Consider the following 60948-nt stretch of genomic DNA (forward strand, 5'->3'; position numbering starts at 1 on the left):
TCACAAGGCCGTAACCCAACACCGTGTAGCGCACACCGTGTCCCAAGAGTGCCACTCCCAACCCCAATGTGTGAGACAGCGCTGCCCATTAATTTGAGTTGTTGGTTGGTGCACGTGTTGTGGTGAAGTACCTGCCAGTTGTGTCCACACCTGGGTGCGCCGACATGAGAGTAAAACGCAACTGTTCCAAAGATGAAGACGTCCATAGACAATCAGACGATTTACAAAATAGGTTTCTTGCTAGAGGTTATAGGTCTTCTGACCTAGTCCGGGCCAGGGGGGAAGTGGATTTAATGGACAGAAAACAATTATTGATGAGGAAACCTAAGAAGGCTTCTCACTTTTCTGATCCACTTTTTATTACGCAATTCAACCAGCAAGCACAGGAGGTCAGGCTTATCTTAGAAAAACACTGGGATATATTACGCTTAGACCCAGTCCTGGGGCAAAACTTAACATTAAAACCAAAAATTGTTTTTAAAAGGGCTAAGACTATATCAAATTCTTTGTCACCCAGCTTATTCACATCTGAAACAGGTGGTTCTAGGCCCTCAACCAGGGGTTCCTACAGATGCGGTTCATGCAAAGTTTGTAATATTTTGTTGCCAACTAAAACATTTGAGAGTACGATAACTAAGGAAAATTTGATATACGCAGTTTTATTAACTGCAAAACTTCATTTGTTATCTATCTCCTCACCTGTGGCTGTGGGAAACAGTATGTGGGACGGACTACTAGGAGTTTAAAAACACGCCTCATGGAACATCTTAGACTTATTAAAAACAAGGATCTTAACCATCCAGTCCCACTACACTGTACCCACTGCCACAGGGGGGACATTAGATATATTAGAGCATCTGGAATTGAATTTGTGCCATCCCATGTGAGAGGGGGCGATCGTATCAGGAGACTTGATCAGAGGGAGGCCTATTGGATCTTTACTCTAAGGGCCAGTTCCCCATCTGGTCTCAATACCGATTGGGACCTGGCACATTTTCTGTGATGTGGCCTCCCCCTGGTCTCGTGTTCTCCTCTGTCATATACCCTCCACACCTCCCATATTCTTAGAACATTCCAGTTTACACCCCTTCATTATTATGCTTATTATATCTTGTATTTTCAAAACCAAGTATGTTTTTTTATTAATAATGTTTTTATATATAGGAATTCTGTCTGGTTTAGATATTGTTCTGGAAAATCTTTTCCCATTTATACCTGGTTTACGTTTATCTAAATTGATTTAGTCTATTATGACTCAATCTGTTCTTTTCCTGTTTTCGTCTTAAATATAATTTTGTAAGAATTTTAGGACAAATTATTTTGTTGATGACCTTTTATGATCATACTACTGGGCCTTATTTATGGCATTATGTTTTATGGTGTTATTTATGGTATCGCTTATGTTTCTAAATTGTATATTTAAGTTGTTTTGAATATCCAACACTTGGACTTATATGTTTTTCATAACACTTATTATCTCTTTATATGTATTGTATGCAAATGAGCACACACACACACACACACACACACACACACACACACACACACACACACACACACACACACACACACACACACACACACACACACACACACACACACACACACACACACACACACACACACACTTATGTGTGTGTATGTTCATATGTCTAATAGTAATTTTTTGTATTTGGTTATATATATATATATATATATAAATATATTTATATTTTCATACTGGTATTTAATTATTTAGTGTTGGGTGGTTCTTTACTTCACCTTATCTTATTTCTCTTTTTATTATTTTATAATTTCTTATTTTTAATATAAAAAAATTCTGTTTCTTTTGTGTTCTCTTAATGTCTTATTTACTTCACCCTTCTCCTTACTCATACTATAGATTCAATTCTTGAGATCTAGTAAATTCAATTAAGCTATACCAAAGTAAAGATAATAATCTTTTACATTTCTCTATATGGTTTGAGAAGAAGAGGGACATGGTGTTGCTTAATCACATTATTGGGCATAATGGTCACAATAATATTAAATTAAAATTTAGGATAAGGGGTCATTTATTCACTTTATGTCTCTTTGCACACCTTAAACACTATGTGGGGCGAGGAAGTAAGTATTGTGGTATGCACATGCTCTCTTTTGGATTTGATTTATGCACTTTTTAATATATATTTCTTTATGTAAAGTATATGTTTTAACATTCTGGGGGCTTGTGTAACCGATATGGTGACACCATTGCTCTTGATTTGCATATTGTTATTGTTTTTGTCTTCTTGTCACAAAGTTTTTCTTTACTAAGTTTTTTTTAACTGGTGACCAATCGGATGCTCCGCTTCCGTACCCATGTTTCTTCCCTGATGTGTTCTTGGGGAACTAATAAAGTTCAGTTTGTTCTTATTCTCTTAGCCCTATCAGGACTGGGTTACGAAGGGGAAGCGTTCCAATTGGCTAATGAGCGGTGACGTCACGGGTTTGGCGCGAATGGCGCTTGTATTTATATCTGTATGTCTGTTTAGCTTAATATACACCTTGATAAAGGGCGCACGGCCCGAAACGCGTAGGTGGGCGTTTACTGCGTTATCCAGGGGTTATGTTTGATCCCCTTATCTAATAAAGGAACCTTTTAGCCACCGTGAGCCTCCTCCACTTTTTTAGGCAGTGCACTGCCTTTGTCTAACCACTTTCTAAGAACTGAGGGTCGCAGATTCCTTGGGATGCCAATCCAAGACCATCCCCGCTGCCTACTGTGACCCCGATGGAATGAACATCACACCAGATAAGATCATCACGTGGAAAGATATTACAATATCAGATAAGGGACCCCGTGGCTGGCATTATCCGCCAGGTCGTCCCTCCCCACTGTCCAAATAAGCAGGTTTTCTTTTCATGCAGCTGGTTGCTACAGATTCAATGCCAGGACCATCCGTCCTCTAATTATAGAGGTAAATAAGGATTTTAATCAGTTAGTGTTAGGACCTGCGATATTATGGTCATGCCTTGAAAGTGGCTCACAGGCTTATACGCTTTGGCCAAAGGGTTAACCAAATGACCCATTTTTCAAGAGATATATAGGTATTTCACTGTGTATTTTTGTCACATTGGATGTTGCTCTGGACTTCTTTGTTTCTTGTTTTACCGTATACAATTAGCCCCGCCCAGTAGCACTCCTTTTGACACATATAAATATATATATATTGTGGTCATTTTGGGGGGGTTCCTGAGAGCTTGCTGGGTATTTGTGTGTTCGTCCAGAAAAACAGGCCTGAAATTCTGAAACGTGCCCCCAGCGACATGGTCGCCAAACTAATGCAAGAAGTTGACAAGTTCGAGATTGATAATTGTCTACTATATCGGGTGGTACAATACCATGACCATCCGGAAAGAAGACAACTGGTTCTACCCCATAATCTATAACATTTGGTCCCGAAATTATTGCACGATGAACATGGCCATCTCGGCGTAGAGAAGACATTTGGGTTGGTGCGAGACCGGATCTTCTGGCCACGGATGCGCGAGTCAGTGCTCCAGATGCATTCAACACAAGACTCTCCCTACCAGAGCCGCATCAATGGCTCACCTGAAGAGCTCGGGTCCCATGGACTTGGTGTGCATGGATTTTCTGTGCATAGAAACTGACGCCCGAGGCATTGGTAACATGTTGGTCATCACGGTCCATTATACCTGCTACGCACAGGCTTTCCCCACCAAAGATGAGAAGGCCATCACGGTGGCCAAAATACTATGGGAAAGGTAGTTTATCAATTACGAACTGAATAAGCATGTGGAGTCCCTGGTGCACGCCTATAATTGCACCCGCCACGAATCTACGGGGTTCACTTCTTACTTCTTAATATTTGGGCGAAAAGCACGCCTTCCTGTGTATATACGTCTGAGGGTATCTACCGACAGGGTACCCAAAAAGGCACACTTCAGATATGTACAGCGGCTCCAAGAAAGCCTGCAACAAGCATACCAGCTAGCAGAGAAAGCTTCCACCCATCTGAATGCCAATAACAAAAGGCTCTATGACCATAAGGTCCCTCATCGGGAGATCCGTCCTGGAGACGCTGTTCTCCTCCACAATCTAGGATCCCCGGCAAACACAAGCTGGCCGACCGCTGGCGCGATGGGATCTATGAAGACGAATCACAGATGCCAGGCCTCCCGGTCTACCACATAAGAGACGGGGATGGCCGGGTAAGGGTCTGGCACCGTAATCACCTTCTCCCTATCCCCAGAGTGGGAGACAGCATTCCAGGTTACCTTGGTGAGATACAGTGGGCTATACCGCACTTATTTAAAAGTAGGGACAATATACATCTTTACCACAATAAGATTGTCCGGAGTGTATCTGATATCACAAATACGCTAGTGGAGTCACATATAGGAAGCTCAGATTCTCACTCAGTTCAAAAATATCGTATGAAACGTTTAGGAATTGCAACCATTTTTATACACAGCCCCCTTATTTCAGGGGCTCAAATGTAATTGGACAAATTAACACAATCATAAATAAAATGTTCATTTTTAATATTTTGTCGAGAATCCTTTGAAGCCAATGACTGCTTGAAGTTTGGAACGCATGGACATAACCAAACGCTGGGTTTCCTCCTTTGTGATGCTTTGCCAGGCCTTTTCTGCAGCTGTCTTCAGTTGTTGTTTGTTCGTGGGTCTTTCTGCCTTAAGTTTTGTCTTCAGCAAGTGAAATGCATGCTCGATCAGGTTGAGATCAGGTGATTGGCTCGGCCATTGCAGAATATTCCACTTCTTTGCCTTAAAAAACTCCTGGGTTGCTTTTGCAGTATGTTTTGGGTCATTGTCCATCTGTAAAGTGAAGCACAGTCCAATCAACTTAGCTGAATTTGGCTGAATCTGAGCAGACAATATATCCCTATACACTTCAGAATTCATCCGGCTGCTTCTGTCTTCTATCACATCATCAATAAACATTAGTGACCCAGTGCCATTGTAAGCCATGCATGTCCATGCCATCACACTGCCTCTACTGTGTTTTACAGATTATGTGGTATGCCTTGAATCATGAGCCGTTCCAAGCCTTCTCCATACTTTTTTCTTCCCATCATTCTGGTACAGGTTGATGTTAGTTTCATATGTCCAAAGAATACGGTTCCAGAACTGGGCTGGCTTTTTTTTTTTTTTTTTTAGATATTGTTTGGCAAAGTCTAATCTGGCCTTTCTATTCTTGAGGCTTATGAATGGTTTGCACCTTGTGGTGAACCCTCTGTATTTGCTCTCGTGAAGTCTTCTCTTTATGGTTGACTTGAATATTGATATGCCTACCTCCTGGAGAGTGTTCTTCACTTGGCTGGATGTTGTGAAGGGGTTTTTCTTTACCATGGAAAGGATCCTACGATCATCTGTTGTCTTCCATGGACGTCCAGGCCTTTTTGTGTTGCAGAGCTCACCAGTGCGTTCTTTTTTTCTCAGAATGCACCAAACTGTTGCTTTGGCCACTCCTAATGTTCCTGCTATCTCTCTGATGGATGTTCTTTTTTTTGCAGCCTGAGGCTGCCTTATTTCACTTGCATTGAGAGCTCCTTTGACCACATGTTGTGGGTTCACAGCAACAGCTTCCAAATGTGAATGCCACACCTGGAATCAACTCCAGACCTTTGTCCCTGCTTAATTGATGATGAAATAACGAAGGAATAGCCCACACCTGTCCATGAAACAGCTTTTGAGTCAATTGTCCCTTGAAAAAGAGGGGGCTACATATTAAAGAGATGTAATTCCTAAACCCTTCCTCCAATTTGGATGTGAATACCCTCAAATTAAAGCTGATAGACTGCACTTTAAGCCCATATTCATTATTTAACTGTAACATGAATTTATTTTGGTACACAGCTTAAATAACAAAACTTGCAGTGTCCAATTATTTCCGGGCCTAACTGTATGTTTCCTTATGTGCTCTATTTTTAAAATTACTTTGTTATGTAATACTAGTTCCTTTGGCTGAGCAGTTAAAGTGTTGGGAGGGTACTTGAGGACTTGACAAAGACAATACTCTATGTCTATGTATCAATTTATGAGATATTCCGCTCATATAACTATCAGTTGAGTTTGTCACCCCTCCACATAAAATAGATATTTATGTATATCCCTTACCTTTATGAGGGCATGCTCCGAGTCTAGCTCTATTATGCACACATCAGCTACCTACATATGTAATTTTTCTATGTTGTTTTGTGTCCATCATTATTTTATTTTAATACCTAATAAAGGTAACATTTTAAATTAATCATATACATCGATATTGAGTGCTGTTCATAGGGGCTCTTCCATTCTTGTTCTGTCAAGTTATTGTTCTTTTTGCTCAGCTTGTAACCAGCTTATTGGTCCCTGCCAAATCAGAGCTCTCAAACACCCTTCACTCACATACTCAGATCGGACCCATCGACTCTTGTCGCAAAGGGTAATAAAAAACATCCCGATGTACGTTTCACTCCAGCTATGGAGCTTCATCTGGGGCAAATTGCGCTGGTCCTACAGTAGAAGTTTAAATAACAAAACATTGTCATGGTTAAATAGGACGCTCATTCAGAGCCTTACCCAGAATACAGTCAGAAGGCGCCCTCGTGTGGTGCTAAATGCCAGTTGACTGATTGGTTGTGCAATGTATTGTATGTCTTTATTTATATAGCGCCATTAATGTACATAGCGCTTCACAGTAGTAATGCATGTGGTAATCAAATAAATAACAGATAATATAAATAACAGATCATGGGAATAAGTGCTTTAGACATAAAAGTAACATTAAGGAATAGGAGTCCCTGCTCCGAGGAGCTTACAGTCTAATTGGTAGGCAAGGAGAACGTACAGAGACAGTAGGAGGGAGTTCTGGTAAGTGCGTCTGCAGGGGGCCAAGCTTTATGTATCATGTGTTCAGAATATCCACAGTGCTATTCATATGCTTCTTTAAGCAAGTGTGTCTTAAGGTGGGTCTTAAAGGTGGATAGAGAGGGTGCTAGTCTGGTACTGAGGGGAAGGGCATTCCAGAGGTGTGGGGCAGTCAGTGAAAAAGGTTTAAGGCGGGAGAGGGCTTTAGATACAAAGGGGGTAGAAAGAAGACATCCTTGAGAAGAACGCAAGAGTCTGGATGGTGCATAACGAGAAATTAGGGCTGAGATGTAAGGAGGGGCAGAAGAGTGTAAAGCTTTAAAAGTGAGGAGAAGAATGGAGTGTGAGATGCAGGATTTGATCGGAAGCCAGGAGAGAGATTTCATGAGGGGAAATGCTGAGACAGATCTAGGAAAGAGTAGAGTGATTCTGGCAGCAGCGTTTAGGATAGATTGTAGGGGAGACAGGTGAGAGGCAGGAAGGTCGGACAGCAGGAGGTTACAGTAATCAAGACGGGACAGAATGAGGGCCGGAGTCAGAGTTTTAGCAGTCGAGCAACAATAATGTAACAATTATGTAAATAATGCATAGTGACACAATGAAACCAAGAAGACGAATCAGATAATGATTCAGATCACAGTATAATGCAATAAAGGTCCTTAATTTTGGTACCAGATGTAGATTTAAGATGGAGCATAACATCTTTACCACACAAAGACATTTTGGCCAGGATGTGATAAACTAAGCATCGAATAAGCATAGTGATTATTATAATAATGACACCAGACTCGTGACTATGTCTGAACATACGAGAAGAGAAATAGGAAAGTGAAGGGATCTTAATCAATGAAGGGAGTGTATGTAAAACTTCATCAAGCCCGTTTGGACAAAGTGTTTTTGGTTTGTAAATCCACTCGGCCTCAATTCGGAGTAGTTTGATCAGTATCTCCTCCCTCATTGTACCCTTCAAATGTTGTAATTCTATGAACGTGAGACAATTGACATTACCATTGCAGCATTAACATGTCTCGCCACCGATGTATCACGTTCATGTTTGACCCAGTTGACATGGTCCAAGATCCTTCTTTGTAGCTCCCTTGAAGTTTTGCCTAGATGTCGCTTACTCACAAGTAATGTCAAAGAGAAATAGAGAGAGGGCACAGGGTAGCAATAAACACAGTTCCTTTATGTTGACTGATCGTAAAATTATACATAGAACAACAGCATATATGCATGTAAATTTAATAAAAACCAGAGACTTTGCCTTTGTTTTGGGGCTGCTGCAGATATGTCTGGTGGGGGCTTCTTTCATACACCTGCCTCTGGCCACTCGGTTGCATCAAACCTTCCGTCAGAGATGGGATGGGGGGGCCCGATGTTCACCGGTCTATTCATCTGTGGTGCCGGAGTGGTTTTGTCCTGGGAGTAGTCCTCAATCGATCGCCTGTCCTGGCTTAGGCTGCGGTCCCAGTCACTGCCACAGCGCATGGCTCGGCGTGCGCTGTGCGTGTAAGCAGCGCCCCTCAATGGGGGAGGGCCCAGTACGCACCTTCCCGCTGAAGGTGCAGCCACGCCGTGCTGCAGGTTTTTTTTCAACTCAATGAAATAGAGTTCGAACCCTGCGACGGAGGTGTGTCCACGACCCACCGGCGGTTCACCCAATGAGGGTGAACTAGCCGCGTGACGTAATGGCCATGCCCCCCGCAAATCCCCGACCATGCCCCCTCCCACCGCAAGCTCCCTCTCTCCCTGTCAGACCGCAGATCATGGTTAGCGCTGTGCACGCGCCGCCCCCCCCCACCGCCGCTCGTTTCACAGACATTACTGGGACCGCAGCCTTATGCTGCTGCGGCTGGTTACCTCTCTTCCCCCTTCCTCGTGCGGCCCGGAAGTGACGTCAGGCACCGGATATGGCGTCTGTCCTTGTGTGTGGGAAGGCTTCCCCTCGGCTGCAGTTTCAGTCCTGGGCTGAGCTGGCAAGGCTCCAATAGTGGTGCTGTAAAAGCTGGTAGATGCTCAGATACCCTCTGTAGGCTCCTCCTCGTACACATATGGCTTCTTCAGGGATACTCGAATGGCTGACCCCTCCTGCTTAAATACACACACCTCCTTGAAAAAACTATTGGTGATTCAATTAACTCAAATGGGTTATTTAATCCCTAATGTGCATTCAGTCAGGAGGGAATCAGCTCGCAGTGAAAAGGTGGTTCATGTCATACCAAAAAAACAAAAAATTCTATACATAAATGATAAAAAAAACAAAACAATTTTATCAATAAACATTTTAAACATGTGTATAATTCATTCTTATTTCATTAGACCATATACATATAATGAATTTAGATTTAAATGTAATATTAGTATTACTTTTCTTAATGGGTAATAAAATTGTATCTAGAGAGGTACACAGAAAAGAATCCCTTTATAGGCGCACCGCAGACCGTTATGGAATAAATGTGGTCAGGGGAAAAAAAGTGTGTATAGCAAAATAATAAATGTTTTTAATCAAAATTGTGATTGTGCAATAAAAATAGCAAATAGTAAAAAACTAGTATTCACTATATTAAAAGACACTAATTATGTCACAGAAGTAGGTCCAGAGAAATTATTCTGGGCCCTTCAGCAGGTATAGCTCATGTTAATACACTGTGGTGCCTTAGATGTTACGCATATCTCAAAGGTATATCAAGGTAAATCAGTGTATATCCTGTAGTGGATGTTAGCCACTCAAATGTGACATCTGGTGGTGCTGGAGTGTATTACACCCTATGCCTTGGGCTTAATTCTTTTGTGTCTCTGTACTTTAATGTTGCCACTAGCAGTGTGTGGTCCCGCAAGTAGATGCACCGCCAGGGTCAGCCATGCACATAGCCACAGTGGACAGAGGGTCCCTAGCTGTTCTGTGTGGCTGGCTGGGTGAGTATTACTTTGGTGGGGATATAGATGTACCCTGATGGTGTATTGTTACCTCGTTCTGATTGAAAGTATAGTGTTTCGGCAATGATGGTGTTAATACCCACTATTCATATAGAGATATTGCTCTGTGTGTGTTTGCTGGTCGCGCAGGCACACTTTAAGTTTGGAACTATAGACAGACTTGTTTTTGAGTATTACTTTGGTGGGGATATAGATATACCCTGATGGTGTATTGTTACCTCGTTCTGATTGAATGTATAGTGTTTCGGCAATGATGGGGTTAATACCCACTATTCATATAGAGATATAGCTCTGTGTGAGTTTGCTGGTCGCGCAGGCACATTATAAGTTTGGAACTATAGACAGACTTGTTTTAAAGGGGGTCTGCGTTTACTTCGGTGAAGACTTGCCGTGGCGCCCCTTGCGCCCCTTGGTTTTTGCCCCGTGGACCCCGTGCATATATATTGAAATGTCGGGGAGTGCACAGGTAGTGTTATTGTATCCGGCACTCTTCTGAATGTGCCTGCTCGGTATGTATCTAATTACAAAAAGTATGGCTATATTTCAAAGAGTATGGCTATACATTTATATGCTCTGCAGTGTTTTATTCAGATCCAATGATTCCTGCAGTGACCCATAGTAGCGGGAGGCAGTCCCATAGTGTGATGGCTTACCAGGTCATATTGTTACATGTAGTTACATGTTGAGGGAATCCGAGGCACATAGAGGCTAGAATGGGGCAGATATTCTGTTTGTGGTTTAGATAAGTGTATATAGGTTAGTAGCACAGCCCTGCTAAACACAGAGCTAACACCTCTTTAACTGGGTGTATCAAGTCACAGATCCATATAGTGAATTACAGGCTTGTACTGCAGCGTTGTAGTAAAACAGTGAAAACATAGAGCTATGCTCTTAACTGCTGTAGAAATATTTTAATCAATTGATATCGGCAGAGACCCGACATGCTGCATGTTTCGTCGCTTTACTTGCGACTTCTTCCGGGGTGGGAGTATCTGCGTCTCCTGTTCCTGTTTTATACCCGGTGGTTGTCATAGTGACCATGGGACGCGTGTGTTGCCGAGTTAGAGCTGGTGGTGCATAGGTACTGCACCCAAATGCTATACTTGGAAAAAATCTGACCAGAATAATGATGTGCATTATTGTATTGTATTGTATTTGTATTCCACAAGAAAATTGATATGTGCTAACAGTTTCTATTTATTCATAGGAAAGAAGTGAAAGCAAAGCCTTCGTTTAAACCAGATGGACATTGTGTGTTGAGTAAGTATATCCATCTGGATTCACGTTGCAGAAGTTTCTTGTCCCAGTCACCTCTGCGGATACTTGGGAGTATATGGTCTATCCCTTGAAATGTCAGAGTGTTGGTATTCCCTGCGTGATGTTCTCTCACATGGCGGGAGATAGGGGTGTCTAGAGAGTTTCTTATGGAGCCTATGTGCTCCAACACTCGTTTTCTTAGTTCCCTTTTTGTTTTTCCAACATATTTTTTACCACAAATGCATGTGGCGAGATAGATTATTCCTGTACTTTTGCAATTTATGAATTGTTTTACTTTGTAGGATTTAGTATCTCCCATGTTTGTGAAGTTTTTGCTCTCCTTAATGTAACTGCACGCCTTACAGTGGTGGCATTTGTATGAGCCTTTAACAGTAAGCCATGTCTTGCTTTTCTTGTTTGCAACATTGAAGTGGCTGTGTACAAGATGATCCTTGATATTGGAAGCCCTTCTCCATACCACAGATGGATGATTTTTTAAAACCAATTTAAGGTCGTCATCATTAGTTAAAATGTGCCAATGTTTGTTTAGTATTTTATTCAAGTCTCTCCACTGGTTGTGAAACGTGGTGATACAGCGTATTTCATTGGTTTTCATTTTCACATCTTGTATTTTTGGTTTCAAAAGATCAAGTCGTGGAGTATTCAGTGCTCTGTGATACGCCGTTTTTATTTGGCGTTTGGAGTATCCCCTTGCAATGAAATTATTTTTCATTTCAATACTTTGTTCCTTGAAGGTCTCAGTATCCGAACAATTTCTCCTTATGCGCAGATACTGGCCTGTGAGGATACCCCTAATGAGGGGTTGGGGGTGAAAGCTGTCGGCCCTCAGGTAGCTGTTAGTTGAAGTTTTCTTCTTGTGATTATTAGTAGTGAGGTAGCCATCATTGTTGATATTGATGCGTATGTCTAGGAAAGTGATGGTGGTGGCACTTATTTCTGAGGTGAGCTTCAGGTTGTGGTCGTTGCTATTTAGCAGATTTAAGAACGTCTCTAGATCCTGTTTGGACCCATTCCAAAGTAGGAGGATGTCATCTATATACCGGATCCATAGATCTATATGATCCGTATATAGAGACATAGCCTCCGAGAAAACGCTGATCTCCTCCCACCAACCTAAATACAGGTTGGCGTAGGTAGGGGCACATGTAGTCCCCATTGCTGTTCCCTGTATTTGCAGATAGTATTTTGAGTCGAACAGGAAATAATTATGTTCTAATACAAAATCCAACAACTCAATGATAAAGGTGTTATGATCAATGAAGAGGCAACTACGGGAGGAGAGGAAGTGTTTGACTGCTAGGAGTCCAAACTCATGTTTTATGCTTGTATACAGCGATTCCACGTCAAAACTGACCAAAAGCGTATCCTTATTCACCTGTATCCCTTCTAATCTGTTGAGAACATCCTTTGTGTCCTTAACAAACGACGGCAAAGAAGTCACAAAGTTCCTAAGTACTTTGTCAATATAGACACTTGGGTTTTCCGTAAGAGATCCGATTCCCGATACTATAGGTCTTCCTGGTGGTTTGCAGATGTTCTTATGTATTTTTGGGATGCTGTAGAAAGTTGCTAAAGTGGGTTGTTTTGATGTCATGAAGTCATATTCGCTTTTTGTTATGGCTTTCCTTTCCAGGCCATTGTTTAATATTGATCCCAATGCTTTTTGGAATGTTTTGGTTGGGTCGTTGGGGAGGATCCTGTAGCATTGTTTGTCTCTTAGGAGTCTAAGGTTTTCCGCTTTGTAGTCTTCTGTTTTGAGTATTACAAGGTTGCCTCCTTTGTCCGCAGGTTTTATTGTAATTTCCTGCATGTTTTTCAGTTCTTTGAGTGCTTCTTGTTCCTGTTTACTTAGGTTGCTTTGGTTATTATTTTTGATTACTTTAAGTGCCTCTAAGTCTTTTGTGACTAGGTTCAAGAAGGTTGAAACATTTGCACAGCTGTCCGGATGCGGCGTGAAGCGGCTTTTTGGTTTAAGAGTCGTATGGGGTCCATCTCCCGGGTTTTTTTCTTCGAGAAGATCGATTAGATGTAGCAGATGTTCTTGATCTTGTGTTTGGATAAGTTCTTCATATTCTTGCGGTGTCACGTTACGTTCACGTCTTTTAAAGAACTTATGCAACAGCATTTTTCTGGCGAAGAGGTTAATGTCTTTTATTGCCTCAAACAAATCAAAAGTGTTGGAGGGAACGTAGGAGAGGCCTTTCTCTAAAAGGCTGAGTTGTGCATTTGTTAAGGGGATGCCGGAGAGGTTGATTATCTCACATTTGTTCTTACGCATACTCTGTGTATCTATCGTCTCCGTCCCCTCTGCCTCCTGTAGTTGGACCACCGTCCTCTTCCTCTTCCTCTCCAGTACCCCTCCTCTTCGTATGTTCCTGGGCCATGGTCTATTTCTTCCTGGGCCTGTTCTAAAAAATGGTGTGCGTGACCTTCTACCTGTTTAGTTGATTTGTCCTTGTTTGTTTTGGATCTAGTCATGACTTTATTTTGGTAGGTACTGTTGTCCTCTGTTTCTGACATATCCCAGTCAGTGGATGAGTCACTATGCTCCTGTATTTTTGTTTTTTCAGCCTGGAAGTGGTGTTTATAGATCTTGCCCCTAGAGTAATCGCCACTGTCACGAATGTATTTAATGTGTTTTCTCTCTTTTATTCCTTTGACATACTGGTCTGTAGTTTTTTGGAGGATATACTCGTATTTTTCAAAATTTGAAGATTCTTTCCACTGGACAGCTTCTTTCTTGTTTTTCTCCACCTCACAATTCACCTTCTTAAGTTCCACTAATTCATTCTCAATGAGAAGGGCCATGAGATCATGTGAGCACTTGCTTATTGTCTCATCCCATTTTTTTATAAATGTATCTTGCAAATTGTGATAAGATGGCGAGAGATTCACTCTCAAGCCCCTCGGTATCATCTTGTTCTTCTCGTATTTTTGAAGGCTACATACTTCCCACCATAGGCGCGACTGTTTTTTATACAATCTTTCCATATTTTGGAAGTACAGTTTTATATTGTTCACAGTAGGTTCTTCCTGTATAGTTGATGTTGTGGAAAAGATACTTTCCGAGTCTGTTTCCCAGTCATTAAAATCCATGTTCCTGGAAAGGAAGCCTGCCATGGTTGTACCAGGCTTATCTCACTAAATAAGTGAAAAGGAGGAGCTGAGGTGGAGAACAGGTTTAGAAGAGGACCTGTGGGTGAGATATAGATAACTATAGAAGGAGACCTCTCTCGAAAACCCCTTGTTGGTAAGGGCGTGCTGCCTAGGGAGTGGGTATATGGACAGAAAATGAGTGTATCTAGAGAGGTACACAGAAAAGAATCCCTTTATAGGCGCACCGCAGACCGTTATGGAATAAATGTGGTCAGGGGAAAAAAAGTGTGTATAGCAAAATAATAAATGTTTTTAATCAAAATTGTGATTGTGCAATAAAAATAGCAAATAGTAAAAAACTAGTATTCACTATATTAAAAGACACTAATTATGTCACAGAAGTAGGTCCAGAGAAATTATTCTGGGCCCTTCAGCAGGTATAGCTCATGTTAATACACTGTGGTGCCTTAGATGTTACGCATATCTCAAAGGTATATCAAGGTAAATCAGTGTATATCCTGTAGTGGATGTTAGCCACTCAAATGTGACATCTGGTGGTGCTGGAGTGTATTACACCCTATGCCTTAGGCTTAATTCTTTTGTGTCTCTGTACTTTAATGTTGCCACTAGCAGTGTGTGGTCCCGCAAGTAGATGCACCGCCAGGGTCAGCCATGCACATAGCCACAGTAGACAGAGGGTCCCTAGCTGTTCTGTGTGGCTGGCTGGGTGAGTATTACTTTGGTGGGGATATAGATATACCCTGATGGTGTATTGTTACCTCGTTCTGATTGAAAGTATAGTGTTTCGGCAATGATGGTGTTAATACCCACTATTCATATAGAGATATTGCTCTGTGTGTGTTTGCTGGTCGCGCAGGCACACTTTAAGTTTGGAACTATAGACAGACTTGTTTTTGAGTATTACTTTGGTGGGGATATAGATATACCCTGATGGTGTATTGTTACCTCGTTCTGATTGAATGTATAGTGTTTCGGCAATGATGGGGTTAATACCCACTATTCATATAGAGATATAGCTCTGTGTGAGTTTGCTGGTCGCGCAGGCACATTATAAGTTTGGAACTATAGACAGACTTGTTTTAAAGGGGGTCTGCGTTTACTTCGGTGAAGACTTGCCGTGGCGCCCCTTGGTTTTTGCCCCGTGGACCCCGTGCATATATATTGAAATGTCGGGGAGTGCACAGGTAGTGTTATTGTATCCGGCACTCTTCTGAATGTGCCTGCTCGGTATGTATCTAATTACAAAAAGTATGGCTATATTTCAAAGAGTATGGCTATACATTTATATGCTCTGCAGTGTTTTATTCAGATCCAATGATTCCTGCAGTGACCCATAGTAGCGGGAGGCAGTCCCATAGTGTGATGGCTTACCAGGTCATATTGTTACATGTAGTTACATGTTGAGGGAATCCGAGGCACATAGAGGCTAGAATGGGGCAGATATTCTGTTTGTGGTTTAGATAAGTGTATATAGGTTAGTAGCACAGCCCTGCTAAACACAGAGCTAACACCTCTTTAACTGGGTGTATCAAGTCACAGATCCATATAGTGAATTACAGGCTTGTACTGCAGCGTTGTAGTAAAACAGTGAAAACATAGAGCTATGCTCTTAACTGCTGTAGAAATATTTTAATCAATTGATATCGGCAGAGACCCGACATGCTGCATGTTTCGTCGCTTTACTTGCGACTTCTTCCGGGGTGGGAGTATCTGCGTCTCCTGTTCCTGTTTTATACCCGGTGGTTGTCATAGTGACCATGGGACGCGTGTGTTGCCGAGTTAGAGCTGGTGGTGCATAGGTACTGCACCCAAATGCTATACTTGGAAAAAATCTGACCAGAATAATGATGTGCATTATTGTATTGTATTGTATTTGTATTCCACAAGAAAATTGATATGTGCTAACAGTTTCTATTTATTCATAGGAAAGAAGTGAAAGCAAAGCCTTCGTTTAAACCAGATGGACATTGTGTGTTGAGTAAGTATATCCATCTGGATTCACGTTGCAGAAGTTTCTTGTCCCAGTCACCTCTGCGGATACTTGGGAGTATATGGTCTATCCCTTGAAATGTCAGAGTGTTGGTATTCCCTGCGTGATGTTCTCTCACATGGCGGGAGATAGGGGTGTCTAGAGAGTTTCTTATGGAGCCTATGTGCTCCAACACTCGTTTTCTTAGTTCCCTTTTTGTTTTTCCAACATATTTTTTACCACAAATGCATGTGGCGAGATAGATTATTCCTGTACTTTTGCAATTTATGAATTGTTTTACTTTGTAGGATTTAGTATCTCCCATGTTTGTGAAGTTTTTGCTCTCCTTAATGTAACTGCACGCCTTACAGTGGTGGCATTTGTATGAGCCTTTAACAGTAAGCCATGTCTTGCTTTTCTTGTTTGCAACATTGAAGTGGCTGTGTACAAGATGATCCTTGATATTGGAAGCCCTTCTCCATACCACAGATGGATGATTTTTTAAAACCAATTTAAGGTCGTCATCATTAGTTAAAATGTGCCAATGTTTGTTTAGTATTTTATTCAAGTCTCTCCACTGGTTGTGAAACGTGGTGATACAGCGTATTTCATTGGTTTTCATTTTCACATCTTGTATTTTTGGTTTCAAAAGATCAAGTCGTGGAGTATTCAGTGCTCTGTGATACGCCGTTTTTATTTGGCGTTTGGAGTATCCCCTTGCAATGAAATTATTTTTCATTTCAATACTTTGTTCCTTGAAGGTCTCAGTATCCGAACAATTTCTCCTTATGCGCAGATACTGGCCTGTGGGGATACCCCTAATGAGGGGTTGGGGGTGAAAGCTGTCGGCCCTCAGGTAGCTGTTAGTTGCAGTTTTCTTCTTGTGATTATTAGTAGTGAGGTAGCCATCATTGTTGATATTGATGCGTATGTCTAGGAAAGTGATGGTGGTGGCACTTATTTCTGAGGTGAGCTTCAGGTTGTGGTCGTTGCTATTTAGCAGATTTAAGAACGTCTCTAGATCCTGTTTGGACCCATTCCAAAGTAGGAGGATGTCATCTATATACCGGATCCATAGATCTATATGATCCGTATATAGAGACATAGCCTCCGAGAAAACGCTGATCTCCTCCCACCAACCTAAATACAGGTTGGCGTAGGTAGGGGCACATGTAGTCCCCATTGCTGTTCCCTGTATTTGCAGATAGTATTTTGAGTCGAACAGGAAATAATTATGTTCTAATACAAATTCCAACAACTCAATGATAAAGGTGTTATGATCAATGAAGAGGCAACTACGGGAGGAGAGGAAGTGTTTGACTGCTAGGAGTCCAAACTCATGTTTTATGCTTGTATACAGCGATTCCACGTCAAAACTGACCAAAAGCGTATCCTTATTCACCTGTATCCCTTCTAATCTGTTGAGAACATCCTTTGTGTCCTTAACAAACGACGGCAAAGAAGTCACAAAGTTCCTAAGTACTTTGTCAATATAGACACTTGGGTTTTCCGTAAGAGATCCGATTCCCGATACTATAGGTCTTCCTGGTGGTTTGCAGATGTTCTTATGTATTTTTGGGATGCTGTAGAAAGTTGCTAAAGTGGGTTGTTTTGATGTCATGAAGTCATATTCGCTTTTTGTTATGGCTTTCCTTTCCAGGCCATTGTTTAATATTGATCCCAATGCTTTTTGGAATGTTTTGGTTGGGTCATTGGGGAGGATCCTGTAGCATTGTTTGTCTCTTAGGAGTCTAAGGTTTTCCGCTTTGTAGTCTTCTGTTTTGAGTATTACAAGGTTGCCTCCTTTGTCCGCAGGTTTTATTGTAATTTCCTGCATGTTTTTCAGTTCTTTGAGTGCTTCTTGTTCCTGTTTACTTAGGTTGCTTTGGTTATTATTTTTGATTACTTTAAGTGCCTCTAAGTCTTTTGTGACTAGGTTCAAGAAGGTTGAAACATTTGCACAGCTGTCCGGATGCGGCGTGAAGCGGCTTTTTGGTTTAAGAGTCGTATGGGGTCCATCTCCCGGGTTTTTTTCTTCGAGAAGATCGATTAGATGTAGCAGATGTTCTTGATCTTGTGTTTGGATAAGTTCTTCATATTCTTGCGGTGTCACGTTACGTTCACGTCTTTTAAAGAACTTATGCAACAGCATTTTCCTGGCGAAGAGGTTAATGTCTTTTATTGCCTCAAACAAATCAAAAGTGTTGGAGGGAACGTAGGAGAGGCCTTTCTCTAAAAGGCTGAGTTGTGCATTTGTTAAGGGGATGCCGGAGAGGTTGATTATCTCACATTTGTTCTTACGCATACTCTGTGTATCTATCGTCTCCGTCCCCTCTGCCTCCTGTAGTTGGACCACCGTCCTCTTCCTCTTCCTCTCCAGTACCCCTCCTCTTCGTATGTTCCTGGGCCATGGTCTATTTCTTCCTGGGCCTGTTCTAAAAAATGGTGTGCGTGACCTTCTACCTGTTTAGTTGATTTGTCCTTGTTTGTTTTGGATCTAGTCATGACTTTATTTTGGTAGGTACTGTTGTCCTCTGTTTCTGACATATCCCAGTCAGTGGATGAGTCACTATGCTCCTGTATTTTTGTTTTTTCAGCCTGGAAGTGGTGTTTATAGATCTTGCCCCTAGAGTAATCGCCACTGTCACGAATGTATTTAATGTGTTTTCTCTCTTTTATTCCTTTGACATACTGGTCTGTAGTTTTTTGGAGGATATTCTCGTATTTTTCAAAATTTGAAGATTCTTTCCACTGGACAGCTTCTTTCTTGTTTTTCTCCACCTCACAATTCACCTTCTTAAGTTCCACTAATTCATTCTCAATGAGAAGGGCCATGAGATCATGTGAGCACTTGCTTATTGTCTCATCCCATTTTTTTATAAATGTATCTTGCAAATTAATGTTGCCACTAGCAGTGTGTGGTATCACAAAGTACAGAGACACAAAAGAATTAAGCCTAAGGCATAGGGTGTAATACACTCCAGCACCACCAGATGTCACATTTGAGTGGCTAACATCCACTACAGGATATACATTGGTGTACCTTGATATACCTTTGAGATATGCGTAACATCTAAGGCACCACAGTGTATTAACATGAGCTATACCTGCTGAAGGGCCCAGAATAATTTCTCTGGACCTACTTCTGTGACATAATTAGTGTCTTTTAATATAGTGAATACTAGTTTTTTACTATTTGCTATTTTTATTGCACAATCACAATTTTGATTAAAAACATTTATTATTTTGCTATACACACTTTTTTTCCCCTGACCACATTTATTCCATAACGGTCTGCGGTGCGCCTATAAAGGGATTCTTTTCTGTGTACCTCTCTAGATACACTCATTTTCTGTCCATATACCCACTCCCTAGGCAGCACGCCCTTACCAACAAGGGGTTTTCGAGCGAGGTCTCCTTCTATAGTTATCTATATCTCACCCACAGGTCCTCTTCTAAACCTGTTCTCCACCTCAGCTCCTCCTTTTCACTTATTTAGTGAGATAAGCCTGGTACAACCATGGCAGGCTTCCTTTCCAGGAACATGGATTTTAATGACTGGGAAACAGACTCGGAAAGTATCTTTTCCACAACATCAACTATACAGGAAGAACCTACTGTGAACAATATAAAACTGTACTTCCAAAATATGGAAAGATTGTATAAAAAACAGTCGCGCCTATGGTGGGAAGTATGTAGCCTTCAAAAATACGAGAAGAACAAGATGATACCGAGGGGCTTGAGAGTGAATCTCTCGCCATCTTATCACAATTTGCAAGATACATTTATAAAAAAATGGGATGAGACAATAAGCAAGTGCTCACATGATCTCATGGCCCTTCTCATTGAGAATGAATTAGTGGAACTTAAGAAGGTGAATTGTGAGGTGGAGAAAAACAAGAAAGAAGCTGTCCAGTGGAAAGAATCTTCAAATTTTGAAAAATACGAGAATATCCTCCAAAAAACTACAGACCAGTATGTCAAAGGAATAAAAGAGAGAAAACACATTAAATACATTCGTGACAGTGGCGATTACTCTAGGGGCAAGATCTATAAACACCACTTCCAGGCTGAAAAACCAAAAAACACGAGCATAGTGACTCATCCACTGACTGGGATATGTCAGAAACAGAGGACAACAGTACCTACCAAAATAAAGTCATGACTAGATCCAAAACAAACAAGGACAAATCAACTAAACAGGTAGAAGGTCACGCACACCATTTTTTAGAACAGGCCCAGGAAGAAATAGACCATGGCCCAGGAACATACGAAGAGGAGGGGTACTGGAGAGGAAGAGGACGGTGGTCCAACTACAGGAGGCAGAGGGGACGGAGACGATAGATACACAGAGTATGTGTAAGAACAAATGTGAGATAATCAACCTCTCCGGCATCCCCTTAACAAATGCACAACTCAGCCTTTTAGAGAAAGGCCTCTCCTACGTTCCCTCCAACACTTTTGATTTGTTTGAGGCAATAAAAGACATTAACCTCTTCGCCAGGAAAATGCTGTTGCATAAGTTCTTTAAAAGACGTGAACGTAACGTGACACCGCAAGAATATGAAGAACTTATCCAAACACAAGATCAAGAACATCTGCTACATCTAATCGATCTTCTCGAAGAAAAAAACCCGGGAGATGGACCCCATACGACTCTTAAACCAAAAAGCCGCTTCACGCCGCATCCGGACAGCTGTGCAAATGTTTCAACCTTCTTGAACCTAGTCACAAAAGACTTAGAGGCACTTAAAGTAATCAAAAATAATAACCAAAGCAACCTAAGTAAACAGGAACAAGAAGCACTCAAAGAACTGAAAAACATGCAGGAAATTACAATAAAACCTGCGGACAAAGGAGGCAACCTTGTAATACTCAAAACAGAAGACTACAAAGCGGAAAACCTTAGACTCCTAAGAGACAAACAATGCTACAGGATCCTCCCCAACGACCCAACCAAAACATTCCAAAAAGCATTGGGATCAATATTAAACAATGGCCTGGAAAGGAAAGCCATAACAAAAAGCGAATATGACTTCATGACATCAAAACAACCCACTTTAGCAACTTTCTACAGCATCCCAAAAATACATAAGAACATCTGCAAACCACCAGGAAGACCTATAGTATCGGGAATCGGATCTCTTACGGAAAACCCAAGTGTCTATATTGACAAAGTACTTAGGAACTTTGTGACTTCTTTGCCGTCGTTTGTTAAGGACACAAAGGATGTTCTTAACAGATTAGAAGGGATACAGGTGAATAAGGATACGCTTTTGGTCAGTTTTGACGTGGAATCGCTGTATACAAGCATAAAACATGAGTTTGGACTCCTAGCAGTCAAACACTTCCTCTCCTCCCGTAGTTGCCTCTTCATTGATCATAACACCTTTATCATTGAGTTGTTGGATTTTGTATTAGAACATAATTATTTCCTGTTCGACTCAAAATACTATCTGCAAATACAGGGAACAGCAATGGGGACTACATGTGCCCCTACCTACGCCAACCTGTATTTAGGTTGGTGGGAGGAGATCAGCGTTTTCTCGGAGGCTATGTCTCTATATACGGATCATATAGATCTATGGATCCGGTATATAGATGACATCCTCCTACTTTGGAATGGGTCCAAACAGGATCCAGAGACGTTCTTAAATCTGCTAAATAGCAACGACCACAACCTGAAGCTCACCTCAGAAATAAGTGCCACCACCATCACTTTCCTAGACATACGCATCAATATCAACAATGATGGCTACCTCACTACTAATAATCACAAGAAGAAAACTGCAACTAACAGCTACCTGAGGGCCGACAGCTTTCACCCCCAACCCCTCATTAGGGGTATCCCCACAGGCCAGTATCTGCGCATAAGGAGAAATTGTTCGGATACTGAGACCTTCAAGGAACAAAGTATTGAAATGAAAAATAATTTCATTGCAAGGGGATACTCCAAACGCCAAATAAAAACGGCGTATCACAGAGCACTGAATACTCCACGACTTGATCTTTTGAAACCAAAAATACAAGATGTGAAAATGAAAACCAATGAAATACGCTGTATCACCACGTTTCACAACCAGTGGAGAGACTTGAATAAAATACTAAACAAACATTGGCACATTTTAACTAATGATGACGACCTTAAATTGGTTTTAAAAAATCATCCATCTGTGGTATGGAGAAGGGCTTCCAATATCAAGGATCATCTTGTACACAGCCACTTCAATGTTGCAAACAAGAAAAGCAAGACATGGCTTACTGTTAAAGGCTCATACAAATGCCACCACTGTAAGGCGTGCAGTTACATTAAGGAAAGCAAAAACTTCACAAACATGGGAGATACTAAATCCTACAAAGTAAAACAATTCATAAATTGCAAAAGTACAGGAATAATCTATCTCGCCACATGCATTTGTGGTAAAAAATATGTTGGAAAAACAAAAAGGGAACTAAGAAAACGAGTGTTGGAGCACATAGGCTCCATAAGAAACTCTCTAGACACCCCTATCTCCCGCCATGTGAGAGAACATCACGCAGGGAATACCAACACTCTGACATCTCAAGGGATAGACCATATACTCCCAAGTATCCGCAGAGGTGACTGGGACAAGAAACTTCTGCAACGTGAATCCAGATGGATATACTTACTCAACACACAATGTCCATCTGGTTTAAACGAAGGCTTTGCTTTCACTTCTTTCCTATGAATAAATAGAAACTGTTAGCACATATCAATTTTCTTGTGGAATACAAATACAATACAATACAATAATGCACATCATTATTCTGGTCAGATTTTTTCCAAGTATAGCATTTGGGTGCAGTACCTATGCACCACCAGCTCTAACTCGGCAACACACGCGTCCCATGGTCACTATGACAACCACCGGGTATAAAACAGGAACAGGAGACGCAGATACTCCCACCCCGGAAGAAGTCGCAAGTAAAGCGACGAAACATGCAGCATGTCGGGTCTCTGCCGATATCAATTGATTAAAATATTTCTACAGCAGTTAAGAGCATAGCTCTATGTTTTCACTGTTTTACTACAACGCTGCAGTACAAGCCTGTAATTCACTATATGGATCTGTGACTTGATACACCCAGTTAAAGAGGTGTTAGCTCTGTGTTTAGCAGGGCTGTGCTACTAACCTATATACACTTATCTAAACCACAAACAGAATATCTGCCCCATTCTAGCCTCTATGTGCCTCGGATTCCCTCAACATGTAACTACATGTAACAATATGACCTGGTAAGCCATCACACTATGGGACTGCCTCCCGCTACTATGGGTCACTGCAGGAATCATTGGATCTGAATAAAACACTGCAGAGCATATAAATGTATAGCCATACTCTTTGAAATATAGCCATACTTTTTGTAATTAGATACATACCGAGCAGGCACATTCAGAAGAGTGCCGGATACAATAACACTACCTGTGCACTCCCCGACATTTCAATATATATGCACGGGGTCCACGGGGCAAAAACCAAGGGGCGCAAGGGGCGCCACGGCAAGTCTTCACCGAAGTAAACGCAGACCCCCTTTAAAACAAGTCTGTCTATAGTTCCAAACTTATAATGTGCCTGCGCGACCAGCAAACTCACACAGAGCTATATCTCTATATGAATAGTGGGTATTAACCCCATCATTGCCGAAACACTATACATTCAATCAGAACGAGGTAACAATACACCATCAGGGTATATCTATATCCCCACCAAAGTAATACTCAAAAACAAGTCTGTCTATAGTTCCAAACTTAAAGTGTGCCTGCGCGACCAGCAAACTCACACAGAGCTATATCTCTATATGAATAGTGGGTATTAACCCCATCATTGCCGAAACACTATACATTCAATCAGAACGAGGTAACAATACACCATCAGGGTATATCTATATCCCCACCAAAGTAATACTCAAAAACAAGTCTGTCTATAGTTCCAAACTTAAAGTGTGCCTGCGCGACCAGCAAACACACACAGAGCAATATCTCTATATGAATAGTGGGTATTAACACCATCATTGCCGAAACACTATACTTTCAATCAGAACGAGGTAACAATACACCATCAGGGTACATCTATATCCCCACCAAAGTAATACTCACCCAGCCAGCCACACAGAACAGCTAGGGACCCTCTGTCCACTGTGGCTATGTGCATGGCTGACCCTGGCGGTGCATCTACTTGCGGGACCACACACTGCTAGTGGCAACATTAAAGTACAGAGACACAAAAGAATTAAGCCTAAGGCATAGGGTGTAATACACTCCAGCACCACCAGATGTCACATTTGAGTGGCTAACATCCACTACAGGATATACACTGATTTACCTTGATATACCTTTGAGATATGCGTAACATCTAAGGCACCACAGTGTATTAACATGAGCTATACCTGCTGAAGGGCCCAGAATAATTTCTCTGGACCTACTTCTGTGACATAATTAGTGTCTTTTAATATAGTGAATACTAGTTTTTTACTATTTGCTATTTTTATTGCACAATCACAATTTTGATTAAAAACATTTATTATTTTGCTATACACACTTTTTTTCCCCTGACCACATTTATTCCATAACGGTCTGCGGTGCGCCTATAAAGGGATTCTTTTCTGTGTACCTCTCTAGATACACTCATTTTCTGTCCATATACCCACTCCCTAGGCAGCACGCCCTTACCAACAAGGGGTTTTCGAGCGAGGTCTCCTTCTATAGTTATGGGTAATAAAATTAAAAGAGGATGTATTGATTGGTGTGATGGGTTGAATAATTAATCACGTAAAAAAAAAATATATATATATAATATATATATATATATATATATTTTTAAATGAACGCATAAAATATTGATTACCTTTCCATATACGGTTCATCTTTATATACACATGAAGGGCAATGGGTTCTATCCCACACCCTGTATAAATAAAGTAATATCCATACCTAATCTTTACACGTGTTTATGTTCTAACAAAAACAACTCTATTTACTGTTATGCTTGAGACACTTGACATTACCATTGCAGCATTACCATGTCCCGCCACCGATGTATCACGTTCATGTTTGACAGAGTTGAAATGGTCAAAGATCCTTCTACGTAGTTCCCTTGAAGTTTTGCCTACATATTTCTTACTATACACTTAAACATGCCTTTGGTTGATAACTTTAGCCAGGGGCACGCAAACTTTTTTGCTGCGCCCCCACTTCCTGCTACTCTCGGTTCTGCGCCCACTTCCTGCTGCTCTCGGTTCTGCGCTCACCCTCCTTACCAAATGACGTTGCGGGGGTCATGTGACGTGACGTCCCGTGACCCCATTTGACGCGTATGACATCACATGACCCCGCAGCGTGATTTGACGCTGCGTTGCCATGGACACGAGTGACACCGGTAGAGTCCAGGTAAGTTTTAGAGTTGCAGGGGCCTCACGCGATCCCCCGGCATTTAATTTAAATGCCTCGTGGAAGACCGTGGGCCCGCGCCCCCCCAGACAAATCCAGCGCTCCCTGGGGGGCACGCCCCCACTTTGCGCACCGCTTACTTAAGCCATAGATGGGTTTGTTCACTCAAAGTGGCTGTGTACCCAATGGTTCATCAAGTTCTTAGAGCGCCTACTTGTGATTGTGGGGGTCACTCCTAGTGCATCCTTAAATTAGTCATTAGAGAGGAGATGCCAAAGTTTGGCAAAAATCCGATTAATTTTACAACCACTTTTTGTTATAGGTGCCCAGGCAGCATATTCTTCTCTCTCTCCCCCCTTCCCCGAGATGTTTTGGTTCTCTTAACCAGTGCATCTCTATCATTTTGAATTTCCCTATTATACACTTATGACAACTTTGGATCTGTAGCCTCTTTGTAAAAACTGTTCCTCTAAATCTTTGGATTGTGACAAAAACTTTAAGCGTGGACCAATTGCAGTAGAGCCAGAGATGTTGGCTACTTGGTATGCCAGATACTAGACTCTTGGCTACTGACTTTGTTTCAATAACAAGCTATTGGTAGCGTTTTTTCCCCCCTAAAGACTTTACTCTGTATATTGCCAGTTTAAAGCCTTCTTAGTTAGATCAAGGAACGTGCTGGATTGCAGCCTTATTTCAACAGTAAGTTGCAGCTTCAGGTCGTTGTGATTTGAAGTGTCAACAAACTCATGAAACAGTTGCTCAGGACTATCCCATACAATCAGAATATCATCTATGTATCTGACCCGTGTAATGTGGTCAATATACATTGATGCCTCCGGTTTGTACACGTGCACGTCTTCTGAGGGATCAGCGCAATTTACAGACAAAGCTCTGTAGCATGACCAAAACGTACGTCGGGATGTTTTTACAATCCATTGCGACAGATTGGAGTATGCGTGTGGTGGGGTGTTAGTGCTCCGATTTGGTAGATAATAGCAAGTGGGTTACAAGTCAGGTAAGTTTGTGTGGGTAGCGGGTTACTGTAAATACCTACAGTACTAAATCTGAGTAGACTCTTACATTCATCATTCCGTGCCAGTTAGCAGTCAGCTACTTCTCCAATTCACACCTGAGTTCAGGGAAAATGTATCATATTACCTTCACACTAAATATGTGCTGCCTTCATATTTGCTACCCCTTTGCTGGGAAGGAGGTCTAACCACTGCTCTAACCGCTTCTTCAACATTTACCAGTGCAACAGTTAATGTTGCTTAGCGGTATTTTATCCACATCTATTATTTATCACGTTCACGGGAGACCAGCACTTTTTATAGCTTAATACCCGGAACCTTTGATTGAGCAAAGCGAAGAGGTAAAATAAATTGTGATTTATTTACAGAATGAACACACACACATACACACACACACTGGTTTACAATGACACTTGAAATACACTTATTGAGACAGGGGCAAATGAAAAATCTTCTGCCTCCCTCTCTATACTGCCCTTCACCTCTGCAGATGCCCGGTAGGCATACTTACAGAGGATGCAGATAACCTGTGAGCACAGGATGATCGGTAATATGTGTCCTGTCTGGCTTGTCCGAGAACAGAACTCTATGCTGTTCTAACCTAGCCCTGGCTTCTGCTCCTGGCTGCCTACTTACCTGGGGCCCTATCTCACCTAGAACCCCTCTAGGAAAACCTATCCTAGCAAAGATACCCAACACTACCTTAGCTACTCTCTGAAATAGTTTCCCCATTACCGGTAACGAGTTCAGGAATATCTGCACACAATCACCCACTTTACTCACTTGCTGGCAGGCCTCACTGGAGCGGCAGAAATCTGCCACTGCTCCTGATACCTCTGGCCAGTAGTAAGGCTGCAACAGCCGGGCTCTCATCTGAGTGACCCTGATGCCACGCTAGTGGAATGGAACAGGCTACCTCCAATAACTGCTGCCTATACTCCCTGGGTACCACTAGCCGTCTTCTACCAGTCCAGACTATCTAACCCGGTAGAACCTTGCTCCCTATACAGAAGCTCGCGGTGCCACAGAAAGTGGTCTGACCCTTCACTTGCTCTAGACTTGGACCCCAGAAGTCTCATACCTTCTAAGCTGGGGTCAGCTTTCACCACATCCCTAAACTCTGTCCCTAACACTGGCCACCCACCCTTAGTCTCTAAGTCAGGGGGAACAGATAAAGGGAAAAGTAAGTCAGTCTCTGGTCGGACTCAATCTGGCTTACCTGTCTGGTCTCCGCAGAGACCTCTGGAACCGTTGGTCCCAAATGCAGGGGAACAGGGGATGTATCTGCTGCGATCCTTGCTGACTGGCTCCTAGTAATCGCTGCAACAGGAGCCAACTCTATGAGCACACAGTTTACATGCCCCAGGTCATTGCCGAGCAAGACTTCAGCATCTAATTCAGGCAATACCCCCACCTCCCTCATGCCACGTCCGGCACCTCAATCCAAAAAGACCCGGGTAACCTGGAGTGACTGCGGTCCTCCATCTGGCATGGTCACTTGAATCCCACTGCCCGGGAGCAAATCCTCTCGTCGGACCATATCAGGTTAGACCAGGGTAACTGTGGCACCGGAGTCCAGCTTGGTGATCTCCGATGGTCACTTTCACAGATGTTTCTGCCGGACATCGTTGGATTGCAACCCGACTGGTGCAACCTGATGTCCCTCTGTCTCCACTGATGGTCCCGGGGTGGCAAGCGCAGATGTCTCCAAGGACATCCCTCTGTGGGTGGATTCCGTGGCTGTGCTTGACTCCTGTGTGCCAGCCACACACGGGCGACTGGCCTTGCAGCTGGAGAGCGTTGGCCCTGATGGGTCCACTGGACTTTGCACGGTCTGGACAGTCTGGTCTGATGTGACCCATTTTGTTACAGAGATAGCATCTCCTCTCGCCCTTAAACTCTGCAGCTTTTGAAACACTGTTCTCTGCTGCACGCTTGTGTACCCACTGAGAAGTCTGCCTGGCTCCCTTGGCTGGCACAGCCGGTTTCTTGGGAGCCCCTTTCTCGTCCATCAGGGAGCGACTTGTTACAAATGCATCAGCCAACCTTGCAGCTTCCACATGGATCCTAGGTTTACGGTCACAAGACCCATGCCCTCACATCCGAGGGACACTGCTGTAACAACTGTTCCTGAAAAATCAAGTCCAGCAAAGTGTGGTATTTTGTAGCACCACAACCCTCCACCCAATGGGAGGCCCCTGCGGGCCCGTACCGGACATAGGACTCCATAGGACTCCCCTGTCCTGAACTTGCCCCAGTATGCTTCTGGGCTGAGGGCATACTGCAACAGCAGCAAAGCTTTTACATGTTGGTAATCATCCCGGTCTTCTCGTGGGATGGACTGCAGGGTTTCTTTAGCTATCCCAGACAACAAGGACATTCTCAGCACCGAGTCCCGTTCTGGCACCCGGTATCTCAGACACGCTGTGTTTTAAAGTCCTCAAGAAACCCATCAATGTTAATCGGTGCCACAAACAAACTTGTTAAAACTGTGGTGGTCAACTTGTCAGATCACGGAGGAAGTTAGATTAGATGAAACGCGCTTGATGTTTTGGCCACTCTAAGCTACCGTAGTTCACCGAGGATCAGGAGCTAACTCATTACAGCTAGCCGACAGAGGTCTGGAGGGGTGAATGTGCACGTGTATGCTGACACAGAGTGGAGGAGACTGCCTGCTGGAAGATAACACAACCACTGCACCAAGACTCTACAGCAGAAAAGTGCTGACTGACCAGAAAACAGACGCTGGCAAGCTAAGCACAATGCTCTTGTGTATAGTCCGTTTGTGAGTGTGCCCTTACCTTTTACTATTATTAAACCGTATTATGCTATGTCCCTCTCTCCTTTTTATCTTTGAAGCCTGAAAAGTGTGAAGAAACATTTATAAAACGACATCAACCACCAATCCACATCAGAGAAGATTTTCTGTCAAATGGGGACTCCTCTATTCTATGTGGGACATCTAACACAAGAAACTGTATGTGAGTGCACAAATTGTTGGGTTTATATTCACACACCGTATACTTATACACACTAAGCTGTGTGGTTCTTTCACATTGTATGCACAAAGTTTATTACTTATTTCTTCACTAAGGAGACCACGTGTATCCCTGCGCTGAAGGACTTTACCTTTTTCGCACTTTTAAATAGACCTTTGACAACGGACAGACCTGCTCAGGTGTATCACTTTTGTGCTTCCTAAACATACAGGTGTGATAAATGACATTTTAATGATTTTTTGGACATCACAAAGTTACAGAAAGGAATGGATTCTGGATAGTCAAATCAAAAGGATTGAAAGGTAAATATATTGAAACAGATGAAAATAGCACAATCATCTCTGAAGGACCTCCATGTTAGATTGATATTTCTTTATTTTTTTAAAATGTATTTGTTGTGCTCTATGCTCTAGAACATTTGTTCCCAACCTTTTTTAGATTACATTAATAAAGCTTACTGCCCACTCAGATTGCTGACAAAATGGTTTGACCGATCCCAGACAGTATTGTGTCCTTAGCTTGTAGGGGGAACACATGCAAGGCCTCAAAACTGCTCCCGTTTGTGTGCAGATAGCATGGGTGGTATAGCTGTCAATTACTGTGGGAACTTCCAAAGTCATGCCCCACCCACAATGCTGTAGATGCAAAGCATTATGGGCAGTGAATTTGGAAGCTTCTGTTGTAATTGCAGTTACACCACCGATGCAAAGGCGCAGTTTGAGGCATTACTAAGTTTGCAGTTCCCACACGGGTGCTTGAACCCACTATACTACTTGGGTTCCGCAATCCTACATTTTTTGCCCAACCTTTGGAGACACCTCACGAAGTCCGTTAGGAATCACTGTTTTAGAAAGTGTAACTGCAATCATTTAAGATATGGTCAGCGATGGTGTATTTAATTACTTTTATTCATACACAGCATAAAATATATATATATTTTTAAGTTTCCACCCAACAAAAAACAAATAAAAACACACACTATACAGGTAAGAATGTCAGAAACATTATAATCACTTATAATATTGTGATTAGAACTCATGACTTTGTTAGAGTTGCATCTGAAGTTTTTCTTTGATAGGCAAGCATATTCTAACTACAATCAATTCCAACCCAATTATTCCCCTTGCCCCTCAGCAAGCACAATTTCTGAACAAAAACACAACTTATTATTTTACTTATGACAAAAGACAGACACACATACACCTGATACTTGTGTGGTAATACAAATCCAGGAAGAGGTCACCACTCAGGGCTGTATTGTATAAAAGGTACTAAGTGGCTGAAATCAATAGGTGTTTTCTATAATCAACCATTTCAGAGATTGTGGAATAAGCCCCATAACCTGCATTTTACTTATTTTTCCCATTGCATTTTCTGTAGACTCATACATATGCTTTAATTCTTTCATGGACAAACAAGAGTTAGTCATAAACACAAGATTGTGTACAGAGCTTTGAAAACCTTTAAGGTCTCTTCTACATGGGAAAAAATAAAAAAAAATAAAAAGAAGCAGCAACAGCCCAATATACCATATTTCATCTACAAAGAATTTGGATCTTTTAAAAAGGTATCACAACCTACTACTAAGCTACTCTTGTCCAGGAACATACTGAACTTTGTTCTGCTTACAGTAGTTTCATCTGTAAAAGATGTTTGTGATAAAAATAATTGTTAGTAATTTTAAAATGCACCAATATTTATTCATCTGTACATGATTAAAAGAGAGAACAGGGAAATGAAAAAGGTTTTTGTCTTCATAGTTCATTCCTTGCTAGAAATGCTTGCCATAGGCATTTTGTTCTAACTGGCTTGAAAGTAGAGCAAAACACTTTAATACCCAGTTTTCAAAGATAATCAACAGAAGTGCTGAAAATAGAACAAGAAAAATAATCAGAATCATGAATCTAAGATTTTGCTTTGTCACCTCTCTTGTCTTTTCAGGTCTTCCATAAAATGTACATGTATTAAATGGCTGGTCTCAGTCAACAACATGCACAATTTTATTTCCATTGTAAACTGAAGATAAATTCAAACATATTTCTGACAAGTGATCAAGACAGAAACGTCTTCGAACGATATTTGTGGGAAAGACTAGTACAAGATCAGTTCAATAATCCTAAAGAGTAATGCAACCTTAGCATCATTGGAGTGTTTATTATTTTAGGACCTTATTGTGTAATCATCTCAAGAACAATTGTTTCCTAGATATTCCGCACAGACCTCCGAAATTAAAACATGTAACCTTTCATATACCAATATTTTGTTTTTTCCCAGAGGTGTCTGCAGCTCTACGTACATAACACACATGTTCATTATAGCTCCATTTGTTTGTACAAAAGGCATATTTTGCTAATGGGTGAATTCACAATACTGAAAATAATTGACCTATTCTTGCCTGTGTCTACAGAAGGGATCATATCTATCAATTCTCCATTTCACAGAAATAAATATGCAGGAGGAACAATTATAGTACCACTGTGACAGATAAAGTGCATAACAGTTGCAGAGATTATACTGTCCTATCGCAGCCAATTCCAAATGAACATCATCCATTTCTTTTCCTATGGATTCAATCAAATAGTTGTACTCAATGGCCTGGTATTCTTCCTGTTAAAGAACCAAATTCACCTGTGGCACCTGAAAGCAAGTGTCACATGTCTTTTGCATGCTGTGTGCTTCCGCTGAAGTGGATAAGCAGCTCTCTGACATCCGGCTGATGTCCTGCTTATCATCAGATAGGATGTTTGAGAAGTTACAAGAGAGAAAGTCAGAGTTTCCTGAACAGCTGGCACTTTCAGGCCTGCTCTCCTCAGTCTGGTCACTGCAGTTCGTAATATCATCTGCCTCTTGTAGCTGCTCAACAGACTGTAAATACTGCTGCAGAAGACTACTGTCTTGTTCACTATTGGAGCTGTCATTGCTGCTTTCGCCTTCATTTTCAGGTGCTGTTTCTTGGTCTGTAGGACAGTCAGATACCCGGTTATTGTAATGTCTAACGGTTTCCAGAGAAATCTCAGATGATCCGCTTCCCTCAGTGAACTTCTCAGAATTACTACACTTCAGAGATCCTGGATTTATCATAATAGAGTGGAAACCAGAGTCTGGGAAATCGGTTGAGGATTTTCTATTCAGGTCATCAGGATTAAAAACAAGATCAGATGAATTTTCTTCTGATGTATTAGATGAACAAATAGAATTTTCAGACAAAGACTTGCTTGGCGCAAGAACATCAACATGAGGATTATTGCCAACTTGCTGATTTACTATATTTTGCCATTGCTGAATGGACCTAACCTGAAAGTCAGAAGAAATTACAGAATGTCATTTTTCAGAAAGCAACAAAGATGAGGCAGAGTTATAAACCAAAATCATGTGTGATAACCTAGGTCACATATTGTATAATAAGATTACTTGCTATTTGTGGACACTGTATTGTATCAACTATGTGAAACCGTGGTATCACATGAAAGAATCCCTCTTAATATGCACTCTACCTATGTTGTGATAAATAATGCTGCACCTAGAACACATCACGACGACAAGGGAATACTATAGTTAGCGAGAGACCCCATTAATATAAAACAAAATAACAATTTATTAACATCAAATTCAATATAAAATGTGACATACAAGTGATTGTGTATAATGTAAATGTGAATAAAATCCCCTCAGTGAAACCAGGACTAGATGTAGTATTGAGTAATAGAATGGGATAGGTGTAAATAATGAGGTCACTGGGTTAACAAGAACCTATAAATAACCACACAGTGGTACAATTGCCTATTATTGGTGGCAGTGAACACAACACCTAGTAAATAACCTATCTATTTGTACTACGTGAGTGTGGAAACAACAGAGGAATACCAGGAGTCAGCCTCACAAATGAAAAATGATGCAACCACAATGTAGAATAATGTGTGTGCTGTCAAACCATGGTTATTCCCTATTGTGTGTGTAGTGAGAAAGGGAAAGACATTGTTCGGGATGTGGGGGGAAGGGAATCAGCAGTGTCTGGATATGGGAAAGCGGGAGCCCCAGCCTATACAGACATGGCGGTGCCAAGCTCTGCAGGGCACCTGCTGGAACCTTAAACTGACTTTATGCGGCAGGACAATGGGCGCCATAGGCATGATGCAGATTCATTTTTTCACTACTACTCCTTGTCCCTCCCCTTTGCGCCATACCTCAGGGGAATAGCCCATAACCCGGTTCCTGATTAGTCCCAAATTACAGCGACACCTTATTGGTCGGCAACGGTACTTCCATGTTTTGTGAATGGAGTTTGGTTACTATAACTGGGGTAGCCGAGCCACAGTACCCGAGAGGGTGTGGGTACAGCTAGTAACCACAGGAGTCCCAATGTCCAGTCTCTGGAACTCTTGGACACTAGAGACTTATGTACTTCAGCTTACCTGGTCCCAGAGATATTTCACAGCTTCCTCTTGCACAAGTCTCTGCAGTCGCTCCTCGTCTCTCTCTTTTTTTAGCCTACAGCACAGAAAAGGTAATAACAGAATTAGTTATTTCCAGGTCTTAAAAACGCAGAAATGAAAACTGAAAATTCAGGAGTCTGGTTATTGAAAAATGTTTATCTTTAGAATAATCTGGCCGTAGGCAGTTTTTTGAAATCCAGTTCTGAATGTTGGAAAAAAGAAAAGAAAATACACATACAAGACAACACAAATCTACGACCTACAAACCGTCATAGCAAATACCTCCTCATAAAACGCCTTTAATATACGTAACAAAATAAACAACAAAATCAGTTTTATACTACAAGAGAACCTTGTACAACAAGGTACAATATGATGCACAAGTAAGAATTGTGGGGTTACTCATACTCCCATTTGTGGTTGTGATTAAGGTCTAGTCAGGTCCAAAATATATCAAGAATGTGCCAATGGGTTTCAGTAACATTAACACTGAAGAAATCACAAGCGAAACTAAAAACAGGATTTTCACATGGCGGCAGGAGACATTGACGAGATATAAAAGGGTTTGGCATCACGCGAGATGAAAAGCAAGCAATAGGTGCAAACACGTTATACAGGAAAGACCACGGCTACTGCAGAAATTCTCTGGAAGCAGAGCTATCAATCACTGCTCTGAAGTTACACCCGACAGTGCCTTGCATATAGTGTCATGATATACAAGGTACGGTGTGGCTAGACAAAGCAGCAATACTATTTTCAACTTTAAATAGAAAAATATATATTATTTGTATATGTAAAACATGTGACAATGCATAATTCTACATTCTTACCTAAGCTGGCAATCGTTTGGTGCTCCTGTTATACAGCTGTCAAAATCCTGATTGTGTGCCTAATGAAATGGCTGCTTGTCAGTGTAACTTAGCAGCTACAATGTATCCTTATATTACTGAGGTAACATATCTATTGTTACAGTTTAGACCTCAAAATGCTGTTAACATTTGCAACAAATTATCCCAAACAGGAAAGTGTTACAATGATCTCGCACTGCTGGGGAGGTGGGGAAAAACCTGCTATAGAAATCAAAGCATGCGTTAAAACGTATTAAAAACAGCCTTAAGTGTTGAATGAAAAAAAAAATATGTTTTTAAAAGAACACTTTCTATTTTCTAATACCACAGAACTGGTTAAAAAAAAATAAGTAATAAGATTTCCCATGTTTTGCTGCTTTCAGCAAGCAGAGCAGTGATTGTAAGCTCTGCTCCCAAATAAGCTTTTGCAGAAGCCAGTTTTTCCGCTCCACATGTCAAACCCAGTTTCCCACTCATCCCAGGAATGTGAACGAGTAGTTTGAGAGCCCTATACAACATTATAATTTATTTTTAAAGCAATAACATCTTCTGCAGTGTGGTACAATAGAACAATAGTTACATAAACAAAATAAGAACAAAAACACAAATTGATGACAGGTATGGAAGGGCTTGCTCGGGAGCAGTTCAGTTGTGCCCATCCTTTTCTATAGACTGTAGTCAAGTGTATAAGTGGCTGCTCATGCGAGATGGACTATGCCTCACAATGGGGTGTGGATGTCTGCTTTTAAAACCTCTGAAAGCTTGGGGAAGAGTCTCATAGTGACTGGTAGATAGTGTTGACATCATAAAAAGGGATTAGCCAGAAAAAAAAAAAAAAATCAAACTCCTTCCCAGACTAACTTTAAAAAAAAAAAAAAAAAAATATCTGACATGTAATTTAATTTAAAACAGGTTTGAAGTAGAGGGTCTCCGGAACTGATCCCCATTAATTTCAGCTCCAGTGAGCGCTTGCTTCCCGAGATACCGGCACCCCCTTTTTGGAGGCATCTATGCAAAGTTTAAAGCTCCTGCATCACGCACGCTTTGCAACAATGTCATTACATGAAGCCTGGTAGTGGAGCGGAGTGACTACTGGCACCCTCTACGGAGGTCTGTATCTTTGGAATCGGGTCCCCAGAGCTGAAATTAATGGAGTTCAGCTCCGAAGACACCCTGCTTTCAATCATGTGCAAAAAAATAAATAATTAAGAATAAAGCACTTGGATTGCCACTGGAATTAGTTCAGTTTGGTCCTAGAAGGGATTTCCCCGTTACAGCATAGCAATCAAATTGTGAATATATTTAAACATGTCAGGAGAGTTAACTATAGTTACATTAAGCAAAAAAAAAATACCCGCAATCTATATTTGGCTCAGGAGCCAAAAAATGGCCTGTAAAAACTACAAATAACCCCTGCGACAATTATAAACTCAGAGTTCAAGCACACGGAGATTCAGGCAACAATTTAAAAACATTGACTAACTACTTATCAAGGTGAATGATCGATAGGTTTTGAAAACTAAAATTAGCTTGACAGTTTATTAACCACTGCAACAATTCCAGATCAAAGGTAAACGAGTGTACATTTGAAGCTAAACACGGAACTAAGAGAGACTGACATGAGAATTCCATGCATTCCAACACATGAAAAACACATCTAGATTTGTCATGGATACTAAAAATAGCATGGCATTTTCTGTGTTGCACAATTTTGGAATAGACAAACCTGAAAGCAAATGTTTTTCTTCTTATGAATAATATGAACTGTCATTATGTCCAATACTTTATAGCCTCAACCCAACACTATTTTTTTTTCCCCCCCAAGGGTAACCATAACACATACCGTAAAAAAAAAAACTATATCAAGGTAATATTCTTCTCAAACAAGAAACCCCCAAAATATTAGTACAGGAAATAAAATATGACTTGAATTTTGAATGTTTAGTTCTCATCTGTCAGAGAACTCAACGACTAACTTGACAATTAAAATGTTTTTTGCAAAACTACCAGAGTAAGTTAATTCAGAGAAAATCCATGTTAATCTAAAATCAATGTTGCTCGAATACAAAATCAATGTTGCTAGAATACAACGCTTTGTTTAGCCCCAAAATAATAATAAATAATAATAGCATGTTCTTGTATAGTGCTGCTAGTTTTACGTAGCGCTTTACAGAGACAGTTTGCAGGCAAAAGTCCTTGCCCCGTGAAGCTAACAATCTATGTTTTTGATGCCTGGGGAACTGTGAGATAAAGTGACTTGCCCAAGGTCACAAGGAGCAGACACCGGGAATTGAACCAGGTTCCCCTACTCAGTGACAGTCAGTGTCTTTACTCACTGAGCCACGCCTTCTCCCAATAATTATTCATTATAATGAGACTACATTGTGTGAACTCTTCAGAACAAGCTTTGTGGGGGCCCATATTCCTTGGCTGTATCTACTGCCCTGTTTTTTTTATATTCCACCATCAAATTTGAATACACAGCATTAAGCGGCAATCCATACCTGTGATATTTTGTTATACAGCATTGAAGTAGGGGGTCTCTGGCGCTAAAATTAACGGGGTTCACCTCCCGAGACCACCTGCTTCAATCCTGAGAAGAAAAGGAAAAAAAAAATAAATAAATGGGTTTGCTGGCATCTTTAAATGTATTGCATGTTACAGCAACAATGACAACTTTATTTTCTGACCACCACAGGTAAAACATCTCGCTTCTATTCATATTTAAGTACACTACAAATTGTAACCTTATTCAAGACAAATATCATCTACCCAAGATAAACTGGTATAAGTGACTGATAGCTGGCTTTCATCTCCAGCCTCACAAAGAGCCTTGTCACATTGCTCCCTTCGAGCCATGCAGGAAATATTAAGAGGACCAACAGGCAACGGCTGCAGAACAGTGCAACGCAATAACTAGACCACAGCAGTGTTGTCAAGCTGCCGCAGCTGTAAAAGTGGCACCCCACGAGGCATCAGGCTGCATTATGGCTCCGACTTTCACAACTGTGATAGGGTAGAGAGGATCTAATCAGCAGCTGAGCAATCAGAATGCAGTGATGGTGAAGAGACAAACGGGATCACGGAGCACATGCAGAAATAAGCCAGCTCCGAGTAAAGAAGCAAAAGTATTGCAGAAAGAGGGCAAAAGCGAAACAAAGGCAATGGATAGACCAGTGTTTTTCAAACAGGGTTCCCCGAACACCCCTAAAAACTTCCCAGGAATTTTCTGGCCATTTGAAAATTGTACCAAATACAGAAGTATTTACAGTGCATCTGATCAGTTGCTATTAGAGATGGTTAGGGGCTTCTCACAATTTCCCTTCGGTTTCCTTAACCAAAAACCGGTTAGAAGCCATTGGGATAGACCGGAAAAGCAATGTCAGAAGAATCAGCAACTCAAGCAAGAAAGTGCTTAAGTTCCATAACACTTAAGAGCTCCTAAATACAGTATCATTTTAAAGTTAGAAAGCAATTATCTGGTTTTATTTTGATCCATTCTGTATGTTACATTTAGAACAAATGGATTTAAAATGTCATGGACTAACCATTAGTCAGCACATCCACATTCTTTGTAAGGGAATAAAACAGACAAAGCTTGGTCATTGGAAATCACCTACCCATAAATGAAACAGAAAAACACCTGCATATTTCATAACTTCTAATGTCGTGCGTATCACCCACATTCTCACCAGTTTTCTTTGTGTTTATTTAATGAGTCTTTCCTGCTTCCATGAAATGTTTCAGACTTCCTAACATTTATAGGAACTGTAAATTGTTTAACAAATTACCACATCTCTTTTTTAGGACAAGTTTGCTAGATTATAGATCTTAAATTAGAACACCCAACAGCACAATAAAGCACTGCTCAAAATATACAACACATACTGCTTTTAATGTACTACTTTGAGTGCAGGTATTCCAATGCTATATTCATTAAAGGGATTCAAATGAAAAGCAAGTGCAACTGGTAAAAAGGTATATAAATAGAAGCTAACACACAAACGATCCACATGGCTCACCTAGTCTGCCAATTCTACCTTGAAACTCAGATCATATTAGATCTCTTGGGCTCTGATATTATAATACCCTCTTGAGGTTTTGTCTTAGAGGGATTAAAACATTTTTATTACTTCAGATTAGAATTTTGGAAGACCTAAAATGTAATAATAAAAAAAAAAAAACTTTTTTTTACGAAACCAAAGATCTTAAAACTGGAGTCCGCTATATGGTACCATTAGTGATGGAGTATTTAAGTTGCTATGGATTTATGTACCATGCTCTTCCAGCAAAATACAGTGGTCCCTAGCAAAAAGAAATTGAAACATGTACATAGAAAAACTGCACAGTAGCGCCATCTAAAGTTGAATTTGTTGTAGTAGACTGGAAGTAAAAAATAATATATTATATATATATATATATATGTATATATATATATATATATTCCCCTTCATTCCATGTAAAACGGTTTTCAAGGCAAAAGGTGGCACTGTGTGCTCATTTGCGTGTCATTTCCCAGTATCCCTTGCTGCAGTGGAAGCACTGAATGCTGGGCGATAATAGTGAAAGGCGGGGCTGCAGCCCTGTCATAACCATGTCAGTGTGCTCACAGTAATATTTCCATTAGATCTCTATATATTTATATAGATCATACAATATGTGAAATAATATGTACACAGATCTGTATAAAGACTTCAGGAACAACTTGTAGCCAGTCCGGCACACACTACAATCTACTTCTGATGCATGAGAGACAAAATTATTTAAGTTCTCAAGGAGCTGACACTCATTTGATCAGGTTTCACCCAATTTAAAAGTGGCATTATTACTAGCTATTATTACCACAGAGCTGTACACTTTCTGAATTGTAACATAGCATGTAAATAAATATTTTCTTTTTGGCAGTCTGATATTATGGTCTATTAATCCATATGCATATAAAAGTACCCTTTGAAGAGAAGATCATGCCACAAAAGTCTTTTTTTGTTATTTTGCCATAGACCCAATTCATGGTAATCCTAGTTGTGCATGTTAGAGAAATAAATTAACAGGGAGACATTATTTAAACAGATATCACATACTGAATGGATGCATCTGGCCAACAACTCAGTAAAGCTTACCTGGTAACTTCACCAGCTAAGACGACAATGTGCTCCTGCATTCGACTTAGTCGGATTTCATAGCGTACATCCCTGACTTTCGGATTATTTTTCCTTGTGTAAAAGCCTCGCCAAAAGGACTGAAGCTTGGTAGCGGCTTTGTTTATGCTGTGTAATGTGTCTGCATCTTGGTCCAGGAAATGTAATACTTTGCTAGTTACTGTAGTACTTTGACAAATAGGATAATTTGACGGCTGTGTACTCTTGAAAACTACGTTGGAGGAAGCTGGGTAATTTCTCATGTTTGGTGTAAAGTTCTCATTTGCCACTGCTGGATTAACATGGTTAAATATATCATCTTTCCTTCCATTTTCAAGTTCTGCTAGCTTGGGCTTCTCCGGTGTCAGCACAGATATCTTTCCGTGGCTTCGCTCTATCATAGTTTCATTGGCTTCTCGTTCCAATGTCATGCCTGGTATCCTTAGCTCTACTGTGGGAGAGGCAGGGGATAGACCTGGAGCAACAGGCATGAAGGTAGACTCTGACGAGAGAAGACTGCAGTTTAGTTTGTCCTCATCAGTTTGGATGTCTTCCATATAGAGGCTGTTATAATACGATGTCCCAGACTGCCCAGAACCTGGGCAGATGTTTCTAACCGCATATGAGTGATCTCCAGGACTACTTGTCCCAAGCCAAGTATCTACATGTACTGAAGGTTCTACAAAAAGAGAGATGGAAATACATTCACATATTTCATAAAACCAAAAATAGTGACCGTAAATATGCGGTCCAAGTTGCCATTAAGAAAAAAAAAATTCCCTTCAATATGTGCATCAATAGAATCCACACAATGATAAGTAATTAGCCAAGTTGCCGATCGATCCGTTTTCCTATGATTGATAGTCGAAGAGTCGGCTCAGGGGTACTGTCAGTGCAGCACATGAGGACGAAAGATGCAAAGTTCTGTGGGGAAGATACAATTGGTGCACTACTAGAGAGGGCAGGGCTCAAAAGGGGTGTGCTAGAGCCTGTTTCAGAAGAGAAAGGGGATGTGACTTTGTAAATGGTTGCTATAGAAACACAAATTATTGTTACATTATAATACATAAAAACTGTAATATACATATATATATATATATATATATATACACATATATACATATATATATACACACACACACATTATATATATATATATATATATATACATACATACATACATACATACATACATATATATATATACATACATACACAGGAACAATCTCCTCACTGGGGAGGAGGTAGAGCAGCGGGCACTACCGTGCAGCAATAAAGCGAAGGCTGGACTGTGCTGTGAAATTCTTTATTGATGCATGGATAAAAAGGTGAAGGGATGGCACCCCCCGCGCCATCCCTTCACCTTTTTATCCACGCATCAATAAAGAATTTCACAGCACAGTCCAGCCTTCGCTTTATTGCTGCACGGCAGTGCCCGCTGCTCTACCTCCTCCCGGTGAGGAGATTGTTCCTGTATCTTCACATCAGCTGGAGCACGCCAAGTACAGACAAAGAAAAGAGACCGGAGGAGTTAAGACTCAGTGAGTGATTTCTTTCATTGCTGGAGCTTCCCCAGGTGATGTGTTTAGATACATTGAAGTGGGAATAATGTATGGGGTCTGGGTGGGTCTTAGGACTTCTCCCAGACAACCCTTCACAGTCCCCACGAGACAACATCCCTAATAGGGGTTATTTATCATTCAGCTCCCTCACTCCTGTCTCCATCCGGACAAGCAGCTTTTTTATCATTGTTGTGGACTGATATATACTCTGAGCACTGGTTAACTTAGAGGTTCATACACCTCTATTTTTCTCCAAATACATATATATATACACATACATATATACATACATATATACATACACTTTGTGTGCACCCAGCAAAAAAAAAAAAAAAGCCTGGACAGTGGTTAATATACCTACATGATCATTTTTATTACCTATATGTACGTGCATCTCTCACCATTTTTTATCAATACACTATTTGTCTAAATACTGCGCTATGAGGGTCCTGCACTTTGTTTTTGCTTCATTGGAATGGAGCCACGTGTTTCTGAATGGGGACAATTGCCTAAGCCTAGGAAAGAGAGCTGGGGTAGTTATATAACCTACTAGCCTCTTGAAGCTCAATTTTGTGTGCTGCCACAACAGTTCTCTCTCCTCTATTATCCCCTAGTGAGAATGGTACGTAGGGAGAACTAGTGGGTAATAATATTTTTAAATCTCTTTTATATAACAAGGAAAATGCAATGCTTGTATGAATGGAAGCAATTAGTCAAGGTGCTGCTTTACTTTAGAAGAATTGTAATTTTGAGAGTAGTAAAATAAAATGCTGCTTTAACCGAGTTAACACAGAAAAAACAAACAAGATTTGAAGCATGACTTCTCTACACTTGTTAGCCGGCACCATTAAATCCACCTTCCCCCCACCCCACTCTTCTACCAGCCTCTCCCAACACGTTTCCTTGTTTGCACACAATCACGGCAGCTCCCTCTCCCGACTATCCCATTCTCCAACCATTTCTTTTTCTGTGCTCTCCAGATGCCAACTGGAAGCACTACAGTTTCATGCGAAGTAATAATAGCCACCTCTCAGCTTTGGACTAATGTTACCCTGCTCTCTCCTATTTGCCTCCGCGTTCTCTTGCACTTTTGCCTCTTACCCTAGCTCCAACATTTTCACCCCTAAACCCTTTCTAATTTCCTATTCTCTACTGTAATTAACCACCTGACTCGCTCTCACCCCCAACTGTTCGCAATCTGGTTTCTGTCCTCTACACTCCACTGAGCTCCTCTTCTCCTAAACACTACTCCTTTGGCTTCCGTGACGCAGCCCTCTCCTGGTACATGTCTAACTAGCCAACCGCTTCATCAGTGTTTCCTCATCTTCACTCCCTCTGTCGGGGTCCCACAAGGAATGGAATTAGTGTGCGCTGTCCTCCGCTTCCCCTCTCCTCACTGCCTATGTGATCCTCCCTGCAGCTCCCAATCTGTCGGGGTCCCACAAGGCTCTGCCCTTTGCCCTCTGCTGTTTTAACTTTAGGCCTCTTCTTTTGATGAACTAATGCAATCTTTTGGCTTGCAGTATACGCTCTACACTGATGAGACCCAAATGTACCTCTCCTCCCATGACACCCTCTCTGCAATCTCCTCTTGGGATGTCACACCGTTACCCAAAGCTCAACATGTCCAAAACAGAATGAATACTCTTTCCCCCTTCCATTCCTACACCCAAACTCTCCCTCACTGCCAATAACACCACAATCTCATCAACACCTCAAATCTGCTGCATTGGGGTCACCTTTAACTCTGATCTCTCCTTAATTTCTCACATTCAGTCCCTCACGAAGTCCTTCCGTCTCCACCTCCAAAATATCGCCGGGATATGCCTTTTTATCACTCATGATGCAACTAAAAGCCCCACTCACTCACCTTGTCCCGCCTCGACTACTGCAACTTTTTCCTAGTTGCCATTCCCCTTGTCCGCCTATCCAAGCTGCAATCCATCCAAAATGCTGCTGCCAGACTCCTCTACCTCACTTACCGCTCCACTTCTGCTGCTCCACTACGCAAATCCCTACACTGACTTCCCATATCCTATCAAATTTAAAATCCTAGCGGTCTTAGACAGCTCTCACCGACACTTCCTACCTCCATATGTACCAAAATATATACCCAAACACCCCCTACGTTCTGCCCATGACATTCATCTTTCCTCCTGCCTTATTACCTCCTCTCACTCCCGCCTACAAGACTTCTCCACCACATACTATAAGAATCCTCTCCTCCCCCCTCCCAGCTTTCAGACATTTAAAAACTCCCTCTAAACTCACCTTTTCAACAAAGCCTATTTGGTATACTTCTAACATACAACTCTCCCCTCCAACCATTGTAACCAACTGGACCAATCTCCAAGCTATGTAACACCCACACCCTCCAATCTGAATGGGAATCGGTTGTCAGGCTGGACCATACCTTTTGTTTCAACATTGTCCCCCATTCCCTCTCGATTGTAAGCGCTCACAATCAAGGCCCTCACTACCCGAGTACCTGTTTATCCTTATTTGTATAGAACGGTTTATATAATGATCAAAGCTCTGTACTTCCATTGTACCCCGTTGCAGAATATGTTGGCGCTTTACAAATGAACAATAATAATAATAAAGCATGGCCTCTTGGTACAGTCACAGCTTTCTGCCTGCTTACCATGTTTGTGAGCTATTTGGAGTGTCAGACTCTGCTGCTCAGTGGAAGGTGTCAGTCTTTTATTTGGAGTAGAAGATGATATGCGGTCCTCACTGCAGACCTGGTGCAACAGTTGCCTCTGATGTAGTCTGACCAAGAAAAAAAAAGTGATCATTAGTAATAATGAATATTAAAGATGTGGGTAGTATGGTCAGTGTGATTCGCGGCAACAATATACTTTACCAATCTCCAGGATTGGATGCAATAAACGATTTGTGAAATAGTGACAAAGCAGAGCACAGTTTACCTACAGTCAGACAGATTAACAAGTTTTTGAAGCTCACCAACTATTAATAACATTCAATCATTCAACTGTTGAACAAGCAAAGAAGCACAACATTTAAAACAACTTAATACAATCAGGAGAGTAAAACTAGTCAAAACGCATGTAATGGGTCTTTGGAAAAAAAAGAACCCCCTTTCTATTAGCCTATCTCTATATACATAGTGTATCATACACACTTGTTTCAAGCGGTTTTCATAAGTACAGAAAACGTATTAGTATTTGTTTTAACCTTTTGAAGAGAAACTTATTTGCTGGCACCTACAGAGTTTTGATCGGAAAAATCCCTTGTGTTGTAACAAAATTCCATGATGGAAGTGAAGTCACTGCTCGCAGAAGAGGCAATAAGTGATGTCGGGGGAGGGAGAGGAAAGACACTGACTGACGCGCGCACACACACGGAATTCACAGCTACTATAAATATAGAAGTTCAAATAGCTAAAACACGCTAAGTCCAAGTCAAACTTCGTTGCGTTTTGGCACTGAAATTGTGTTTTGATTTTTAAATTAAAAACATCACCATCACAAATACAATTTCAATGACAAAACAGTGACAAAGGACATAAGTTTTACTTTTAATGCGTGTGCTCGGGGCACACACACTTATTTTCTACTTTACATCGACCAATTTCTCTCATACAGAATAGCAAACCAATCCCCCTTAAAAAATACATATATACAGCGGCGAGAAAGTTTGTTCCCAATGATAATTACGGAAATTCCATCGTTTTTCCATCATAACCTTCTTGAACCAAAAACAGTCTTTTCTAAAATATCAATAGGGTTTATATTAACCAATTCCATGTCTTGAATCAAAATGATATATGAATTTGACAAACAATGAGTAATTAAGAGTCAGGATATGTAAAAGTAAGTGAAACCACGGTTTGATCAGCCAAATGAAAGGGGATAATTAGAATCAGGTGTTTAAATAATTAGGTGGATCTTCAGGTGTGAGTTTGGGAGGTCCAACCCTATATAAATATCAGAAACTTTGTGAGTTTGGTCTTCATCATACAGATGTGTGGAAACACGTCATGCTATGGTCAAAATAAATATCTCTGAGGACCTCAGAAAAGCAGTTATTGATGCTCATCAGTCTAAAAGGGTTAGAAAACAATTTCCTTGGATTTGGGGCTATGCCAATCCACGGTCAGACAAATGGAGAAAGTTCAAGACCACAATCACTCTAGCCAGGAGTGGTCGCCCTACCAAAATCTCTTCAAGAACAAACCGGCAAATCATGCAGGAAGTCACAAAGAACCCCAGAGTAATATCCAAGGATCTACAGAGCACTCTCGCCTTGGCTAATGTGAGTGTTCATGACTACAATCAGAAAAAGACTGAACAAAAATAGTGTTCATGGGAGGATATCCAGGAGACCACTGCGCTCTAAAAAGAACATTGCTGCCATCTGAAGTTTGCCAAAGAGCACATAGATGATCCACAAAACTTCTGGAAAAATATTTTCTGGATAGACGAGTCAAAGGTAGAACTTTTTGGCCTCAATGAGAAGCGTTGTTTGGCGAAAAGCAAACACTGCGCTCGAACAGAAGAACATGATCCCAACCTTCAAGCATGGTGGTGGGTGTGATGGTTTTGGGCTGCTTTGCTGCCTCAGGAATTGGACGGCTTGTCATCATTGACACAACCAGGAATTCTGCATGGTATCGGAAGATTCTAGAGGATAATGTCAGGCCATCCGTCCGTGAGCTGAAGCAAAAGTGTTCATGCAAAAAGACAGATCTACAACAGAATAGCGGCAGAAGAAGAAATCCGTGTTTTAGAATGGCCTAGTCAAAAGTCCAGACCTAAACTCCATTGAAATGTGGCGGGACATGTATCGAGCTGTCAATGCAAGGAAGCCCTCAAATTTCACTAAGTTTAAGCCGTTCTGTAAGGAGGAATGGAACAAAATTCTTCAAAACCGATGAAAGAGACTGACCAGCATTACAGGAAACGTGGAAAGAAACTACGGCGCTCCCCTTTCACACTCACAATAATATAAATGTATAAATAAATATATACAAACACACGTGGGAGCCTAAAAACAAAAAATGGTATACTGGCCCTTTGAATTGCAGCTCAACCTTTATGAGATCTTTCCTTGATCTACACCAGTAAAAGATTTCTTGTCGAAATGATGAGCGCATATGGAAAAGAAAAGGTAAGATAAATACTTTGTAGATATAATCCACGGAGTGGAACAAGCATACACACAGGGAATGAGTAATGAAATATAACAAAAAGGCTATGCCAGATCTTACTCACACGGACAAGTGTGAGCCAATCTTGTCAAGGTTTCTTTTGGGGAAATCCACTTCAAAGGGTAGTACCCAAGGGTGATGTGGGGGTTCCTAGTGAAAGCAGTTCACTCCCTCTGGTAGGCTCCAAAAAGGGACGAAAACGCTCGGTGAGTAAAAGGTAATTTTTTAAACAACAAGTAAGTTTACAGAACTTGCATGCAAGTACAACACTTCCGGCATCCGTCTCCGTCGTATCAGCTCATGCGGGGACTCCCTTGCTGCCGCGTCCGGTCGCAAGGCCTGCAAATGAGCTTTTTCTTCGGGAGATACGGTGGCCTTCAGTGGTCACAAACAAAGCAACTATGCCAACACAGGGCTACGCGTTTCGCGAGTATCTCTCGCTTTATCAGGTCCTGTCGGCAGTGTGGAGGTGGGCTGGCTAAGATATTGATTTCTTAGACTTAACAGTCTATATTGAGAATGGTTGGATAAAAACAAAAACATTCTTCAAAAGTGTCGATTGCAACAACTACCTTCTAAAAACTAGCTGTCACCATAATAAATGGTTGGAAAACATACCCCCTCGTCAATTTAGACGCCTGAGGAGGAATTGCACTGAGGATTCTATCTTCAAAGAACAGGCTGATATACTTAAAAATCGCTTTCTAGAGAGAAAATATGTAAAGAAAAACTTGATACGGCTATTAATAAAACATCATTGTTACCAAGACAAGATCTATTAAAAGTGAAAAAGAAGGACACAAGTGAGAAATATGAAGTACCATTCATCACTGATTTTAGCAAAGATCAAAAAAAATCCAAGATGTGCTACACAAACATTGGCATATTCTAATGAAGGACCCAGTGCTAAAAGGCAATAACCCCGATAAACCAAGAATATAATATAGGAGAGCTTCAAATATCAAGATAAAGCTGGCCTCAAGTCTGTTCAAAAGATCGAAGGAAAAGAGTATCACACCACGGTTACCTAAACCAATAGGTTTCTTCAAATGCTTTGCTCGCAAAGCCTGTAAACAGGGCTCAACAGAAAAGGTTAAGTTCACCTCCAAATCTAAAGGGGAGACCTTTGAAACACACCAGTTTCTTAATTGCCGTACCACTTTTGCGGTCTACCTCCTTGAGTGCGCATGTGGACCCCAGTATGTGGGACGTACCAGCCGACCACTGAGGGTCCGCATACTGGAGCACATGGGCAACATCAGGAGAGGTCTTTTGACACAGTGTAATCGAGACACTTCTTCGAGACTCACAACAAAGACCCCTTAGGCCTTACTTACAGAGCAATAGAGACGGTCCCCGTAGATTGGAGAGGGGAGGGATCGTATTACTCAATTATCCAAGAAAGAAACATACTGGATATACAAATTGCAAACATTGACACGTTCAGGCCTCAATGTTGACATTGATCTGGGAGCCTTTATTTGATTAAAGACTGTGGGAAATTAATTTCATATCTCTATAGATGAGCTGTGATTGCTGGTGTAACACTTATTCTCTTCTATTTCTTCCAGATTTGTGGAAATTGCGTCATTCTATTAGTTATGAATATGTGTTTGTGTCATATATGGTGTGATAAGAGTCATTTGACACCAATTTTTAAGAAATATTCTGTTTGTAATGTTCCAAGAGCCATATAGAATCATTATGTTTTTCATCCTGTATATGTCTTGTGAATATTGTTTGATTTTACCTTTGGCTAGGATCTGTTGTATGCACGTCATACAGGTTGATGTGTACTATACAGATTAATTATACATTTAGACGAAGGGGTCATGTATATTTATGGTCGAGTGACTAAGAATCATGTTGTTCTTAGTGCTTTGTTTTCTATTAGCAAATCATGTTAAATCGAATTTTAATATTTGTAAGGTTTTTAGGGAACTATTTATGCTATTATATCAATTGTGTAAGTAATTTTAATAACATTAGATGACAGAAGAAATTTTAAAGGTAATTCAGGATCTGACCCATCTCCTATTATCAATTAGTGTTAGACTAAGTTTGTGGGGGTTGCATAGACTTTATTAATCCCCCTCTGATGATTTGAGAGTCAGTGTATTCTTTTTTATTTTTAAAAGGCCATTATACTCTCCTATTGTGACTTTTAATAATGCTTTTTAATTAGCCATAGATTTTAAGCACCATTGTTTGGGAAGGCTCTGATGCAAGTTACATCTGTGCCATTCCACACATCTCCCAAAAGTCCACCAGAGGGAGTCATATACATTCAATTGGGTTGAACTTGGCTATTTTTGTCCTTTTAAAGATAGCAGTATTACTATATTCAGGTTGTGAATTTTTTTAACTGTTTTAAATAATTCTGAAAAGTTTGTAATTGTTTTTATGTTGTGTTTATATGATGTACATGCCATACAGCTGGTAATAAGATCTCTACTTTGATTGCAAAGTTCAAATAATTATAGATAAACTGCGAATTTGAAACACCTGATTATCAGGTATTTAGCCAGCCCACCTCCACACTGCCGACAGGACCTGATGAAGTGAGAGATACTCACGAAACGCGTAGCCCTGTGTCTGCATAGTTGCTTTGTTTGTGACCACTGAAGGTCACCGTATCTCCCGAAGGAAAAGCTAATTTGCAGGCCCTGCGACCGGACGCGGCAGCAAGGGAGTCCCCGCATGAGCTGATACGACGGAGACGGATGCCGGAAGTGTTGTACTTGCATGTAAGTACTGTAAACTTACTTGTTGTTTAAATAAATTACCGTTTACTCACCGAGCGTTTTCGTCCCTGTTTGGAGCCTACCAGAGGGAGTGAACCAATTACAGGAAACGCCTAGTTGAAGTCATTGCTGCTCAAGGGGTCCCACCAGGTACTGAATCTATAGGTTCACATACTTTTTCACACGTGGATATTGAATGTTGAATCATTTGTGGATAGATAAAAGTTGAAAAAGTATCACGCTGTATCATTTGTTTGATCAGGTTATCTTCATCTATTAGGACTTAGATTAAGATCTAATAACATTTCAAGTTTGAAATATGTGAAAATCCTAAGGGGTTCACAAACTCTTGCCATTGTAAGTGCTACTTTTGAAATAATTACGGGGTAGGCTAATGACCATGCCATATCCCCTGCCACTAGATACTTTTAGTTCGATCTGTGATCTCTAGTTTTGTGCAGTACCACTGCTCTTCCAACTTGGTTAGACCAGCACATTGATATACATAGAAATGAAGAACACCTGCATATACATTCCACAAAACAAGCACCAGCAGTGTTGTAGAACAAGGAGTTGAAGCCCTGAAACAGTACTCCCTCACTTAGAGGCAAACAGCTATAATATTCTACAGACTCATGACACCAAATAAGTTTCTAATTAAAGGATAGTTTTATTAAAAGCCCAGGCCATTCCACATCACCTTTCCTTAAAATCAGAGACAGAACATGAAACACAGACAGAGCTCAGTGCACATCCAATGACACCTATACACGGTACAGTGCCTAAAATATATATATATATATATATATATATATATATATATATATATATATATATATGCAATTGAGCTTTTAACCATTTAAAAGTGGGAGCGGGGGAGCTTCAAACTAGGGAGGAGGAGCCACCCTCCAAATCAGCCACTTTTAAATGGTTAAAAGCTCACTCCATTGCATTTCCCACTCTCAGGTGAACTTGCTTACAGGTTTGATTGCGACAAATCTAATACAGAGTGCTTTTCCTGGTAATGTACAGGTTAATAAAAGTTTCAATCAGACTTAGAACTATGCAACTAATTTTGACAGATTTATTATAAATCATTCTTCCTGGTAATGTACAGGTTATTAAGAATTAATATTAGTGTTAGGAACCCTTGAGATGTGGTCTGCCATGTATGGGCTCAAGGGCTTACAACACTTTGGCCAAAGAGTTAAACTAAAAGACCATTTTATTTAAAAGATATCTATCTATATATATATATTTAGGCACTGTACCGTGTATAAGTGTCATTGGATGTGCACTGAGCTCTGTCTGTGTTTCATGTTTTGTCTCTGGTTTTAAATATATATTGCCATGCTCAGTAGCACTCCTCTGTGACACATATACATATATATAGCGTGGTTATTTTGGGGGTTCAATATGAGCTTGTAGGTGTCCTGTATGTTTTACACTTCACCTTTCTGCCTGCTCCCATATTAAAATCAGACGTGGTGTATGTGGGCTCACCTGTATTAAACTCTCGAAATGCACATTTACCGACATACATTAGTTTAGGCATTTGTCTTATAGTGATACAAAATGCTAATTATTACCTCTGTTTACTTAATATTTTTTCCAGCTTTGCATCCTCATCAGTTTGAAGACCAGGTGCAGATGTGAGAGGACACACGGACGTCAGATACTGCACAAGTGGGACATGCTGACCAGGCCTGTATGATCTTCCCTTGCCTTGGCTATAAAGCCATTCTGCTTTTAAGCTAAAACAGTTAAATGGCGGTTATAGTTATGCAAGAAAACATTAAAACATTTTTATATGAAATAAGGCATTTCCTTAACAAGACAAACATGAAGATTTAATACCAAGTGCAAACATCTAGATTTAATATATACACACACACACCCATCCACGACTAGAGACCTACCCAGTGGCGAAACTTAAAGCCGCTTTACATCTTGTTTTCTTTTTTTGGGACTCGGTAGCAAACAAGGAGTCTGTTCATTTCAGTTATGGGGACCACCTAGTTCCCGAGAAAATTGTCTCTAAAGACTGGACACTGAAAATGTTTGTTTTAAAGTTTGGAGCGCCATTAGGAAGCTTTAATGTCATTCCTTGCAGCGTCCCATTGGTACATGAGACGTGGGACCTCAAAAACAGATATGAGATATTGACAGCTCCTTTAAGGCTGCGCGTATAGTGCCGGCGACATCGCGTCAAAACAAATGCATTGCCGCGTCGTATGCTCTTATAGTAAGCGTGGCGGCTTGGTCGCTATCGCTGGAAATCATTTCAATTTGATTTTTCCAGCGACCGCAGCCTGACGTCGCCGGCACTATAAGCGTAGCCTTAGAATTATGCATCTCAGGGAACAGGGGTTCCCAGGAGCGGAAATTAACACGGTTCAGCTTTCATATCATTTAATGTTATAGGAGTGTCTAGAATCTCCCTAGTACTTAGGAGTGTCTTAGATCAGCGGCACACAAACTGGGGGGCGCGGGGTTTACAGAGGCCCTGCGCGCTTCCCGAAGGCACTTAATTTAAGTGCTGGGGGAGCGACAAAAGCCTCTGTAAACCTCATTTAACTTGGCTCCGGCGGCTTCTTACGTGTCACCATGGCAACGCGGCGTCAGGGTCATGTGACGTCACGTTGCCACCGCGGCAGGGGGGGTGCATGGAAAGAAGTTGGCGCTCCCCTGTCTTAGATCATTCAAACTAGTGGTCTCTAATACTAGGGAGATTCTATAATAAATTAATAAGAAACAGTGAGGGAAACGCTGGAGCTATAGCAGCCAGAATTACTGTCCGCTCTCTCCTTCCCCCTACCCGATTGTAATTTGAGTTCTGATTCATGTATACCACTAGCTGTACATATTTTAGGTATTACTTATTAAAAAAAAGCTATATTTTAATTCAATGCATCTACTTGTGGCACTCAACATTAATATTTTTCATTTTGTTTAGATATAAAATACCCGTTTGCACACAGCTAAAAGGGTATCTTTCTGTCCCTGAAATTCATGCTTTATTATATCCTTAGTGGATATCTAGTCTATATATACACATTGAGATATCTTTGAGCAGTTACACCTCTAGTACTTGTATTGGTAAACAAGATTGACCTTACATTTATGGAAAACAAATATGTCATCACTTTGCCAAGCCTACCTATTCGTAGATGGGGGATTATCCATCACCATAACTAGGTAAGTAAAGCAAATGTCTTTACCTTTCTTTTTGTGAAACAATATATCCATCTAAGACCTTTATGTTCAAACACCAGCTGACAATATAAGGTCTATAGTCAAAACCAGGTATAGATGGGGTTGCCATCACACAAGGGTTGTTCATGATTGATAACTGTTCCAAATCAGCAAGTCCTCCAAGGAAAGAAACCTGGCAAAATAAAACCCCACAAACATTTCCCATAAATTGTTACCAACTACTTCTTTTAACTATTCTAAACATTTAATAGAAACGACAATAGTATCTCAGTTGAAAAAAAGAACACTTTTTGGCCCCTTTTAAAGGAATGCTTTACATAGATCGTTATGACGTCCAAATTCACATATCTGCTCGTCCTTCTTAGGCCAAGTCCCCGCTAGCGCTGATCGGGCGGCGCTTGGAGGAGACTTACATATATAGATATATGCAAGTCCCCGCTAACGCGGTGCGCGCATGCACACACGCTCAGCTGTGATCGGCGCGTAAGTAAACAAAAAATCTATCATCACCCACGCGCTGAACTACCCGCAATGCCCCCCCACGCGCGCGCGTACAAGCCGGACACCCGGCGCACATGCTTGGAGCGCTCTCCAAGCATGTGCGCGCTCAGCGCTAGCAGGGACTTAGCCTAAACTTTGTCAGTAATGTTTAAAAAAAAAAAAAAAAACCAGAGAATATCCCCCCCCCTCAGTTGCTGTAATAGCTGTCCTATTACAAAACATGTACAACTTATACATATTTAATAATGGGACAGCAAAACCATTACAACTTCTAAAGAAGAGATTTAAAAAAGAGAATGCAGACAATTAGTACTTTAATTCCCAACCATGCATTTTTTGGGGGGTGATTACACAGTTGAAAGTACAGTATAGAACACTTCATACCAACAGTATGGCCCTATGTATGCTGATGTGGAAAATATCACTATTTTTTTTAAAATCAGAGTAACTATGCAAGTTATGGCTAACACCTGACAGGGCAGTCAGTCTGTACCAGTGATCACTTCAGAAGGTTTCTGCAGCATTTTTTTCCTTTTAGCTGCAAGCAATGTATGAAGACAGCTCCCACAACAGAATGGCTGTCTAAAAAAGTCACCATCATCTAAAATGCCGAATCATTGCAGTCAAACTAGTCTTGCATAGAATTTGCACGGAGGTTTCAAACAGATCATAACCCCACCAAACAATGGCAAATAATAAAATATTGCATACGTAACATTTTATTTGTTTTTTTTTTTGTTATTTGCAAATGCAGATCAGAAATAGACGATCTTCAATGTCTCAGTGAAAAATAAATTACTTTGTTCTGTCTGGGCATTTCTTTTCTATTTAACAGACACCTAACACAAAAACAGGTCTCATGGTGACCAATACATTTCTTCAGTTACATATCGTCCCTTGTACATTATCGGTGAATGATATAAATGCATGAAAACACACGCTACAGTCGCTTTATATATATCATTTACTCAACATAAAAAAAAAAAACACACACTTACTTCATTTAAGTCTCTGATTTCATTCTCTGCCAATGAAAGTATGGTGAGCCCCTGAGGAAGGCAAGTAGATGCTGTGCGTAAAGAAGTGATGTTGTTGCCATGCAGGAGCAGAGTCTAAAACAAAGAAGAACTATAGTCACACTTGATACAGCGTTGAATAACCAACCAATTCAATAGAAGGCCAGTTTCAAAACGGGAGTACATTTTACAATACTGGTTAGATCAAACAATAAGGAAACCAAATGTGAAACGACATTAATTTAACGTTACAGATAGCAGGCACAGAAAAAAAACTAGGAAAGATTCGGTGTCTCGCACTTCAAGAGATTGATCCACAAGTCTCAAAACGAAGCTGCTATAAGCGAAGTCATTACGAAACTTATCAATAGAATAACACTGCTCGGGGCAAAAATCTCTTACCTTCAGAGACATAAGCTTGGAGAGGTCACCAATTTGGGATATATTATTGTCTGACAAATCCAGATGTTGAAGACAGGTGCAGATGTTTATCTGATCAATAATCTTTAAAAAATAAAAATAATTGATTTTATTCAGCAACTTGCTTTTGCTTTCAAAAAGCAAAAAAGAATCACCCCAAAACACCATACAGGCATACCCCGGTTTAAGGACACACACTTTAAGTACACCCGCGAGTAAGGACATATCGCCCAATAGGCAAACAGCCGCTCACGCATGCGCCTGTCAGCACGTCCTGAACAGCAATACCGGCTCCCTACCTGTACCGAAGCTGTGCGCAAGCGGGGAGACTATAGAGCCTGTTACAAATGCGTTATTTACATTAATTATGCATGTATATGACGATTGCAGTACAGTACAAGCATCGATAAGTGAAAAAAAGGGAGTGCTTCACTTTAAGTACATTTGCGTTTTACATACATGCTCCGGTACCATTGCGTACGTTAATGTGGGGTATGCCTGTATACTGTACAAACAAATCATTAAAGAAAGACATGTTAAAATAAACATAGTATCATGGAATACAAAGTCATGAAACAATGATGGTTCATGGATTCACAATTCGGAACAATTCACAAGCTTACCACGTGAAGGTTATCCTTTATGTCATTTTAATCTATTCCACACACATGGAATAGAAGGCTGTGATATGGAAGTAATAAGTACTGTATAACATCTAAGTCTAGTACTTCCACACACAGGCCATTTTATTGTAGCAGAATGTCATACCATCGTGACCCGATAATCAACTTCCTATGCGGTTTGGGTTGCACCCCCAGCAAATGTGCATGCTCAGACCACGGTCTGTACACTCCTAATTCTGAGGACATGCTGTCCAAAACTCATGTATAATGTTGTACCGCCAACTGTTTGTTGCAGGAGGAAATGCTGTACATTCAGGGGTTCTATAACCCCCTTTTTGTGGACTGCAGGCCACATAAGGTTTTAAAAATAACCAATGCATTTGCACAGGTGAATAAACCTAATTTGCATATAAATAGCACTTTTATTAAAAATGTGTCTGGCTCATGACTCAGGACAGGATTGAGAAGGACTCTTGTACACAAAGCAAATTTATCCACATAGGCAGGAAAGATAAGGACATTCCTGTCTAGAAGAACATAAAACAAAGTAGGTTCCAAGAAATAATGGAAAGGACGTAACGCTACATTTGTAGTTCTCCTCGTGTTTAAACAGACAAACTTAAAGGAAAAATGGTGCGTGTTCTCTTGGCTATGATAAAGACAGTCATGTTGTTTGTTTTATCTAACCAGTAGATATCATCTCTATTCATCAGAGCATTTATCTAAGCCTTACCTTTAAGTTGTTTCCGGCAAGATTAAGCCATTCCAAGTGCACCAGGTCCTTCAGCCCCTCCACATATCCAATGCTGTTGTGGGGTAGGTTTAGTACCTGGAGTTGAGTCAATTTTGCCACACCCATCATCCGCACTAGACGATTGTTCGCTACAGATAGCTGGCAAGAAGAAGCAAGACAATCTAGTTAAATCAGATAGACATAGCTACATTTCTACTTCTTGTATCCAAAAATATTTTAAGAAAAGGAGAATCAGCATAGCAGGGCGGGAATTAAATTTAGCACAATCTCACGGTGAAAGTCAGTGTGAAACCTGTTCATTCTTCATAGCAAACAGATTTATTTTCCACTCAAAATATTTTTACTTTGGTAAGAAACCTCACATTTACATGGTGGCTTTTGAAATTTGCCATGACAAAATTCCATTAAAAAATTTCAATAATGGAACCGTTTTACTCGATAACCCGTGTGATCTTTAAAATACGGAACATGGATCTAGTTTATTTTTTGTTTTCGTAACAGGATATGTATCAGTGTTTCCAACACATATACCTACAGATGAGTCAGTGTCTGCAGCGATACTTTTATCATACAGATAGCCGACGTTAATGGGGTGTGCGGCAATAACAGATGCCCAACGCTCATCCGAAGGCATTTAAATTAAATGCCAGGGAAGCGGCAAAGGCCTCTGTAACCTTGGCTCAGACGGCTGCTAATGATGCGTCGCCAGTGCAACTGGGGCCACGTTGCCATGTCAGAACACAGGAGCCAATGTAAGGAGAGGGGGCGCGAGGGGGGGAGGAGACAGCCGGCAGGAGAGCGCAGAGGGAAAAGATTGCGCACCCCTGCGTCAATGCACATGCTGGCGTGCGACAGCAAGTGAAATAACGTGTTGGCCTCACCCCTTTTTCACATGCAGCCAATGTAAACACAATGGTGTTTGTTACATAGTTATATAGTAGAGGAGGTTGAAAAAACACACGCGTCCATCAAGTTCAACCTATGCTAAATTTAGATAACAGATACTTTATCCTATATCTATACTTGCTTATTGATCCAGAGGAAGGCAAACAAAAAACCCCAGTGTCATATCATCCAATGATATCTCATAAGGGGAAAAATAAATTCCTTCCTGACTCCAAGAATTGGCAATCGGATTAATCCCTGGATCAACATCCTTCCCATGTTTACTTAGTTGGTATATCCCTGTATACCTATCCTTTCTAAAAGCCTTAGGCCTCGGCGTGCTGAGGCTCAGGGAAAGTGGGTGCTTTCCCTGCGCGCCGTCAGGGGGCGGGCCAGTGACATCACGGAGCTGGTTCGCCCTCATTGGGTGAACCGCTCACGTGACCGGCCCTGCGCGCCGGCAAGCGGTGAAATTTTACATTTCCCTAAGACCTACGCTTCCACGCGCTTGCGGAAGCGTAGACGAGCCCCTACTAAAGCTGCTCTAATTGCGGCTGTAGGGGCTCAGTGCTGAGCCGGAGCGCGTCTCTGCCAGCAAGCAGGTAACATGGCCGAGGCCTTAGTAGTAAAAGTAAGTTGTGTGTGAATATTTGGCACATTTTCTCTGACTGCAATCTTCTGTTTCTAGCAAACTGCACACAGGAGATGTGAAATGTTACTTTGGACAGCCTCCGTTGTTTAAAAATATGTCCTTTATAAAGTGGTCTGGTTATTATTATTTAGAGACGGATAGGACAAAATGATTGAATGTTGCATTAAATAAAAGGATAAAAAAGAAGAAATTAACATACTTTTTATGAAATCCGACAAAAACATTTTACTGACCTGTGTAAGATTTTTACATTTCTCCAGATGTTCCAATTTAATGATTTGATTCTTGTCCAATATAAGCGTGTGAGTGTCAGCACCACACGGCAACGTGGGACTCACTTTCTGAAGCCCTTGTCCTGACAGATCCATCACGGCACCTTAAAGATAATAAGGCGAACATCACAAACAGAGAAATAAACTATTTGTGCAATGAAAGGTTGATAGAGGTAAGTTGGGCTGCAAAACACAGGCTGTTGCTCCAGTGAAGGGAGAGATCCAAATAGAAATAACCAGTGCACAGCCAAAATAGCAAAGCTAGGACAAAGTGACCAAAAAGTTATTGGGTAAAAAACATAAAGTAGTGGTACTGCTAATCCTGTAACAGGATCCTCTAGGATTACCAGTACTATGTTACATTTTTTAACTAATATATTACTTTTTGGTCCCCACGTCCTAGCTTTGCTATTTTGGCTGTGCCCTGGCTATTTCTTTTTGGATCTCTCCCTTCATCTATTCAAGCCTGGGAGCGCGCCTGGCAGGAGTCGTCTCAGCGGACCGTGAGGAGCTTAAAAGTGATATCTTTAACATTATTGTGCTTTAGCTCTCAGCCAGCTGTTTTGCCTGCTTTCCCCTCCATAGCTGGTGTGGATTGACAGCGTCAGTAGTTCCTGCTCTTGCGCGACAGTCTCCCTCCCTTGTGAGTGGGGTTTGGCTATCATATACTGTATACCCACATACATCCACGATCACACACGGTGTGGGTACAACGCTGCGCTATACGTTTATGGACTCAATGATCTCTGCTGCTGCATACATGTGTAAACATTGAACTGGACTATCATCACTGTGTTATTTATTTGTGTGGTCTCTTGAGCACCGGACTCTGCATTGACATTAATCCACCAATTGTTGCTCCAGTGAGAATTCAATTACATTTCCACAATACGTGGCAGGGGCTGACAGATCAAGCTTGGACACAGACCTGTGGTTTAATTGAACGACAGAAAATGCTTTCTGAATAGCTTTTTTGTTTTTTATGTATAAGCAACAATAAACATAATTTGAAGGAAAACATTTTACCATCATGGAGACATCAAAATAAATATTTTGATCATAAACTTTATCAAAACACTCACCGTGACTCTCACAGGCCAAATGCGAAACGCCCATCTTATCTGAACTCTGTTCTTGTCACTTAGGTAAGGGGGAAGGTATCGGGTAGTACCCCACTTTGGGTACAGGTGGCGGAGAGCAGTGTACAGTTTATATATTTATAAATATTGAAATACCATATACCCAAGTGTTTGGGGCTGGGGGGAGAGAATTTGTTAAAATATGTAAATATATCAGTAGAAGTAGGTCTCAGATTATATAATAATTACATAAGTAACATGTTACACAGGATATGAACATGTGTAAACAACATACGTACATATACACATCTGTATGTACACGGCTAGCACTGTATGTCACATGGGGATTATGTATATGTGTCTATAAAGATATAAGAGCAGGTTGGATATTTAGGTAAGTTTTTATATATATATATATTTGCATATGTAACTGTTCTGTGTGTGCGGCTCTCTCCTCAGCTCTCAGCCTCTCCTGCTGCAGTCTGCAGCTCGCTCAGCACTGTCAGTTAAACGGTCACTCTGGCTCGCTCGGTGACTCCTGGGAGTTGTAGTCCTGTCCACAGCACAACACGGAGTCAAGTGCGCGAGAAAACTACAATTCCCAGAAAACTCCGCGGCGGTGAACCCGCTTTTGTACGCGGTTCAAAACAGTAACGAGGGGAAACTGTCAACAAAACCCTCGCGCTGCCTTACAGTATAATAACACAAACACGGCAGCGGCGGAACCCCATCCCGGGGCCCCGGCTCCGCGACACACTACAAAGGCGAGTTTTCTTTCATTACCTTGTTCCAGAGCTAACGACCCCACCAGCTTAGTCGTTTCCTCCTCCGCCATGTTTCCCGCTGCTTGTCAACTCCAGGACAACCGCTGTAGTGCCTCATCCGTCACTTCCGGTAGGGAGAGAATACCAGTGTCTGGGAGCAGTGGGGTGTTGTGACGTTCCTGGTCACGTGGGGGTGATTCTTCTAATGAAAGGCGCCTGCTGAGACATTGTCTGCAAGGAAGACAGCACGAGGGCCCCACACAAACCTGATTACTTTACACTTGATAATAATAATAACCAGTTGTGTATTTTGTATGAGAGTATTCTTCCCACTCTGCTCTCTAGCAGGTATATAATCAATAAGACGAAAAGGGAGGAAAGAGTCACATCTAAGCAAATAATTCGTCCAAGCGATAGGAGACATTATAAACTGTGACCAACATCAGATTATGAACGTCAGGAGTGCTGAGTCCACGCACTCTGCTCGGCCGGGCGATTTGTGGGCGGCTACGTTTGCACGGGGGCGCAGCCATGATGTCACGGAGCTGGTTCACCCTCATTGAGCAAACTGCTCACATGACGCGCCAGCGAGCGGCATATTCAAATTTGCTTGCTTCAGAAAGCAGCCAAGCGCCGTGCATGCGCAGGCGCTCGCTCACGCTGGCCACACACACATTGCAACAATGTGTTTCGCACGCCCCTTCAAATCATCCTGGACGAGGCCTAAGTAAAGGACTAATGTTTGTACTTACACCTGTAGCCCCGGTCTTGATTTGCCTCCAGGGACCCCCTCCCAGACGTGCCGAGCGATCGCGGGTGCCGCCGGAGGCAGCAACGGACCCGCCGGCACAACACAAAGGTGGGAGCCATAGCAGGGAGCGCTCCGAGTCCCGGCGGCGCACCCGGCTAGCAGGGGCCGCCATTACAAGTGCTCGCGCATGCGCAGTGATCGCGCATGCGTAGAAGGCTCACAGGAGCCAGTAGGGACTCGCGCATGCGCAGGGCAAGCGCGCACGCGGCCCCAATACAAAGACAGCCTCCACGGGACTACAACTCCCATGAGGCATAGGGAGGCAGGCACCAGGTGCCTCATAGTGGCCAATGAGAGGCCAGGAATCCCTAGAGCAGGGATTGATACATTTCGCGAGCTTGTGGCAACGGCAGTTGGAGCTTGGAGCAGGAAGGGTGTAGGGAGCAAGTGACTCCTACACCAGGTAAGGTAGTTCCCCAGATCCCAGGCAGGCCCCAATTCCCACCAGGGTAGTGGGTAGGT

At 41.4% G+C, this 60948-nt stretch overlaps 1 protein-coding gene across 3 annotated transcripts; it reads right to left on the reverse strand.

Moving 5' to 3' along the window:
- Positions 1-31273: 31273 nt before the first annotated feature.
- Positions 31274-60093, reverse strand: CEP97 (centrosomal protein 97). 3 transcript variants are annotated; one of them, XM_075590109.1, is made up of 12 exons: positions 59695-59790; positions 58915-59088; positions 57794-57936; positions 56003-56161; positions 54629-54730; positions 54209-54322; positions 52715-52881; positions 51083-51247; positions 44221-44348; positions 39997-40693; positions 34008-34083; positions 31274-32889 (listed from the first exon to the last, which is right to left on the reverse strand). In XM_075590109.1, exons 2-12 carry the CDS (start codon positions 58946-58948, stop codon positions 32206-32208), a joined length of 2469 nt encoding a protein of 822 aa, XP_075446224.1. In that variant the 5' UTR covers positions 58949-59088; positions 59695-59790; the 3' UTR covers positions 31274-32205. The 3 variants fall into 3 exon arrangements, with proteins under 3 accessions (XP_075446224.1, XP_075446222.1, XP_075446223.1); XM_075590107.1 differs by lacking the exon at positions 58915-59088 and having other exon boundaries at positions 59695-60093; XM_075590108.1 differs by lacking the exon at positions 59695-59790 and having other exon boundaries at positions 58915-59528.
- Positions 60094-60948: the final 855 nt, after the last annotated feature.

The sequence above is a fragment of the Ascaphus truei genome, chromosome 3 (genome assembly GCF_040206685.1).
Source record: "Ascaphus truei isolate aAscTru1 chromosome 3, aAscTru1.hap1, whole genome shotgun sequence".
NCBI lineage: Eukaryota > Metazoa > Chordata > Amphibia > Anura > Ascaphidae > Ascaphus > Ascaphus truei.

What these genes read in the sequence shown, in the direction of transcription:
- CEP97 (XM_075590107.1), bottom strand. Translation starts at nt 59,746, where the DNA reads ATGGCGGAGGAGGAAACGACTAAGCTGGTGGGGTCGTTAGCTCTGGAA. An exon ending in GTCGTTAGCTCTGGAACAAG is followed by an intron (nt 57,937 to 59,694) that starts GTAATGAAAGAA and finishes ATTATCTTTAAG; the next exon opens with GTGCCGTGATGGATCTGTCA. An exon ending in ATTGTTTCACAAAAAGAAAG is followed by an intron (nt 51,248 to 52,714) that starts GTAAAGACATTT and finishes TAACTGTTTTAG; the next exon opens with CTTAAAAGCAGAATGGCTTT.